The 72,089-nt window shown below is 44.3% G+C and overlaps 1 protein-coding gene and 1 pseudogene across 2 annotated transcripts; one reads left to right on the top strand and one right to left on the bottom strand.

Annotated features, from left to right (window-relative positions):
* Positions 1 to 32,301: 32,301 nt before the first annotated feature.
* On the bottom strand, positions 32,302 to 35,925 carry LOC125527584 (putative F-box/LRR-repeat protein At5g54820). 2 transcript variants are annotated; one of them, XM_087536335.1, is made up of 6 exons: positions 35,770 to 35,925; positions 35,545 to 35,652; positions 34,135 to 35,061; positions 33,873 to 34,034; positions 33,453 to 33,771; positions 32,302 to 32,667 (listed from the first exon to the last, which is right to left on the bottom strand). In XM_087536335.1, the coding sequence occupies exons 1-6, from the start codon at positions 35,827 to 35,829 to the stop codon at positions 32,612 to 32,614; spliced, it is 1,632 nt and encodes a 543-aa protein (XP_087392461.1). In that variant the 5' UTR covers positions 35,830 to 35,925; the 3' UTR covers positions 32,302 to 32,611. The 2 variants fall into 2 exon arrangements, with proteins under 2 accessions (XP_087392461.1, XP_087392462.1); XM_087536336.1 differs by having other exon boundaries at positions 32,304 to 32,667; positions 35,545 to 35,649.
* A 3,540-nt stretch (positions 35,926 to 39,465) lies between these two features.
* On the top strand, positions 39,466 to 40,426 carry LOC147962175 (pentatricopeptide repeat-containing protein At4g15720-like; annotated as a pseudogene).
* The last annotated feature ends 31,663 nt before the right edge of the window (positions 40,427 to 72,089 follow it).

A 72,089-nucleotide genomic window follows, 5' to 3' on the forward strand; every position in this document is an offset into this window, starting at 1 on the left:
AGCTTTGGGTTCAATCTTGCGGTGTCCTTTCCCAGTGATAGTAGGGGCGGCAAGGCACGTATTGTATTGTTGCCATTGAGGATAACAAGATGGGGTTTTCATCATATTGCATGAGTTTATCCCTCTACATCATGTCATCTTGCTTAAGGCGTTACTCTGTTTTCATTAACTTAATACTCTAGATGCATGCTGGATAGCGGTCGATGAGTGGAGTAATAGTAGTAGATGCAGGCAGGGGTCGGTCTACTTGTCTCGGACGTGATGCCTATATACATGATCATACCTAGATATTCTCATAACTATGCTCAATTCTGTCAATTGCTCAACAGTAATTTGTTCACCCACCGTAGAATACTTATGCTCTCGAGAGAAGCCACTAGTGAAACCTATGGCCCCCGGGTCTATCTTCCTCATATTAATTTTCCAATACTTAGTTATTTCCTTTGCTTTTTTACTTTGCTTTTATTTTACTTTGCATCTTTATCACAAAAATACAAAAAATCTTATCTTATCATATCTATCAGATCTCACTCTCGTAAGTGGCCGTGTAGGGATTGACAACCCCTTATCGCGTTGGTTGCGAGGATTTATTTGTTTTGTGCAGGTGCGAGGGACTCGTGCGTATCCTCCTACTGGATTGATACATTGGTTCTCAAAAACCAAGGGAAATACTTACGCTACTTTGTTGCATCATCCCTTCCTCTTCGAGGAAAACCAACGCAGTGCTCAAGAGGTAGCAAGAAGGATTTCTGGCGCCGTTGCCGGGGATTCTACGCAAAAGTCAACATACCAAGTACCCATCACAACCCTTATCTCCCGCATTACATTATTTGCCATTTGCCTCTCGTTTTCCTCTTCCCCACTTCACCCTTGTCGTTTTATTCGCCCTCTCTCTCTCGATCCTCCCTCTCTTTCTCTATTTGCCTCTTTTTGCCCGTTTCTTGTTTGCTCGTATGGTTGGAATAGTTGTTTATTTATTACTAAACAGAGAACCTAAGATCTATGGATCCTCATCCGCTTGCTAATCTTTTTAGATCCAACTATGATGAACCAATTGCTAGTGAGTTTTGTGCACTAGATTATCTTTATGAAGTTTTGCTTGAAATTCGTGAATCTGAAAATTGCGATGAAGTATTTTATGAAGTGATTCACGATAGATCTTTGACTAAAGAGCATGATTGCAATTATGCTATTATAAATTCTATTAATGTCAATTGTGCTAATAATATGCAAAACCCTAATCTTGGGGATGCTAGTTTTGCTATGTCCTCTACTTGTTGCAATGATCATGATTGGGGTGATTCTTCTTTTGATCTTGAAAATTTATTTAAACCCCATGATGAATATGAGATTGATTATAATGTTTGCAATAATATTGAAAGTGGGTTTGGAAGAATGTCAACTTTAGATCCCACATATTTGGGGAATGTTCAATCTCATGAAGTTTTTGATAAAAGTAGGTTTGGAGAGGTCATGACTTTAGTTAATGTTAATCCCACTATTTTGGAAGAGTGTCAACTTTGCATGCATGTGGATCATGTTAAAAATATTTTATGTGATAGCTATTTTGTTGAATTTGCTTATGATCCTACATGTAATTATTATGAGAGAGGAAAATATGGTGGTAGAAATTTTCATGTTACTAAATTATCTCTTGTTATGTTGAGATTGCTATTGTTTCTTTCCGCTTCCTTGCATATGCTAGTTTTTGCTTGCCTTGATAATTTGTTTGCCTATAAGATGCCTATGTATAGGAAGTATGTTAGACTTAGATTTGTTTGTCACATGTCTTATGATGCTCTCTTTGTGCTTCAATTCTTCTCTTTCATGTGAGCATCATTGAAATCTTATTGCCTAGCTATAAGGCTTTAAAGAAAAGCGCTTGTTAGGAGACAACCCAATATTTATCCTTGCTATTATTAAATAAATAATTTATCTAGCCTCTGTTTTGGTTGTGTTTTTTGTGTTTAATTAGTGTTTGTGCCAAGTAGAACCATTGGGAAGACTTGGGGAAAGTCTTGTTACACTTGCTGTAAAAAGCAGAAACTTTAGCGCTCACGAGAACTGCTGTCATTTTCAGTTGGAGAGTGCTATTTACTTAATTATTTTTGCAGATGATTACTAGATAAATTCCTCACGTCCATCAATTTATTTTAGAATTTTTGGGGTTCCAGATCTTGAGCTAGCTACAGATTACTACAGACTGTTCTGTTTTTGACAGATTCTGTTTTTCGTGTGTTGTTTGCTTATTTTGATGAATCTATGGCTAGTAAAATAGTTTATAAACCATTGAGAAGTTGGAATACAGTAGGTATAACACCAATATAAAGAAATAATGAGTTCATTACAGTACCTTGAAGTGGTCTTTTATTTTCTTTTGCTAACGGAGCTCACGAGATTTTCTACTTTAAGTTTTGTGTTGTGAAGTTTTCAAGTTTTGGGTAAAGATTTGATGGATTATGGAACAAGGAGTGGCAAGAGTCTAAGCTTGGGGATTCCCATGGCACCCCCAAGATAATATAAGGACACCTAAAAGCCAAAGCTTGGGGATGCTCCGGAAGGCATCCCCTCTTTCGTCTACTTCTATCGGTAATTTTACTTGGAGCTATATTTTTATTCACCACATGATATGTGTTTTGCTTGGAGCGTCTTGTATGATTTGAGTCTTTAATTTTTAGTTTACCACAATCATCCTTTCTGTACACACCTTTTGAGAGAGCCATACATGATTTGGAATTTGTTAGAATACTCTATGTGCTTCGCTTATATCTTTTGAGTTATATAGTTTTGCTCTAGTACTTCACTTATATCTTTTAGAGCACGGTGGTGGATTTGTTTTATAGAAACTATTGATCTCTCATGATTCACTTAGATTATTTTTAGAGTCTTAAAAGGCATAGTAATTTGCTTAAAGTCTTAATATGCTTGGTATACAAGATTAATAATAAAACTTTCTTATGAGTTGTTGAATACTATGAGAAGCTTGATGCTTGATAATTGTTTTGAGATATAAAGATGGTGATATTAAAGTTGTGCTAGTTGAGTAGTTGTGAATTTGAGAAATACTTGTGTTAAAGTTTGTGATTCCCGTAGCATGCACGTATGGTGAACCGTTATGTGATGAATTCGGAGCATGATTTATTTTTTGATTGTCTTCCTTATGAGTGGCGGTCGGGGACGAGCGATGGTCTTTTCCTACCAATCTATCCCCTAGGAGCATGCGCGTAATACTTTGCTTTGATAACTTGTAGATTTTTGCAATAAGTATATGAGTTCTTTATGACTAATGTTGAGTCCATGGATTATACGCACTCTCACCCTTCCACATTTGCTAGCCTCTCTAATACCGCGCACCTTTCGCCGGTATCATACACCCACCATATACCTTCCTCAAAACAGCCACCATACCTACCTATTATGGCATTTCCATAGTCATTCCGAGATATATTGCCATGCAACTTTCCACCATTCCGTTTATTATGACACACTCCATCATTGTCATATTGCTTAGCATGATCATGTAGTTGACATCGTATTTGTGGCAAAGCCACCATTCATAATTCTTTCATACATGTCACTCATGCATCATTGCATATCCCGGTACACCGCCGGAGGCATTCACATAGAGTCATATTTTGTTCTAAGTATCGAGTTGTAATTGTTGAGTTGTAAGAAAAATAAAAGTGTGAAGATCATCATTATTAGAGCATTGTCCCAGTGAGGAAAGGATGATGGAGATTATGATTCCCCCACAAGTCGGGATGAGACTCCGGACGAAAAAAAAGAAAAGAGGCCATAAAAAAAGAAAAGGCCCAAATAAAAAATGAGAGAAAAAGAGAGAAGGGACAATGTTACTATCCTTTTACCACACTTGTGCTTCAAAGTAGCACCATGATATTCATAGTAGAGAGTCTCTCATGTTATCACTTTCACATACTAGTGGGAATTTTTCATTATAGAACTTGGCTTGTATATTCCAATGATGGGATTCCTCAAAATGCCCTAGGTCTTCATGAGCAAGCAAGTTGGATGCACACCCACTTAGTTTCTTTTTGAGCTTTCATATACTTATAGCTTTAGTGCATCCGTTGCATGGCAATCCCTACTCACTCACATTGATATCTATTGATGGGCATCTTCATAGCCCGTTGATACGCCTAGTTGATGTGAGACTATCTTCTCCCTTTTTGTCCTCTCCACAACCACCATTCTATTCCACCTATAGTGCTATATCCATGGCTCACGCTCATGTATTGCGTGAAAATTATAAAAGTTTTGAGAATTTCAAAAGTATGAAACAATTTCTTGGCTTGTCATCGGGGTTGTGCATGATTTAAATATTTTGTGTGGTGAAGATGGAGCATAGCCAGACTATATGATTTTGTAGGGATAACTTTCTTTGGCCATGTTATTTTGAGAAGACATAATTGCTTTGCTAGTATGCTTGAAGTATTATTATTTTTATGTCAATATTAAACTTTTGTCTTGAATCTTTCGGATCTGAATATTCATACCACAATTAAGAAGAATTACATTAAAATTATGCCAAGTAGCACTCTGCATCAAAAATTCAGTTTTTATCATTTACCTACTCGAGGACGAGCAAGAATTAAGCTTGGGGATGCTTGATACATCTCCAACGTATCTATAATTTTTTATTGCTCCATGCTATATTATCTACTGTTTTGGACATTATTGGGCTTTATTATCCACTTTTGTATTATTTTGGGACTAACCTATTAACCAGAGGCCCAACCCAGAAATGTTGTTTTTTGCCTGTTTTAGGGTTTCGAAGAAAAGGAATATCAAACGGGTCCAAACGGAATGAAACCTTCGGGGACGTGATTTTCTCAACAAACAAGACCCGGGAGACTTGGACCCTACGTCAAGACACAAAAGAGGAGGCCACGAGGTAGGGTGGCGCGCCCACCCCTGATAACCCACAAGTATAGGGGATCGCAACAGTTTTCGAGGGTAGAGTATTCAACCCAAATTTATTGATTTGACACAAGGGGAGCCAAAGAATATTCTCAAGTATTAGCAGCTGAGTTGTCAATTCAACCACACCTAGAAACTTAATATCTGTAGCAAAGTGTTTAGTAGCAAAGTAATATGATAGTGGTGATAACGGTAGCAAAAGGTAACAGTAGTAAAAGTAATGTTTTTGGTATTTGTAGTGATGATAGCAATAGCAACGGGAAAGTAAATAAGCAAAGAACAATATATGGAAAGCTCGTAGGCAATGGATCGGTGATAGAGAATTATGCCAGATGCGGTTCATCATGTAACAGTCATAACCTAGGGTGACACAGAACTAGCTCCAGTTCATTGATATAATGTAGGCATGTATTCGAATATAGTCATACGCGCTTATGGAAAAGAACTTGCATGACATCTTTTGTCCTACCCTCCCGTTGCAGCGGGGTCCTTACGGAAACTAAGGGATATTAAGGCCTTCTTTTAATAGAGAACCGGAACAAAGCATTAACACATAGTGAATACATGAACTCCTCAAACTACGGTCATCACCGGTAAGTATCCCGATTATTGTCACTTCGGGGTTAACGGATCATAACACATAATAGGTGACTATAGACTTGCAAGATAGGATCAAGAACACTCATATATTGATGAAAACATAATAGGTTCAGATTTGAAATCATGGCACTCGGGCCCTAGTGACAAGCATTAATCATAGCAAAGTCATAGCAACATCAATCTCAGAACATAGTGGACACTAGGGATCAAACCCTAACAAAACTAACTCGATTACATGATAGATCCCATCCAACCCATCACCGTCCAGCAAGCCTACGATGGAATTACTCACGCACGGCAGTGAGCATCATGAAATTGGTGATGGAGGATGGTTGATGATGAGGATGGCGACGGAATCCCCTCTCTGGAGCCCCGAACGGACTCCAGATCAGCCCTCCCGAGAGGTTTTAGGGCTTGGCGGCGGCTCCGTATCGTAAAACGCGATGATTTCTTCTCTCTGATTTTTTTCTCCCCGAAACTCAATATATGGTGGTGGAGTTGGAGTCGGAGAGGCAACAGGGGGGCCACGAGGTAGGGGGGCGCGCCCCCCACCCTCGTGGCAAGGTGGTGGGCCCCCTGGCCTTCATCTTTTGCAGGTATTTTTCTTATTTTCTGAAAAGTGGCTCCATGAAGTTTTAGGTCATTCCGAGAACGTTTGCTCCTGCACATAAATAACACCATGGTAATTCTGTTGAAAACAGCGTCAGTCCGGGTTAGTTCCATTCAAATCATGCAAGTTAGAGTCCAAAACAAGGGCAAAAGTGTTTGGAAAAGTAGATACGTTGGAGACGTATCAACCCCCACCAGGCGTGCCCTCCACCCTCGTGGGCCCCCTGTTGCTCCATGCTACCTCTTGAGCACTGCGTTGGATTTCCCCGAAGAGGAAGGGATGATGCAGCAAAGTAGCGTAAGTATTTCCCTCAGTTTTTGAGAACCAAGGTATCAATCCAGTAGGAGGCTATGCTCGAGTCCCTTGTACCTACACAAAAGCAATAGCTCAACGCAACCAACACGCTTAGGGGTTGTCAATCCCTTCATGGTCACTTACGAAAGTGAGATCTGATAGAGATGATAAATAATATTTTTGGTATTTTTGGTATAGAGATGCAAAGTAAATAAAGTAAAAGCAAAGTAAAAGCAAAGTAATAATAAAGTAATGGAGATTGATATGATGAGAAAGAGACCCAGGGGCCATAGGCTTCACTAGTGGCTTCTCTCAAGAGCATAAGTATTCTACGATGGGTGAACAAATTACTATTGAGCAATTGACAGAATTGAGCATAGTTATGAGAATATCTAAGTATGATCATGTATATAGGCATCACGTCCGAGACAAGTAGACAGAAACGATTCTGCATCTACTACTATTACTCCCCTCATCGACCGCTATCCAGCATGCATCTAGAGTATTAAGTTAAAAACAGAGTAACGCCTTAAGCAAGATGACATGAAGTAGAGATATAGTTTCATGCAATATGATAAAAACCCCATCTTTCTATCCTCGATGGCAAGAATTGAAGGAAATATGCCCTAGAGGCAATAATAAAGTTATTGTTTATTTCCTTATATCATGATAAATGTTTATTATTCATGCTAGAATTGTATTAACCGGAAACATAATACATGTGTGAATACATAGACAAACCTAGTGTCACTAGTATGCCTCTACTTGACTAGCTCGTTAATCAAAGATGGTTACGTTTCCTAACCATGAACAAAGAGTTATTATTTGATTAACGGGATCACATCATTAGGTGAATGATCTGATTGACATGACCCATTCCATTAGCTTAGCACCCGATCGTTTAGTATGTTGCTATTGCTTTCTTCATGACTTATACATGTTCCTATGACTATGAGATTATGCAACTCCCGTTTGCCGGAGGAACACTTTGTGTGCTACCAAACGTCACAACGTAACTGGGTGATTATAAAGGAGCTCTACAGGTGTCTCCAAAGGTAGATGTTGGGTTGGCGTATTTCGAGAATAGGATTTGTCACTCCGATTGTCGGAGAGGTATCTCTGGGCCCTCTCGGTAATGCACATCACATAAGCCTTGCAAGCATTACAACTAATAAGTTAGTTGTGAGATGATGTATTACGGAACGAGTAAAGAGACTTGCCAGTAATGAGATTGAACTAGGTATTAGATACCGACGATCGAATCTCGGGCAAGTAACATACCGATGACAAAGGGAACAACGTATGTTGTTATGCGGTCTGACCGATAAAGATCTTCGTAGAATATGTAGGAGCCAATATGGGCATCCAGGTCCCGCTATTGGTTATTGACCGGAGATGTGTCTCAGTCATGTCTACATTGTTCTCGAACTGTAGGGTCCGCACGCTTAACGTTACGATGACAGTTATTATGAGTTTATGCATTTTGATGTACCGAAGTTAGTTCGGAGTCCCGGATGTGATCACGGACATGACGAGGAGTTTCTAAATGGTCGAGACATAAAGATTGATATATTGGATGACTATATTCGGACACCGGAAGCGTTCCGGATAAGTATCGGATAAAACCGGAGCACCGGGGGGTTACCGGAACCCCCCGGGGGGTTAATGGGCCTCATGGGCCTAATGTGGAGAAGAGGAAGGGGCTGCCAGGGCAGGCCGCGTGCCCCCTCTCCCCCTAGTCCGAATTGGACAAGGAGGGAGGGGCGGCGCCCCCCCTTTCCTATTCTCCCTCCACCTCTCCTAGTTGGACAAGGAAAAGGGGAGGGGAGTCCTACTCCCGGTAGGAGTAGGACTCCTCCTGCGTGCCTCCATAGGGCCAGCCGCACCCTATATACGGGGGCAGGGGGCACCCCTAGACACACAAGTTGATCCACGTGATCGTTCCTTAGCCGTGTGCGGTGCCCCCTGCCACCATATTCCACCTCGATCATATCGTTGTAGTGCTTAGGCGAAGCCCTGCGTCGGTAGAACATCATCATCGTCACCACGCCGTTGTGCTGACGGAACTCATCCCCGAAGCTTTGCTGGATCGGAGCCCGGGGAGCGTCATCGAGCTGTACGTGTGCTAAGAACTCGGAGGTGCCGGAGTAACGGTGCTTGGATCGATCGGATCGGGAAGACATACGACTACTTCCTCTACGTTGCGTCAACGCTTCCGTTGCGGTCTACGAGGGTACGTAGACAACACTCTCCCCTCTCGTTGCTATGCATCACCATGATCTTGCGTGTGCGTAGGAAATTTTTTGAAATTACTACGTTCCCCAACAGTGGCATCCGAGCCTGGTTTTCTGGTTTGATGTTATATGCACGAGTAGAACACAAGTGAGTTGTGGGCGATATAAGTCATACTGCCTACCAGCATGTCATACTTTGGTTCGGCGGTATTGTTGGATGAAGCGGCCCAGACCGACATTACGCGTACGCTTACGCGAGACCGGTTCTCCCGACGTGCTTTGCACATAGGTGGCTTGCGGGTGACTGTTTCTCCAACTTTAGTTGAACCAAGTGTGGCTACGCCCAGTCCTTGCGAAGGTTAAAACGGCATCAACTTGACAAACTATTGTTGTGGTTTTGATGCGTAGGTGAGATTGGTTCTTGCTTAAGCCCGTAGCAGCCACGTAAAACTTGCAACAACAAAGTAGAGGACGTCTAACTTGTTTTTGCAGGGCATGTTGTGATGTGATATGGTCAAGACATGATGCTAAATTTTATTGTATGAGATGATCGTGTTTTGTAACCGAGTTATCGGCAACTGGCAGGAGCCATATGGTTGTCGCTTTATTGTATGCAATGCAATCGCGATGTAATGCTTTACTTTATCACTAAGCGGTAGCGATAGTCGTGGAAGCATAAGATTGGCGAGACGACAACGATGCTACGATGGAGATCAAGGTGTCGCGCCGGTGACGGTAGTGATCATGACGGTGCTTCGGAGATGGAGATCACATGCACAAGATGATGATGGCCATATCATATCACTTATATTGATTGCATGTGATGTTTATCTTTTATGCATCTTATCTTGCTTTGATTGACGGTAGCATTACAAGATGATCTCTCACTAATTATCAAGAACTGTTCTCCCTGAGTATGCACCGTTGCGAAAGTTCTTCGTGCTGAGACACCACGTGATGATCGGGTGTGATAGGCTCTACGTTCGAATACAACGGGTGCAAAACAGTTGCACACGCGGAATACTCAGGTTATACTTGACGAGCCAAGCATATACAGATATGGCCTCAGAACACGGAGACCGAAAGGTCGAGCGTGAATCATATAGTAGATATGATCAACATAGTGATGTTCACCGATGAAACTACTCCATCTCACGTGACGATCGGACATGGTTTAGTTGATTTGGATCACGTGATCACTTAGAGGATTAGAGGGATGTCTATCTAAGTGGGAGTTCTTAAGTAATATGATTAATTGAACTTAAATTTATCATGAACTTAGTACCTGATAGTATCTTGCTTGTTTATGTTGATTGTAGATAGATGGCTCGTGCTGTTGTTCCGTTGAATGTTAATGCGTTCCTTGAGAAAGCAAAGTTGAAAGATGATGGTAGCAATTACACGGACTGGGTCCGTAACTTGAGGATTATCCTCATTGCTGCACAGAAGAATTACGTCCTGGAAGCACCGCTGGGTGCCAGGCCTGCTGCTGGAGCAACACCAGATGTTATGAACGTCTGGCAGAGCAAAGCTGATGACTACTCGATAGTTTAGTGTGCCATGCCTTACGGCTTAGTATCGGGACTTCAACGACGTTTTGAACGTCATGGAGCATATGAGATGTTCCAGGAGTTGAAGTTAATATTTCAAGCAAATGCCCGGATTGAGAGATATGAAGTCTCCAATAAGTTCTATAGCTGCAAGATGGAGGAGAACAGTTCTGTCAGTGAGCATATACTCAAAATGTCTGGGTATAATAATCACTTGATTCAATTGGGAGTTAATCTTCTGGATGATTGCGTCATTGACAGAATTCTCCAATCATTGCCACCAAGCTACAAGAGCTTCGTGATGAACTATAATATGCAAGGGATGAACAAGACTATTCCCGAGCTCTTCGCAATGTTGAAAGCTGCGGAGGTAGAAATCAAGAAGGAGCATCAAGTGTTGATGGTCAACAAGACCACTAGTTTCAAGAAAAAGGGCAAAGGGAAGAAGAAGGGGAATTTCAAGAAGAACGGCAAACAAGTTGCTGCTCAAGAGAAGAAACCCAAGTCTGGACCTAAGCCTGAAACTGAGTGCTTCTACTGCAAGCAGGCTGGTCACTGGAAGCGGAACTACCCCAAGTATTTGGCGGATAAGAAGGATGGCAAGGTGAACAAAGGTATATGTGATATACATGTTATTGATGTGTACCTTACTAATGCTCGCAGTAGCACCTGGGTATTTGATACTGGTTCTGTTGCTAATATTTGCAACTCGAAACAGGGGCTACGGATTAAGCGAAGATTGGCTAAGGACGAGGTGACGATGCGCGTGGGAAACGGTTCCAAAGTCGATGTGATCGCAGTCGGCACGCTACCTCTACATCTACCTTCGGGATTAATATTAGACCTAAATAATTTTTATTTGGTGCCAGCGTTAAGCATGAACATTATATCTGGATCTTGTTTGGTGCGAGACGGTTATTCATTTAAATCAGAGAATAATGGTTGTTCTATTTATATGAGTAATATCTTTTATGGTCATGCACCCTTGAAGAGTGGTCTATTCTTATTAAATATCGATAATAGTAACACACATATTCATAATGTTAAAACCAAAAGATGCAGAGTTGATAATGATAGTGCAACTTATTTGTGGCACTGCCGTTTAGGTCATATCGGTGTAAAGCGCATGAAGAAACTCCATACTGATGGACTTTTGGAACCACTTGATTATGAATCACTTGGTACTTGCGAACCGTGCCTCATGGGCAAGATGACTAAAACACCGTTCTCCGGTACTATGGAGAGAGCAACAGATTTGTTGGAAATCATACATACATATGTATGTGGTCCGATGAATATTGAGGCTCGTGGCGGATATCGTTATTTTCTCACCTTCACAGATGATTTAAGCAGATATGGTTATATCTACTTAATGAAACATAAGTCTGAAACATTTGAAAAATTCAAAGAATTTCAGAGTGAAGTGGAAAATCATCGTAACAAGAAAATAAAGTTTCTACGATCTGATCGTGGAGGATAATATTTGAGTTACGAGTTTGGTGTACATTTGAAAAATTGTGGAATAGTTTCGCAACTCACGCCACCCGGAACACCACAGCGTAATGGTGTGTCCGAACGTCGTAATCGTACTTTACTAGATATGGTGCGATCTATGATGTCTCTTACTGATTTACGGCTATCGTTTTGGGGATACGCACTAGAGACGGCCGCATTCACGTTAAATAGGGCACCATCAAAATCCATTGAGACGACGCCTTATGAACTGTGGTTTGGCAAGAAACCAAAGTTGTCGTTTCTGAAAGTTTGGGGCTGCGATGCTTATGTGAAAAAACTTCAACCTGATAAGCTCGAACCCAAATCGGAGAAATGTGTCTTCATAGGATATCCAAAGGAAACTATAGGATACACCTTCTATCACAGATCCGAAGGCAAGACTTTTGTTGCTAAGTTCGGAAACTTTCTGGAGAAGGAGTTTCTCTCGAAAGAAGTGAGTGGGAGGAAAGTAGAACTTGACGAGGTAACTGTACCTACTCCTTTATTGAAAAGTAGTTCATCACAGAAAACTGTTTCTACGACACCTACAACAATAAGTGAGGAAGCTAATGATGATGATCATGAAACTTTAGATCAAGATACTACTGAACCTCATAGATCAACCAGAGTGAGATCCACACCAGAGTGGTACGGTAATCCTGTTCTGGAGGTCATGCTACTAGATCATGATGAACCTACGAACTATGAAGAAGCGATGGTGAGCCCAGATTCCGCAAAATGGCTTGAAGCCATGAAATCTGAGATGGGATCCATGTATGAGAACAAAGTATGGGCTTTGGTTGACTTGCCCGATGATCGGCAAGCAATTGAGAATAAATGGATCTTCAAGAAGAAGACTGACGCTGATGGTAATATTACTGTCTACAAAGCTCGACTTGTTGCAAAAGGTTTTCGACAAGTTCAAGGGGTTGACTACGATGAGACCTTCTCACCCGTAGCGATGCTTAAGTCTGTCAGAATCATGTTAGCAATTGCCGCATTTTATGATTATGAAATTTGGCAGATGGATGTCAAAACTACATTCCTGAATGGATTTCTGGAAGAAGAGTTGTATATGATGCAACCAGAAGGTTTTGTTGATCCAAAGGGAGCTAACTTGAAGCCAAAAGATGCAGAGTTGATAATGATGGTGCAACTTATTTGTGGCACTGCCGTTTAGGTCATATCGGTGTAAAGCACATGAAGAAACTCCATACTGATGGACTTTTGGAACCACTTGATTATGAATCACTTGGTACTTGCGAACCGTGCCTCATGGGCAAGATGACTAAAACACCGTTCTCCGGTACTATGGAGAGAGCAACAGATTTATTGGAAATCATACATACAGATGTATGTGGTCCGATGAATGTTGAGGCTCGTGGCGGATATCGTTATTTTGTCACCTTCACAGATGACTTAAGCAGATATGGGTATATCTACTTAATGAAACATAAGTCTGAAACATTTGAAAAGTTCAAAGAATTTCAGAGTGAAGTTGAAAATCATCGTAACAAGAAAATAAAGTTTCTACGATCTGATCGTGGAGGAGAATATTTGAGTTACGAGTTTGGTGTACATTTGAAAAATTGTGGAATAGTTTCGCAACTCACGCCACCCGGAACACCACAGCGTAATGGTGTGTCCGAACGTCGTAATCGTACCTTACTAGATATGGTGCGATCTATGATGTCTCTTACTGATTTACCGCTATCGTTTTGGGGATACGCTCTAGAGACGGCCGCATTCACGTTAAATAGGGCACCATCAAAATCCATTGAGACGACGCCTTATGAACTGTGGTTTGGCAAGAAACCAAAGTTGTCGTTTTTGAAAGTTTGGGGCTGCGATGCTTATGTGAAAAAGCTTCAACCTGATAAGCTCGAACCCAAATCGGAGAAATGTGTCTTCATAGGATATCCAAAGGAAACTATTGTATACACCTTCTATCACAGATCCGAAGGCAAGACTTTTGTTGCTAAATTCGGAAACTTTCTGGAGAAGGAGTTTCTCTCGAAAGAAGTGAGTGGGAGGAAAGTAGAACTTGACGAGGTAACTGTACCTTCTCCCTTATTGGAAAGTAGTACATCACAGAAAACTGTTTCTGCGACACCTACACCAATAAGTGAGGAAGTTAATGATAATGATCATGAAACTTCAGGACAAGATACTACTGAACCTCGTAGATCAACCAGAGTAAGATCCGCGCCAGAGTGGTACGGTAATCCAGTTCTGGAAGTCATGCTACTAGATCATGATGAACCTACGAACTATGAAGAAGCGATGGTGAGCCCAGATTCCGCAAAATGGCTTGAAGCCATGAAATCTGAGATGGGATCCATGTATGAGAACAAAGTACGGACTTTGGTTGACTTGCCCGATGATCGGCAAGCAATTGAGAATAAATGGATCTTCAAGAAGAAGACTGACGCTGATGGTAATATTACTGTCTACAAAGCTCGACTTGTCGCAAAAGGTTTTCGACAAGTTCAAGGGGTTGACTACGATGAGACCTTCTCACCCGTAGCGATGCTTAAGTCTGTCCGAATCATGTTAGCAATTGCTGCATTTTATGATTATGAAATTTGGCAGATGGATGTCAAAACTGCATTCCTGGATGGATTTCTGGAAGAAGAGTTGTATATGATGCAACCGGAAGGTTTTGTCGATCCAAAGGGAGCTAACAAAGTGTGCAAGCTCCAGCAATCCATTTATGGACTGGTGCAAGCCTCTCAGAGTTGGAATAAACGTTTTGATAGTGTGATCAAAGCATTTGGTTTTATACAGACTTTCGGAGAAGCTTGTATTTACAAGAAAGTGAGTGGGAGCTCTGTAGCATTTCTGATATTATATGTGGATGACATATTACTGATTGGAAATGATATAGAATTTCTGGATAGCATAAAGGGATACTTGAATAAGACTTTTTCAATGAAAGACCTCGGTGAAGCTGCTTACATATTAGGCATAAAGATCTATAGAGATAGATCAAGACGCTTAATTGGACTTTCACAAAGCACATACCTTGACAAGATTTTGAAAAAGTTAAAAATGGATCAAGCAAAGAAAGGGTTCTTGCTTGTGTTACAAGGTGTGAAGTTGAGTCAGACTCAATGCCCGACCACTGCAGAAGATAGAGAGAAAATGAAAGATGTTCCCTATGCTTCAGCCATAGGCTCTATCATGTATGCAATGCTGTGTACCAGACCTGATGTGTGCCTTGCTATAAGCCTAGCAGGGAGGTACCAAAGTAATCCAGGAGTGGATCACTGGACAACGGTCAAGAACATCCTGAACTACCTGAAAAGGACTAAGGATATGTTTCTCGTATATGGAGGTGACAAAGAGCTCATCGTAAAAGGTTACGTTGATGCAAGCTTTGACACTGATCCGGACGATTCTAAATCGCAGACCAGATACGTGTTTACATTAAACGGTGGAGCTGTCAGTTGGTGCAGTTCTAAACAAAGCGTCGTAGCGGGATCTACATGTGAAGCAGAGTACATAGCTGCTTCGGAAGCAGCAAATGAAGGAGTCTGGATGAAGGAGTTCATATCCGATCTAGGTGTCATACCTAGTGCATCGGGTCCAATGAAAATCTTTTGTGACAATACTGGTGCAATTGCCTTGGCAAAGGAATCCAGATTTCACAAGAGAACCAAGCACATCAAGAGACGCTTCAATTCCATCTGGGATCTAGTCCAGGTGGGAGACATAGAGATTTGCAAGATACATACGGATCTGAATGTTGCTGACCCATTGACTAAGCCTCTTCCACGAGCAAAACATGATCAGCACCAAGACTCCATGGGTGTTAGAATCATTACTATGTAATCTAGATTATTGACTCTAGTGCAAGTGGGAGACTGAAGGAAATATGCCCTAGAGGCAATAATAAAGTTATTATTTATTTCCTTATATCATGATAAATGTTTATTATTCATGCTAGAATTGTATTAACCGGAAACATAATACATGTGTGAATACATAGACAAACCTAGTGTCACTAGTATGCCTCTACTTGACTAGCTCGTTAATCAAAGATGGTTACGTTTCCTAACCATGAACAAAGAGTTATTATTTGATTAACGGGATCACATCATTAGGTGAATGATCTGATTGACATGACCCATTACATTAGCTTAGCACCCGATCGTTTAGTATGTTGCTATTGCTTTCTTCATGACTTATACATGTTCCTATGACTATGAGATTATGCAATTCCCGTTTCCCGGAGGAACACTTTGTGTGCTACCAAATGTCACAACGTAATTGGGTGATTATAAAGGAGCTCTACAGGTGTCTCCAAAGGTAGATGTTGGGTTGGCGTATTTCGAGAATAGGATTTGTCACTCCGATTGTCGGAGAGGTATCTCTGGGCCCTCTCGGTAATGCACATCACATAAGCCTTGCAAGAATTACAACTAATAAGTTAGTTGTGAGATGATGTATTACGGAACGAGTAAAGAGACTTGCCAGTAACGAGATTGAACTAGGTATTAGATACCGACGATCGAATCTCGGGCAAGTAACATACCGATGACAAAGGGAACAACGTATGTTGTTATGCGGACTGACCGATAAAGATCTTCGTAGAATATGTAGGATCCAATATGGTCATCCAGGTCCCGCTATTGGTTATTGACCGGAGATGTGTCTCAGTCATCTCTACATTGTTCTCGAACCATAGGGTCCGCACGCTTAACGTTACGATGACAGTTATTATGAGTTTATGCATTTTGATGTACCGAAGTTAGTTCGGAGTCCCGGATGTGATCACGGACATGACGAGGAGTCTCGAAATGGTCGAGACATAAAGATTGATATATTGGATGACTATATTCGGACACCGGAAGCGTTCCGGATAAGTATCGGATAAAACCGGAGCACCGGGGGGTTACCGGAACCCCCCGGGGGTTAATGGGCCTCATGGGCCTAATGTGGAGAAGAGGAAGGGGCTGCCAGGGCAGGCCGCGCGCCCCCTCTCCCCCTAGTCCGAATTGGACAAGGAGGGAGGGGCGGCGCCCCCCCTTTCCTATTCTCCCTCCACCTCTCCTAGTTGGACAAGGAAAAGGGGAGGGGAGAAGTGCCTCCATAGGGCCGGCCGCACCCCCCCCCCTTTGGATCCTTTATATACGGGGGCAGGGGGCACCCCTAGACACACAAATTGATCCACGTGATCGTTCCTTAGCCGTGTGCGGTGCCCCCTGCCACCATATTCCACCTCGATCATATCGTTGTAGTGCTTAGGCGAAGCCCTGCGTCGGTAGAACATCATCATCGTCACCACGCCGTTGTGCTGACGGAACTCATCCCCGAAGCTTTGCTGGATCGGAGCCCGGGGAGCGTCATCGAGCTGTACGTGTGCTAAGAACTCGGAGGTGCCGGAGTAACGGTGCTTGGATCGGTCGGATCGGGAAGACGTACGACTACTTCCTCTACGTTGCGTCAATGCTTCCGTTGCGGTCTACGAGGGTACGTAGACAACACTCTCCCCTCTCGTTGCTATGCATCACCATGATCTTGCGTGTGCGTAGGAAATTTTTTGAAATTACTACGTTCCCCAACAAGAATACAATATGTGCCTTGCTGCCCCTTCTGTCACTCGGAAAGGACACCGCAAGATTGAACCCAAAGCTAAGCACTTCTCCCATGGCAAGAACAACCAATCTAGTAGGCCAAACCAAACTGATAATTCGAAGAGACTTGCAAAGATAACCAATCATACATAAAAGAATTCAGAGAAGATTCAAATATTATTCATAGATAGACTTGATCATAAACCCACAATTCATCGGTCTCAACAAACACACCGCAAAAAGAAGATTACATCGAATAGATCTCCACGAGAGAGGGGGAGAACATTGTATTGAGATCCAAAAAGAGAGAAGAAGCCATCTAGCAACTAGCTATGGACCCGTAGGTCTGAAGTAAACTACTCACACTTCATCGGAGGGGCTTGGATGATGATGTAGAAGCCCTCCGTGATCATTGCCCCCTCCGGCGGAGCTCCGAAACAGGCCCCAAGATGGGATCTCGTGGATACAGAAAGTTGCGGCGGTGGAATTAGGTTTTTGGCTCCGTCCCCGATCGTTTGGGGGTACGTGGATATATATAGGAGGAAGAAGTACGTCAGTGGAGCTTCGAGGGGCCCACGAGGCAGGGGGCGCCCTAGGGGGGTGCCCCTACCCTCGTGACCACCTCGTGGCTTTCTTGACGGAGGGTCCAAGTCTCCTGGATCTTATCTGATGAGTAAATCACATTTCCGAAGGTTTCATTCCGTTTGATATTCCTTTTCTTCGAAACCCTAAAACAGGCAAAAAAACAGCAATTCTGGGCTGGGCCTCCGGTTAATAGGTTAGTCCCAAAAATAATATAAAAGTGGAAAATAAAGCCCAATAATGTCTAAAACCGTAGATAATATAGCATGGAGCAATAAAAAATTATAGGTACGTTGGAGACGTATCACTCCACCGACGTACTCCTTCCTCCTATATATACCTACGTACCCCCAAACGATCAGAGACAGAGCCAAAAACCTAATTCCACCACCGCAACTTTCTGTATCCACGAGATCCCATCTTGGGGCCTGTTCCGGAGCTCCGCCGGAGGGGGCATAGATCACGGAGGGCTTCTACATCAACACCATAGCCTCTCCGATGAAGTGTGAGTAGTTTACCTCAGACCTACGGGTCCATAGTTAGTAGCTAGATGGCTTCTTCTCTCTTTTTGGATCTCAATACAATTTTATCCCCCTATCTTGTGGAGAACTATTCGATGTAATCTTCTTTTTGCAGTATGTTTTTTGAGACCGATGAATTGTGGGTTTATGGTCAAGTTTATCTATGAACAATATTTGAATCTCCTCTGAATTCTTTTATGTATGATTGGTTATCTTTGCAAGTCTCTTCGAATTATCAGTTTGGTTTGGCCTACTAGATTGATCTTTCTTGCAATGGGAGAAGTGCTTAGCTTTGGGTTCAATCTTGCGGTGTCCTTTCCCAGTGACAGTAGGGGCAGCAAGGCACGTATTGTATTGTTGCCATCAAGGATAACAAGATGGGGTTTTCATCATATTGCATGAGTTTATCCCTCTACATCATGTCATCTTGCTTAAGGCGTTACTCTGTTTTCATTAACTTAATACTCTAGATGCATGCTGGATAGCGGTCGATGAGTGGAGTAATAGTAGTAGATGCAGGCAGGAGTCAGTCTACTTGTCTCGGACGTGATGCCTATATACATGATCATACCTAGATATTCTCATAACTATGCTCAATTCTGTCAATTGCTCAACAGTAATTTGTTCACCCACCGTAGAATACTTATGCTCTCGAGAGAAGCCACTAGTGAAACCTATGGCCACCGGGTCTATCTTCCTCCTATTAATTTTCCAATACTTAGTTATTTCCTTTGCTTTTTTACTTTGCTTTTATTTTACTTTGCATCTTTATCACAAAAATACAAAAAATATTATCTTATCATATCTATCAGATCTCACTCTCGTAAGTGGCCGTGTAGGGATTGCCAACCCCTTATCGCGTTGGTTGCGAGGATTTATTTATTTTGTGCAGGTGCGAGGGACTCGCGCGTAGCCTCCTACTGGATTGACACCTTGGTTCTCAAAAACTGAGGGAAATACTTACGCTACTTTGCTGCACCATCCCTTCCCCTTCGGGGAAAACCAACGCAGTGCTCAAGAGGTAGCACGCCTCAACTTCCCTTGGGGGAAGGCACCCATCGAGCTCAAGCCGCCACCGCTAGGGGTGGTGAGTGCGGAGGCGGCCATGGAAAACCAAGAGGTGAGGGGAAGCATCGCGACGGAGGGCGCCGACGAGGAGTACATGGCAGACCTCCGCCGCTAGTACCCTGAGCTCATGGAGGTGGGATGAAAGATCTTCGCGGAGCATGCGGTCGAACGGGAGGTCATGATCCTCTCCGACGACGAGGCGCACGGCGGCGGCGGCGGCGGCGACGAGGAGGACTTCGACGTGGAAGAATGGCGGCGCATCTTCCTCTACTACGGCGACGACGACACAAGTCGGACCCCATGTCCGGTGAGATGCCGCAGGCGAATTGGCTCGCCCTCTACAAGGGTCATGATGAAGATTAGTTTAGTTTAATTTCATGTTTAGTTTTAAGTTTAAGTTTATGTTTAGGTTTAAAAACTCATGCCCGATGGAATGTCAAGACAGGCCGGATGATTATGTATCGAATTTCGGTTGTTTAAATCAAACGTAGGTTGAACTTATGCAAATTTGGTTTTTACTCTTTTAAATATAAGAGTTCGGCTTAGGTCTGACCGAAAGTTGGTGGAGTAAAAATTCTTCACCAAGCTTTGCTCGGCCGGATCCTTCTCTATTTTATAGAGGATCGGTTAGAGTTTGCCTAAGGGCATCTAAAATCGGGCTTTCTAAGAGCATCCAGAATCACACATAGCTGACTTGAGTTACCAAGACACGGCCGGATGTTTTCCGCAGACGATGACCGGTCATGCAGCTCCCACAACCATAGTAGTCATATCCAAGGTTTTGGATCCCAAGCGGTCCTTTTTTCTCGAGGAGCAGCGAAATTCACGGTTACCACGGTAACCACGAAATACCAAAAAAAATCGGACGAAATTTAAATCAAATTTTGAATTCAAATACTTTTAAGTTGATATAGATAAAGAGAGCATGCCTTTGCCACTACGCCATCAACACTTTAGTTGCTACATCAGAGATGCCGTATATTTAACTAGGTCAGCGTTTGAATTCAAAATTTTCAAAAAAACTTGATTTTTTTTTGCTCGGTATGAGTGTTTTTCGTGGGGTAGCGGGAAACGCGGTAACCGCTCGGGATCACGAAATTTCGAGCGGTATCCAAAACAATGGTCATATCACGATTTGCATTTACATACAGAAGTATGAAACGGCATGATTTACGTATGAGGTACTAAAAACTATACTACTTGAACTCCTTATTCGAGATGTTCATGAAGTTTCGTGAGTAACATAACCAAGCCTCTATATCTGAGAGGGTTTTCGCTCTATTATTGTTCCACTTGGATGAAAAAGACGTATGAGTAAATTTGAATGGGACACGTGCATTTTTTTGGTACAGGGCCGTGTACAAACGTGTTGTGGATTTGGTTTTTCGTTTCAAATTTTTTGAACTGCTATGACGGTTCGTTTGGTGGCTTTAGCATTTTTGATTGGACATGGGGTCGGCTGTCGTAGTTGTTCTTCTTGTGTGCTTTCTTTTCTTTTCTATTGGCCGAAGGATTTTGTTCGTATCTATGCCGGGTCAGTTCTGATGTCGCTGTTGTGTGGTGATTTTGCTGAGCCGCTGTTGATGGATGTGTCCTGTCGCTTTCTTCTGTCTCGCCGCTGTTGGTCGATTCGTGGTGTCGCTATCGCTGCTTTTGTTGGCCTTGTGGACGATTTCCGGATGGGTGTGCATGCATGCCGTTCTGTTTTGTTCTGCTGCGGCCACATCGTTGATTTTTGGCTTGCTGGATTTCTCAGGTTAGTCCGTTGCCGCTTATCGGGCAGCTTCTGGAGCGATAATAGGTTAAGCAGTTTCTGGACGATGATAGGTCGGCCGCCGCTTACGGATGTATAAATACTCATCAACTCAACACGCTCCCACCTCCTCTCCTACCTCTAGCTTTGCCGTTGCGTGCTCCTACATGGATTCCGTGCGGTTGGCCATAGCGCCGGCACTCTTTCTGGCGGTGCTCGTGGTGACGGCCGCCGACGACGCACACCTGCTAGACGACTTCAAGGCGGCGCTGCCCAACCAGGCGTCGCTCGACGGCTGGACCGCGCGCGACGGTGCCTGCAGGTTCCCCGACGCAGTGTGCAGGGGCGAGCGCCTCACATCGCTCTCGCTCTCCGCCGTCCTGCTCAATATCGACATCCACGCTGTCGCGGCCACCCTGCTGCAGCTCAGCGGCGTCGAGAGGCTCAGCCTCCGCGGGGCCAACGTCAGCGATGCGCTCGCGGCGGCGGCCGGCGGCAGGTGCGGCAGCAAGCTCGAGGTGCTCGACCTCTCCGGAAATCCCGTGCTGCGCGGTTCCGTCGCCGACGTGGCCGCACTCTCCTGCAGCAGCCTCAATTCGTTGAATCTGTTCAGTGATGCGGTTGGTGCAGCCAAGGACGCTGGCGGTGGCGGGCAGGGGTTTGCCGCCCTGGACGGCTGGATAGTGGGTGCCGACCTCGGGTCTGTCCGGTGGCTGGGCCTCGCCTGAAATAAGATCCTCCGCCGGCCGCTCGGACTTCACCAACTGCCCAGGGCGCTCTCCGGCTGCCGCAGTCTCAGAGCGCTCAACCTCTCGAGCAACCATCTCGCCGGCGCGTTCCTCCCGAACGTCGCTGGACGCTGGCGCTGTGTGTAGTCTTCGCCGCTTCCAATGGACAGGTTGCAAGGTTATGTCATGCTTGGTACATACATACGTGCATACGTGTGATTCTGACTACTTCTGGTTGTCCCGGGAATGAAATTGACTAGGATCTGTTTATCTAAATTTCAGACTTTAGTTCTTGGCTACTTGCTACAGTTTGAGCAATAAATTGTCGCATATGATGTTTGGTGTTTTTTCTTGTTGGGATTGTACAAATGGTATAGGAGTATAGGTGTAGTCTATAGTAGGGAAGCCAATTGTTGGGATAAGAATCAGGTGGAAACAGAAATATTGAACAAATGGTGGGAAATAGCTTTCTCTCCTGGGCGGGCAAAGCATATGGGTGGTCTGCCTGTAAATACAGGAATTGTGTCAACGTAATCATTTTTTATCAAATTTTTCCATGAGCCCATCCATTTGGTATTTCTATGTTTAAGTGTGTAACTGGAAGGAATGCGATGCCTACTGGAAGATAGACACAACGGCTAACGAAGAAGCCGTCGACCCGCAGACCTGCAAAATATTGTAGGTTTTCAGTTTCATGTTGGTTTGTTAGGCAGTTTTCTTCCACGCAAAGGGCGTACGGCGTGCAGTTATTGTTGACGATCTAATCGGAAAGAATTCCGTAGGTGGTTTCCGTAGGTGGTGTATCTGTCAGGAGAGTTTAGTGCAGTCTGAGGCAAACCAGAATTAGCTAGACTAGCAGTTACAAAGATGAATGAAACATTGGAGTTGCATATGAAAGCAATCCTAACCAGTTTACATCACAATTGCCGAGTAACCTGCTTGCTGCTGCACTGAACTGTTTGCTACCAGGCAATTTGCTTCTGAGCAAGGAAGGAAGCGGCCATGTTGCTGACATGAGTTGTAATGCAGGACATCCATTCTTAGATTTGACTATGTTGTGATGTAGTACATCATTGTGATGATGCGTACTCCCATTATGTAAGGTAAAGCATTCATATCCATCCAACTTCTTTTATTTGTTTTAATTAAAAAAGCATTCACCCTGCAGTGTACCTTGGCAAGTCCTCTTCACCACAAAGGATGATGTCTGGTGGCTTGCATATATCCAAATCGCTTGCTTTTGTCGCTTCTGTAAGTCTAATCTCACGCCTCGGTCTTTCTAATGGAGGAGTGTTGTGTCCCTTTTAATAAAAGCTCTGAAAACCATGATATTCTTCAGGTGGTTAATATTTGATGTTGTCATGGAGTACACATTTTCGATAAACATGGTGCTAATTTTCAGAGATATTGATTCAGTTCATGGCCATCAAATTTGATATCCAGTTATTTACTTCTCTTTCCAAATGATGTAAGCCTAAAATAAAACTAGAATGATGTAGACCATAAATAATTATATCGTGTTTAGTCTTATTAGAAAAGTGTGGATGGGTATTTTCTGTCATCTAAGATGCACCACACATGGTGACAACAAATGTGTCCTTTTCAGTTTGCTTCTATGCATTACTTCCCTTATATGTGAATACAACCTTATCCATATAGTTCTCTTGATTTAGTCGCGTACAAGTATGATGTTTTTACCCCTAAAAAAAGCAGTATGATGTTTTTTCTTCTTTTGTTTGTTCTACAACATGAATAGATAATACACATAAGCACCACGTCTTTAGCGGGGCCTCTCTCTCAGGCTTACATAGATTTTCACTTCTAGCTGCTCATTCAAATATACTTATGTTGTTCTATTGAGTTGGATTTGTGTTCTGCAGTGCGCAAGTACAAATATCTGGAGTTAGTATGCCATGATATTGCACTGACTTGTGTAATTTCACAAGTAGTTCCCCATTGATGATGATTAACTTCATAATTTTTGACTACGAACTCGATTTAGCTATAACACAAAGAGGAAATTTCTTGAGGAATAGACAATCTTCAACACATATGGTGTTTGTTAAAGAAATGGGTAGCACAGGTATTTTTCCCAAATCTGATCCCTAATTTGGTGTAAACATGATCTTTTTGACTAAGTATTAAATTATCATGAAATAAGATTGTATTACTTGGTTACAACCGATTATTCCATACCTTCGCATAGGCCATCAAAAAAGAGGAAGGTGGATGTGAGAAAAATCAATCCATCCATCGTCCGAGACGCAAGCAATCTTTGGGAAACACATATGCAAACCAATTTTCGAATGCAAACAAGACAACGGGTGAAGCACAGGACTACCGCATGCAAACAGAAATTCAAACAAAGGAGGCAAACCACCACATGCAGAGATAAGTCAGACAGAAGACTGCCAAGGAGAACGTAGTCAAATTAGACAGCAACCATGCAACCTGCAGAAGGCTACACCAGGATGATCTACTCTAGCAATACTTATCAATGTTCCTTTTTCATCTTATTACACTAGAGTCGTGCCACTTCGACAAGAATAGATGATCCCTATCAGAGATGTATGAACATGTGTTTTTCTCTTTAGCAACATCCAACATGCATTATGCCGATAAATTTGCTTTTTTCTTAATTTTGTTCTTACTTATTTTTCTACGTTCACAATTTTACATACAATGATCTGCTATCTTAAATTTAAATATTGATAATTTTAATTGTAAATAGTAAATACAATCCTTATGAACACACCGTATCGATGGGCGCGGCGTGACGCCGCGCGGGTTATGCTAGTACATTTTATCCCACTGCAAATAGTTTGTGCCCCAAAAAATCGCAATCTCCATCCGATAATTCCCCGGCTGCCCCAAATCAAGGATCACATGGGTTAACCAAGAAGACGCCGACTCTGGATGTTTTGATAGTCTCTGATCTGAAGGCATGGCCTCTGTAGCTCTTGACCACTTCAGACACATGCTTGGCACCCCGACTATACGCAATTCTATGATCAATCTAGATGTCTGGAGCTGCCAGTCGCGGACCTCAGCGAGCAGGAAGAATGAAGAGGACATATGGACTGCGATCAAATCGCTGTTCGCCGGATAAAGTGTTTTTTACTGAAGAGGACATATGGACTGCGATCAAATCGCTGTTCCCCGAATAAAGCGTTTTTTTAAGGAGGAAGACCCCTGGTCTCTGTATCTGGACGATGCATGCAGTCACTTTATTAATTATTTATAAAAACCTTACAAAATAGTACATCAGTAGGTTGAAGCCAACATCTTAGCAACATATGTCGCTACTTCTATCCATTTGATAAAAGAGTATCGATAGTCTAAGCCTAATACCAAATAGACCTCGCAGCAAAGCCTAACATCTAAAACCGAACGCCCCAGCCAAGCCACATACCTGGTCTGGGGCACACACCAGTCCGCCGCACTCTCAGAGGCCGCCGCCGCCGTCTTCCACCGATCCATCTTCAGAACAGGTACTGACGCCACGAGCTTGTCAGGTCTGCCATCGACGCCACCACAACGCCAGACAACGCCATCCTCCTGCACGAGTCCGTCTACACACATCGAACGTCGAGACTCCACCGCGCCATGCCGCCGATATCCACAGTCGTTGATGCGTAAGATGAAACACCGCTCCACCAAAGATGTTGTCCGCTGGTCCCTCGAGCTAGTGCACACCTCCAAGACTGACGCCACCAAGGGGGAAACTACGCAAGAGCGCCGCCGTCATCCGATCTATCGATTTAGGGTTTCCTCCGGAGGTAACAGATAGAGGTCTGGAACTTCTTCACGACGATGTCTTCAAGAAGAGAACAACACATAAGAGCACCGCCATCGCCGGCCTTGGCATCTAGCCGAGCGCAAGGTTTTCACCCAGATCTGTTCGAAAAACCTCCATCAAGTCTTGAGTACGGATCACCACCATCTCTACCTAGGACTGGAAGTAGGATCCAGGCAGCCACCGCTTGACCAGCCAGCGGCCACACCGCGCGAGCAGCAGGGCCGCCAGAGACAGGCCCCAGCCGCGGCACTGGAGAGCCCTACACCAGATCCCGCCGCCGGCCGAGGAGAGGACGACGCCACGTACGACCAGCAGCCACCACCGCCAGTCCGTGCCGTCGCGCCGCCACGCCCCATGCCCGCGCCGCCACTAGAAGAAAGCGTCTCGCGCCGCCATTCTCGAACAGGAGGAGAAGAAGCCCCCCCCCCCCCCCCCCCCCCGCCGCCAAGGCCGAGCGGGCTTTGCCCGGCCACCTGCCCCGGCAACGGCGAGGAGGGGCGGAGGAGGGAGGAAGGGCGAGGGCCTCGATGGGTTCACTACGCAGTTCTAGTAAACAGGGCTTTCATTACTCTCCACCCCGAGAGAGATGACGTTATGCAGATCACATACTTTCGGCCGATAAGTCTGATTCACAGTTTTGCCAAAATCTCGGCCAAAGCACTCGCAAGCAAGCAGGCACCCAGGCTCGAGGAGCTGATCTTGGGCAACCAAAGTGCCTTTATTTTTGGCTGAAGCATACAAGATAACTTCGGTCGTTCAACTTGCAATTAAACTTTCCACGTGAGTGCTTCGACAGGCTCGAGACCCCTCCAAAAATTTGAATATTTTTTACTGGTATTCAGCCCAGCCTCGTATCAAAATTTTAACCTTATTTGAACTAAAAAACTGAGAGCTAGTGTCTTTTTCTTCACACTGTTGACGTTAAGCCTCCCCGTCATTTTCTTCCAAGATTCGCCACTACATGGAAGGAACAAGCCAGCCCTTTTCTTAAGTTGGATGTGGCAAAGCCTTTGATTCCGTGGTGTGGCAAGTCCTTTCGGAAATCCTTCCGAGGAGGGGGTTCGGTTGAAGACAGAGGTACTGGATGACATCTTCCCTGTCCTCGTCCTGCAGGCAAGATTTACTCAATGGCTGCCCTGGCAACCCGATTTGGCATGCTCGTGGCCTCAGACAAGGCGATCCGATCCCCCCGTGCTATTCATCATTGTGATCGACGTGCTCAGTGCTCTTATTGCTGGACAGCTCGTCTGTTAGGATTGGGGTACTAGTCTATGGCATCAACTGAACGCTGAAACTTTGAGTTTGTTTTCTTTTAGTTTTATATCCAGGTAAAACGTGTTTGTAATCAAGTTGCACATGATATCAGCCTTGTGTGCGTCAGTAAGGCGCCGGAGCTGTTCCGTGTTCTCCTCTTTACTGAACAAGCTTTGTTGCATCAATAGAACGAGCTTTGTTGCATCAATAGAACGCTGTTGATTATATGAGCAAAACTCTGTTTAATTCAACCTCTTCAGAATTGGAGTTATCAAGATTCTGCCGATTCTACATCTGCTCTAATTCTTTGCTGAACCCCAGCACAGCACCGCGGAAATAAACAACAAATTCATCTCGATGACGAATCGTTTTTACTTCATCTTTCAAGAGCTGGCAAATGTATAGCAGCAGAGAGAATTTGAGCTTTCATCACACATGTTCTATCAGTACAGATGGTTTTTTCTTTTGCACAAAAGTGCTCCTGACTGTATGTCCCTATGGTATAGTGTTCTTTTATACATCTTACTGTATTTTAGAACATAGGTAGGATTACTTCTGTCGGCGTAACCGACCACGGATACCCCGAAAACGGCAAGACAATATTTCAAGACATCGAAGCTAGCAAAGCCCCTCAGTCCGATTGTCCGGCCGCTCCTACCGGCTCCCCGTCCGACTGCTCTGCCCGGCCGGCTGTCGACTACGCCAACCAGCCGGCTGCCGACTGCAGCCCGACCTGACATCGACAAGACACCGACGAAACGGATGTACCCGAGCACTATTCACGCGTCATCTCAGTCATTATGTATAGTGTCACTTGTTCCCTGGCACTATTTATGAAGCGACACAGGAGACAAGCATGACACCCCACCATACCTTGCCCATGCCACCACTTAGCTTACTCTCTAAGCTAGCCATGCCTATATATATGGGCATCCATCCCTCCATCCAGGATGGACACTCACGGGCACAAGGCCTCACATACACACAAGCTAGCTAGCAACCATCCATCCATTCATACACACATGGAGACACACACACTCACGGCCACAAGCCATGGCCATACATGGCCGGCCACTAGCATGCCTCATATAGGCATATACGAGGCCAGATGCCTATGGCACCGACCTCAGATACAGCTCTAGGAGCAGCTCTGTACCAGATATACCAGATACATTCAGACCTGCAGGAGTAGGGGTATTATCTTTTCGGAAAGCCCCGAACCTGGGTAAACTAGCGCGTGCTACTCGCATACCCGCTCCCGGGCCTATCAGCAACAGTCTTACCCACACACTAAACCCTTGTGGCATCTGTCGACTCGCAAGCCCCCCGTGAGAAATACCACGACAGTTGGCGCCCACCGTGGGGCGGTACTACTACTATGCTACCACGCTGCTGCTGGTTTCGCTGTCCGGGCAGGACCCTTTTTTCTTCATCGCCTCCGCCGCGGCGTCGTGCTGTCTCTCCGGTAGCGCTCGGGGGCTCGACATCGACCCGCCCCCGGAGCGGCCGCGAGGGGTGGCGCGTCCTCGCCGTCGGCTGTGTCTTTGTCATCACCACCGCAAGGTCGGCCGTCAGTCCACGCGCGCCGCGCGCGGGGCCTCGTTTCGGTCGGCCGTGGCCATCCACGCATTGTTCGCGTTTGCTTCCCTCCACGTTGCGGCTTGCTCCGGCCAAAACACACGCTCACTCCTTCATATATCATCTATGCTTGCTAGCTAGATACTAGTCAACAATGGTCAAACCATTAGCCATACACTACACATATACTACCCAGACCATTCTCATACACGAGACAGACAATAGTCAGATTACCTGTACACATCCCGTACGCTAGCTGGATACTAGCTATGCACGGCTCGCCTCTCGTGCGTCCACTGCGCCGGCTGCAGTTCTGCACCCGCCACAGCTCCGCTGCTCAGCAACTCCAGCACCTCCTGCTGAGGAGCTCCTGCTGCGCCGCCTCACGCCGCTCTGGCCGCGGGCAGCCGGCCACCACCCGGTCCGGCTGGACCACCTCCTGCTTGCTGGCTCTGGACGCCCCGCGCATGCGCCGCCGAGCCGCTTCCATCTGCCTCCTGTAGAACCGGGCAAGCGGCCTCCAACGCCACCGCCCCGACCGACGCTCCCTAGTGCTCGTCCTCGACCAGCACGTTGTGCTTCTCCCCATCGCGCTCTCCAAACCGCGAGCGCGCGGCACCGTCCGCGGCCTCCCCCGCCGTCGGCTTCGCTGCGACCCCCGGCCGTGTCTGCATCTCCTGCGCGCGTTGGCCGCTCTCCGCCGACTGCTACGCGCATCCCGGCCGGCTCCAGCGCGTCCGGCTCCCCAACATCGCTTCCGCTCGGCCGGCCTGGCCGATTGCTGGCCCCCCGCCCGTGGCTGCCTGCCCCTGCGCAGGCCGACTCCTCACCCGGCCGGCCTGGCCGGCTGCTGCCCCCCGCTTGCCCCGTGGCCGGCTTGCCGGGTCCGGCCACTCCCGCTGCGGCACGCGCCCACGCCCGGCCGGCTTCGGACCTCTCCGCCTGCCTTTCCCGTCAACCCGAACGGCCGGCTCCGCCGCCTGCCGGCTCCGCTGCTTCGCCAGCAACCCGGCGGCCGGCTCCCCCGCAACCCGGTCGCCGGCTTCTGCCATGACCCGGCCGCCGGTTTGCTCCGCGTCCGGCTCCCCGCCTGGGCCGGCTGCTGGCTCCGCCCAGTCGCCTGTCGCCCATGCCGGCTCCGGCTCCGACCCTCCGGCTCTCGTCCGCCAGTTCCAGGCCGCCTCCTACGCCTCGCCTGCTCCGCCCCCGCACGCCTTCTCCGCCGTGCACCCGCTGGCCCACCGCGCCGTCTCGATCCGGCTGGCTGCTCCGCTCCCGGCTCGCCGATGCAGTCGGCTACTGCCGCGTCTGCTCGCCGCCCTCACCTCGCGGGCTCCACGCCGATTCCAGCCCGCCCGCTGGGCGTGCCAGCCGGCCACCTCCGCGTTCCGCCTGCCTGCTGGGCGCGCCAGTCGGTCGCCTCCGCGTCCCACTCGTCGCTCCTGTCGGATCCGCAAGCGAGAGAAAGAAAGAAACAGAGTGGAAAGAAAAAAAGAAAAGTCAAGCCGGCTGAAAAAAAGAGTGTGTGTGCATCCGGCTGCCCAGAGCTGGGTAAAGAAAAGGCCGGGTGCCCACGGCCGGCTGACTAAAAAAAGAGAAAAAAGAAAAGGAGGATCCGACTTTGCAGACTGCAGTCCAGCCGACTGCTCCGGTCAACAGCCCGCGCTGCCGCTGGGTCGACTGTTTCGTCTGCCCGCTTTGCTGGCTTGCCGACAGACGAGTCGGTCCGTCTGAACACAACCGGTTGACAAGAAAAAGAAAAGAAGACAAAGTAGTCGCCGGGAGATCCGGCCCGACTGCTCAACAGTCGGCCTGAATCTCGGGGGCTACACCCAGCGGGTGCGCTGACGCGCCCCCGCGAGAGAGAGAAGACAAAGTAGTTGCTGGGAGATCCGGCCCGACTGCTCAGCAGTCGGCCCGAATCTCGGGGGCTACACCCAGCGGGTGCGCTGGCGCGCCCCCGCGAAGATTGCAGACAAGAGAAAAGTTTTGTCCGGTTGCCAGCAGCCGGCAGAAAAGAAAAAGAAGAAAAAGGACGTTGCAAGACGCCTCGCCGCCTGGCCGGTCGAGCCTGACCGGCCGGAACCCCCCTTCGAGCACCCGGGGGCTCGAAGGCTTCACCCAGCGAGTGCGCCGACGCGCTCCGCGAGCGCCGAGTCGCGCCGGCTGTCTTCAACGACCGCGACTACACGAAAATCAATGTGAGCTCCTCGTCCGCATATTTTTGCATCACGCAAGCACGGATAACCCCGAGCGATGCTCGGGTGCTATCTCCGCATTTTTTATGACAGTAGCATCACTGTTCGCCCCGGCGCCAGCCAGAGTTGGCCTGGGGGCTGGCCGCTTGGCCTGAGACGTTAGTTCCCGCAAACGACTTAGTACCGTGCGCGGTACCAAAGGCCCACTCTCAGTCACAGACCGCTGAGCGGCCGTCCGACTAGCAAGCGTGAACGCTGGAGGTCACCCACGCGAAAAAACGTCCGGGAAGAAAAACGGATCAGGCGATCTGACCGTTTCCTTTACAAGTATCTACTCGGTTGAATCTGCTCCTAGACTCTAAGTACTGTACACTCCACTTCGCGGCCCACTCTTAGCCACAGACCGCAGAGCGACTGTCCGGCAAGCAAGAGCACAAGCCAAAAAGCGGAGGGAACACGAAAAAGATTAAGGGGGCTCGGACGAAACCGAGTCGGCACCCTCCGCATAAAACTTGCAATGCTAAAAGCAAACATTCGATATATCTGCATGGACTAACTTTGTCTTTTTTCTTGACAATTTCCATGAACACTCGCCAAAAAACCTCCGCCCAACTTTGCCAAGTTGCCCGGAGGCTTGGGGGCTACTGTCGGGGTAACCGACCACGGGTACCCCGAGGACGGCAAGACGATATTTCAAGACATCGGGGCTAGCAAAGCCCCTCAGTCCGACTGTCCGGCCGCTCCTGCCGGCTGCCCGTCCGACTGCTCTGCCCGGCCGGCTGCCGACTACGCCAACCAGCCGGCTGCCAACTGCACCAGCCAGCCGGCTGCCGACTGCAGCCCGACCTGACACCGACAAGACACCGACGAGACGGATGTACCCGAGCACTATTCACGCGTCATCTCAGTCATCATGTATAGTGTCACTTGTCCCCTGGCACTATTTATGAAGTGACACAGGGGACAAGCATGACACCCCACCATACCTTGCCCATGCCACCACTTAGCTTACTCTCTAAGCTAGCCATGCCTATATATATGGGCATCCATCCCTCCATCCAGGATGGACACTCACGGGCACAAGGCCTCACATACACGCAAGCTAGCTAGCAACCATCCATCCATTCATACACACATGGAGACACACACACTCACGGCCACAAGCCATGGCCATACATGGCCGGCCACTAGCATGCCTCATATAGACATATACGAGGCCAGATGCCTATGGCACCGACCTCAGATACAGCTCTAGGAGCAGCTCTGTACCAGATATACCAGATACACTCAGACATGCCGGAGTAGGGGTATTATCTCTCCGGAGAGCCCCGAACCTGGGTAAACTAGCGCGTGCTACTCGCATACCCGCTCCCGGGCCTATCAGCAGCAGTCTTACCCACACACTAAGCCCTTGTGGCATCTGTCGACTCGCAAGCCCCCCGTGAGAAATACCACGACAACTTCGTTTGAAATGGACTTGTAGGCTGTTGCACCAGGGCCCATAACTTCTTTTGGGGAAATGACCTGACTTTATTAGTTAAATAAACAAATTACACTAGATTGAAGAAATTGAACCATACACGGACAAGAAAGGCCTCTGATACAACCTCAAATTTCTTCAAACATTGGTTGTCACGAACAAAACAAAAGGCCCAGGTTTACTGTTAATTTTAGATCGTCTGGTTTGGTTTTGGTGCCCTTCTGACACATACTAACTCACTCTAGGAGCAGGATACAGTGAGGTTAAACAGACACCAGAGGATTACAGATTCTGAGCAAGATAGCATCCCACTACGATCTGCTAATAATCTGCATGCAATGATGGCACTAGCTAATGATGGTGCTGAAGAGATCCTGCATCTTGCTGGGCCAAAGAAGCCTCCGTTGCTGCAAGAAAATCAATACATGAAACATAACGTCAGTCAATTGTATGTGCAAAGAGCCCACCAAACCACTGTAATCCCAAACCAAAGATAATTGATGCTCCCAGTCGGCTCAGATTTCAGCCTTGTAATCATGTCTTGGACTGATAGAAGGAGCAGACAAAGATAGCAATGGGACAGCAAAACAAAAGATGATCAGTTGTTTCGGTTTCCCCGCACAGGGGGTAATTGATATCTGTAGGTCAATGTCTATGAAGAATTTGTTGTCTTGTAAGGATTCTATTCTATCATGGACAACCTGCCATGTTAAAATCCAGATCTTTAGAGGAATTTTTAGCTTCCAGAGTTCGACCAAATATTGGGGTTTGGAGCCCCAGATGGGAAAGCCAACCATACAGATTTTGTGGTATAAGTTTTGTTACCAATGAGCTCCCATTACAGCTTCATTTCTTTCAAGTGTTGGCAAATGTACATATAGAGATGCAGTTTGTTTCAATTTTCACGACACGGGTTCTTTCATTAGCTCCAATAATAGCACACCAGGACAAATAATCCTCTTTCAGGTTGAAGCAAGACATGATTAAAAAGGAAGGAAAAGGAACGGATGCATTGGATACACATAGATTGATTGTTATTTTCTCTCTAATAAAGGTGTGAAGCCATGAATAGTAACCAAAACAGCCACTACAGAAGCATTATACATCAACGAATAAACTTCTCCCAGCTACACTGAACTACCGAAGATTATTCAATATCAGTACAACATGGGAAAAAGATTGGTTTACTCACTGTGAAGGGAGGCACCTAAGACGGTGACCACCTTACCAAAGCGCTCCGAGGTGACCTGTGCCCACTCACAGACCCCTGGTAAGATTTCGCCGAGGTCAGTATTCCAATGGGAACAATCACCCGTCCATACTTTGTCTGTGATCCTTGGTTCTATTATCAGCTGCTCAAGAACAGAAGCATTTCCCAAGATACAACATGCCAGCTCAATCTGAGTCTTGTAACAGCGAAACCCACTCATGAAGACCGTCTTGAGATGATCATGGCGGCGCATACCCGCCACCTCACTGCTGGAGAAACCACTGGATATCACATACAACATCTGCATTCGAAGCTTGCAACCATTGGTCAAACTAATAAAGATACAGTTTTTTTCTTGAAGGTCCATATATTAATCTTTTAAATAAATAAAATTGCACTCACATGCAAGTGCAACATCTCCAGTCCGAGTGCAACATCCAAACAATTGGCCAGTTGAAGAACTCCATTATCACCATTTGGGTCCTTAGAGTTGACAATTAATTGACAAGTCATATGCCTCAAATGCAAAAACATTCCCTGTTGTCTTGTTGGCAGCTTCTGCAACTGAAACATGACCCGAACAAACGAATAAGATGACGCTGACAGTAACACCAAGTTTGAAGAACTATGAGGTGAACAAAAAAAAAAGGAAAGACCAGCTAACCTGTGCATATTCTGATATGAAAGCTCGCACATTTAATGTCTTCACTGGCAAAATGCTTGGAACTGCAGTGAATGCATGTGCCAGTGCTTTAGTGGCATTAAAATCTATTGTTGCCTTCTCTAGTTTTGAGCAACCATGAAGAGCTATAGGGATCACTCGGCCTTTGTACTCAAAATGAGCAAGATCAGTAGCATGAAACTCAACCATCTGGACGTCCATTCTGGCAATCAGCAAATGTTGAAGTTTATCAAGTTTGTGTGGTACGATTAAATCATCCACACCATAGCAACTGATGATCTCTAAGTCCTCAAGTCCTGAACATTTTGCAAGCAAGCCTGGAAAATCTCCTAATATCTTAACAAATTCCAGAACAAGCCTTCTGAGTATTGTAAAGCCAGATATTCCTGAGTTTGGCTTTATAGAAACACCGGCGAGATATAAGGACTGCACAAATGAGATACCTTGACAATCTAAGGCCTCAAGAGGGAAGTGGTGAACTTCTTCTAATGGCCAATCAATTATTATCAGATCAAAACGTATTATCTTTGCCTTCGATGAAGTGGCAAATGAAATCCACCTGTCAAGATGATCAGAGTCTTCTTTGGGCAGGCAACACCTGATGCTAAACTTATTGACTCCTATCCCACTATGCTGTTGAATAACCAAATTTACAGTCTCAATGAACTTTGTTCGTTTCATTTCAGTACTATCCTGGCCAGCGAACTCATCATCAGTGTCAGAATCCGGATCACTTGGACCAGCGAACTCCTCATCGGTGTCAGAATCCAGATCATTGGGAGTGGGAATGGGATCATCAAAACATAGATCACAGTGGAATGTCCAGAGCATTCTCCAACTTGTTGAAACAATGCTTGTCCTCACGGCCACTTTCAGTGGCAGCAGTGACATTATAACAGGTTGAACCTCCTGTCACAAGAAAGGAGCTGAATTTTGGGCGGGTTGGTTGAATTATGACTAGAACTTACTGCTAGTTGTAGACACAATGAGCTGAAAGTGCATGTATTTTGAAAGAGAAATCTTATGCAAACTGCAATTTTTAGCTGTAGTTTCACTCAGTCCTTCATGATCTTTTTTCAGAAAGTTGTTCCTATTCATCCTGAAAACAAGTTAAGCAAGATGACCTAAAACATCCAGCCTCGCTTAAAAAAAAACATGAAGTGGGCAATATAGTTGAAGCTCCAAATAGAACACCAAATCTTTTTTTTTTGGCCCCGGAGGTTCAGATCCGTGAAGAACATCACAAGCATCACACCAAAGATCAGTTATTTCTTCCCCTCAAAAAAAAAGATGAGTTATTTCAGGAAACACTTTATTTCCCTTGCTGTAATGGAAGGGGGGAAACAGAGGAACTGAACTGAACTGACGGAATGGAAGTTACCAGCCACTTACCACGGGCAGGTCCTCCATCCGGAAGGACGGCGCGTCGGCGGCGCCGTGCTGGAGCTCAGACCTGCTCAGCTTTCCCACCGCCGCCGCCGCCTCTTCCATGGGCTGCTGCTGGGAGGGAGGATCCACTGGTTAATGGCGAAATAGGAACTCCGCATCCGCAATCGGTGGATCTGTCAGAAACACCTACGGGAAAAGGAGAGGGGAGAGGATGATAGCGCAGCTTACCTTCTGATCTAGCGGAGAAGGAGGAGGGGGAGCTGATTCGTCTTCCCCGGCTGCGGCCATCCTGCTGGCTGCTGCTCCACTCTACTCTCCGTTCTAGACGACGCTCTGCAACGCAATGCAAGTGGGGATGCCCAGCCCAGTGTTGTGTATTGTACCTTTTTCTTTTGCGGGTAAGCGTTGTGTAGTAGTAGTACTACTACTAGAACTGACCTAGAAAGCTGACGTGATTTGGAACACATTCTAATAGAAAATTGTTGATCTTTTCTCTTAAAAAAACAACCATCACAAGGTGGATATACATGCATATCACTGCATACATATTAATAATACTCTCTCCGTCCCATAACTTTGTACTAAATCGGCGACATTTATTTTGGAACGAAAAAAGTATGTCCGGTAGATAATGTAGCAACGGATGTGCAGACAAAAATGTAGCCTTCCACCAAAAGAATGATATAAATTAATAAAACACATATGATTTTAACTTTCAACACTGCCAATTTGAGTATATGTAATTTTTTTTAAGAAAAATAGGCGAGAACTTGAATTCCAACAATAAGTCACATATATATTTTAACCTAACAAAACATGAGACTTAATTTCTGACAATAAGTCACATATATCTTTACGTAACATCACATAAGACTCCAAAGGAGGGAAATGACAAAACCACTTTTACTTAGACCACCAAATAAAACCTAACGTTGGCATGATTTCTACAAAAAAAAATGCCTCTTATTTTGTTCCTCTAAATTGGCAGGAGCACGCGGAGGCAACTGAAGCAGAACCAAGCTGATATAACAGGGGTGTGGCGGATAAACAGATGGTAGAAATTGCAGAGCCCCAAAAAACTAAGTCATTTCCAAGGGAGCCACATGGAAGGCATAATCATGTTGCTGACCATGGAGCAAGAAATAATCAAGATTTGTCTCGTACACTATTTAGACAAGTCGTATGACTTTTTGTAGAGATAATCTATTCAGAAAATATTCAACAGGTCAATATTACAACTTACCAAAGTTTGTATTATAGACACTCGTGCATGTTAGACACTGCATACACGCTAGAATCATCTATTTAGTCGCATCTAAACTTATGGTCTTGACCTTAGCAGTATCAATCAAGTTACTTGATTGATACACTATAAAACACTCTACCCGATTCTCTTGATGTTTAGGAATACAATGGGAAAGGATACATACAAATACAATATAATCATTAAATGTGTAGTTTATTTGTTGAATATTGTGATAATATGAATTGCTCAAATTTATGATGAGATCCATTCTAGCAAAAAAAACCTTTCTTAAGCATCCTTTTTTTTTGTTGCAAAATGACGCATTTCACATATGACTAGAAATGAATTTCTAAAGATAAATACTAGAAATGTATGCATTTTGTTAATAATATATGAGTTTGTTTACATTCTCAATGTTGATAGTTTTACCAAAAGTAGTATTAATATAGTACATTAAAAGCAATATACATTTATTGAAAAGATAGGTGGAAATTAGAAAATTTTAGTGTAAATAAATGGTTATATATTACTAGACAAGTGAAAGTGTGAATTAGAACATGTAATGCAAGTCTATATCACATACTCGAATTCTGTCAATATCGTCTGGATTATGGTGCAGTCAGATACCGAGACGCCGCTTCACGAGGTCGAGGTGTGACGAAAACCCAACAAACTGGAGTGAGATACGTTGACTTTATCTTTAATTTAATGGGCTTAAGCCATGTGTGATGGACCAGTGAGTGCACAAATGTGTATGAATCATGACTTAATGCGCCCATCACGTGGTTGTGTTTAACTGCCGAGCTATATTGTCCGAAAGCTTCACACTTTTTATTTGAATTTTACATGTAGTTCATTTCATTTCTCATCTATTGTTATTTATGTATCCCAATACTGATCTTCGATCACCTCTCCTAGGCGACTTATCCCACTTACTTTCTAGAACCATCAAATCGCTCCACTCATACTAGATTCGTTACGGTTGAAGCTAAAAACTCCACTGTGAAATGTGCATGGGCACTCCTATGAACTAGCACAAAATCCTTAGGAGAGTTAGAGCATCTATAGAAGATCGCATAAAATCACATACTGCATAATCATTTTAGGGCATACTATAAAATGTTTTTACAGTATGACGTGTGTTCTGCCATAACAGATCCTACAAAAATTGTTTCGGGTCATATGTGGAGCCCACTTGTCAGCAGTTAAATTTACAACAGAGTCCCTGAAAATTTGCATAAGGCCTCCTAAAAGCAAAATGTAGAGGGCAATTGGATCCTGGCCACCTCCATGGCAATGGTGTCCAGTTGTTGTGTTCTTGAAAAACTGGCAGTTCTTGAGCGCTCGTGGCGGTGGTCGGTTTTGGGGTTGACGCGGTCATACGAGTCGATGACGCTCCTTCTCAGCCTCGCGACACTTCGTCTCAACCTCCTCGTCGCAGCGCTAGGGGAGCTGCAAGCACTGGTTGAAGCACCACTTGGGGGAGTGCGGGTGCTTGGGCGGTGTCTTGATGTCGATGAGGCTGAAGGATGAGTCCTCGGTGGCAACAGCGAGGGAGTTGTCGGCAAGAAGAGGTCGAAGACAAAGTCGTGGAGATTGCGGCGTGCCTGTGCGTGCCCGGGTTGCATGTTGACTCGGCGATGTGGCCTAGGTTGTCCGAGCGGGAGAATGGCGCAAAGGGGGTGGAGGTCATGGCTATAAGTTGTCGGTAAGGCTAGCGGCGGAAGAGGCCTAGGGGTGGGAGTGGTTTCTCCTGAAACAAACTTCCTAGGAACCGTTTATAGTACAATGGAGCTAAAAAAAGGCCTAAAAATCTGAAGATATGAGGTAGTTGGGCTCTCATATAGGGGGAGGGCTATATTTTTTTTACGATTTGGCCAAATATGCGGGATCTGTTCGGGTCAGTTTTCTAGACAAAACCAATAAACCGGGGATTATTATAAGGGTCGAGGCCTTATATAGGGTCTGCTAGAGATGCTTTTAGGCTCAGAGATGAGCAGCAACGGCATGAAAATTTAATTGTGTAACAATGGTTTAATTCCATGGTTCTAATGTGCAAATCTTTTCTGAAATTACACAAACATTAAAAAAATACACGAACACCTTTTAATCACATGAATATCTTTAAATGTGTTAATAGTTTTCTTAATTACATGAAACATTTCATAAAAAAGATTTTAAAAAATGCATGAACACCTTTTGTTAATTTCATGGATGTTTTTTAAGACGTGTAATTTGTCTTTTAATATGTGATCACTTTTTAAAAGCACATGAAATATTGTTTCAGAAGTACATGAGATATTTGGCACATGGCTATTTTTTTATAACACACGAAATTTTGTGCCTATGTTATTATTAAATAAACTACATATAAATGAGTGAGATAAATATATTTTGGAGTTTTTTTAGGAAATGGAGTTTTATTAAAAACAATAAAAATACTTGTTAATGGGTCACACCCAAAGACCGGCCCAACTTACTCCACTGGAGGCGGCGCGCGCAAAACGCTCGCTAAGAGCGCGGTATAGACGCGCACGGGAGCTAGCTCCTCCACTGCGACGAACCGCTCACCTACAACCGGTGCTCCAAAGTACTCCCAAAAGTATGACGAGTAATTTGGAACGGAGGGAGTAGCTGAATCGCCACCACTCCCGCGCCGCTCCTCCGTCCGGCGCTAAATGTCCCTGCATCGCCGCGCCTCTGCGGTGCCGCTCCGCCCTCCGCTGATCAAACTCGCTGTATCACCACGCTTCCCGCACCGTGTGATCAGCTCCTCGTCCGTCCGAAGCCGCACCCACTGGCTCTCGCAACTTGCCGGCGTTCCCCATCCCCAGCTCCAAGCACAGGCACACAACCTGTTTGATGGAATGCCCGACTGGGATGTTGTCTCCTGGACGACCCTCATGTCTGGATACTCAAGCGCCGGTCGATACTGCCTGGCTGTTCCCTTCTCTGTGACATGTCTTATAGCGGTGTGCCACTGAATGCCTTCACCTTGTTGAAAGCCGCCAGCACGTGCACACACCTTGCTGATGCCGGACTGGGGAGGAGAATGCATGCCCGTGCTGAGGTCGAGGGCCATGCGTCTGACGCCGTCGTTGCCAGCACGCTTTGTTCACATGTATGGCGAGGTTGGAAATGTGGCGGTTCCCCGCGTAGTGTTTGATGGTATGGCTGCTCCGGCGAGGAATGTGGCGACATGGGGCTCGATGCTGTCTGTATACGCACATAATGCGCTTGGGTGCTAGCCCATCCAACTTTTCGCCGAGTTCATAACCAAAAGCAATTTCATGGCACCGAACCACTTCATGCTGTCAAGCGATGTGCATGCGTGTGTAGGCGTTGGGAGGCCTGGAGTTGGCAAGTCTGTGCATGGGACAGTCCTTCGGTCTGGGCACGGGTGCAATGTCTTGATTGTTGTGGCTTTGGTTGACATGTACTCCGAGCGTGAATTCTGAGTACTGAAGAAAGTTGTTCGACACGATGGGCATCCATTGGTTTTCTGCAACGACGAAATACGGTCTTGGGAGGTGCTTACTCACTGTTTTCAGTGCGATAACCGATCGAGATGTGCAACCGAGCAGTGTTACACTGTTTGGCGTCATGCACATCTATTCATCTTCAATTATAGCAGTATAATGAACACCAGAAATAATAAACTTACATCCAGGTTCCTAGACCACCTAGCAACGACTACAAGCACTGAACCGAGACAAAGCTGCATCACCGTCATCGCCCCTCCCTTGCTGGAGCTTGACAAAACTTGTTGTAGTAGATAGTCGAAAATCGTTGTGCTAAGGCCTTGTAAGACAAGCGCACCAAAGACAACCACCAACTGAATGTGCGAGATCCGCCGGAGAAACACCTCCACACGCTGTCCGATGATGGCGCACCATCGGAAGAGGCTAGGCGGGGAGAACCTTATTCATCTTTAGGAAGCCGCCATCATCTCGCCTTCCTGAGCAGGACATAAACCCTAAAAATACTCAAAGAAATATATAAAAACGGAGTCCTCCCCGGCAAGGTCCGGGATCCACCATGCCCCATGAACATTGAGTTTGGATTTCTATTAGTTATGCCACATAACTTGACTTTTATATGCCTTGAAATTGAATAATTTTTTTTGAGAGGGGAGGGGGGGGGGGGGGGTTTATTTTTTGACCCTTAGTTTCTCGCCTAGGGCGTCAGCCAATCTTGGCATTTGAGCTTGCTGTCAGTTTACCAGACGCATTGGCGCTTAGATGTAGCCGCCAGGGCTGGCCACAGTGTGTCAGAGTTCAACCAAGATGCAGCAAGTGCACTGGTAGTGATGTCAAACACATACACTTGAGCCGGGCAGATTGACAATGCTGCTGCCGTGTAGTCTAACATGAGGCGGCAAGGCATACAGAAGGAAAACACCATATTTTCTGATGAGTGCACAAACTGGCGCCAAGTTATTAAGCAGCTACCCGGAGCAGCTGGTTGCGTTGATCCATCACCTTTCCCTGTATCCCTGTGCTGTGTGTACAAGTACAACAAACATATTCCTGTGCCCTCGTATGCCTGTGCTGTGTACAACAAACATATCTTGGACGATGATTCATCACATTTCCCCGTACGTGGTTTACACTCCACTAAAGAACACGCGCTACCCGTGGTAGCCACGCGCCCATCTAATCGATCTGATGATGATGAGTGGCAGCACCGCATAATTGACAGGGTCTTCCTCGGTTTAAGGTCTCCATCGAACAGCGGCCCGTCGGATCCCTCTCCCCGGCCGGCTGTTTGCCTTTAGTCGCGAATATTGTCTTTGTTTTTTGGTTAACAAGCTGAACTCATCATTGTGCAACTCCATGCCATCAAATTGAAGGCTCAAACTTTGAGTTCATTTTCTCTGATCCATCTAAACCTTGTTTGTAATCAAGTTGCAAATGGTATTACCTAGTCTGCATGCAATAGGCCTTTTGTGCATCATTAAGACGCCGGAGCTGTTCCGTGTCCTCTATACTGAGCAAGCCTTGTTGCATCAGTAGAACGCTGGTGATCAACCTCTTCAGAATTAGAGTTATCGAGATTCTTTCGATTCTAGCCTCTGCTCTAATTCTTTGTTTTTGAAAGAACCGGTGTACCACCAGCATTCATATATTGAGCAGGGAGAAGGCGGGAAATATGTTCATGATCAAGTGATCATGGTGGGCTACTGAGGCCAGGGGGCATTTGGCTACTGCGTCTACCCGATGGGTGATGGTAGCTCGGGGTATTTTCAACCGGTTTGGATGGCGGTCATGTAATAGGATAGGCATGTAGTGCTCCTATTTTATTTGCCAGCCGGTTGTGGCTTTCTTGATTAGGCTCGCTGGAGCAGCTTGTTTTATTTTCGTACCTTCAGATATTGTGACTACTTTTGTTTTTAATTATAGGCCGTATGCATCTTTCTGATGCAGAGGCCGGGGTAATACCCCTTTTCTAAAAAAAAAGTGATCATGGTGGGTTACAAGAGGTGGGTTTGAAAACCCTGAAAACAGGGCTAAAGACCGAAAATCTAGCCTGGATCTCCGAGTGGCGTCTCGAGGCACTTCGCCCCAGCTAGCTTCCAACCTTCTGCATCTCTTCTGATCGCGGCTATCACATTGCAAATCTAGTTTGATTCGTGTCTGAAAATTCAGTTGTTTCTCTCCCTCCAGATGTGCCATGTTACAAGGAGGTCTTGACTGTTGGATGAGGCAGCGCATTATGCAAATAGAGAAGGTGATGTGGTCCGAGGTCGAAGCGAGGCGCGCAAGCCTATCACAGCCATTCCAGGTTGAATCCGTCGCCAGATTTCTTTAGTGACCAAGCAGTCCCAGAAGAGATGAGCTGAGGTCTCCAGATTTCTTGTCCATAGAGTGCAGAAGTATCCATTTTCCCAGCCTCTGCGCTGAAGCCTGTCATTGCACCAGAGACAGTTTCGAAGCAGTAACCAGAAGAAGACTGATGTTTCCGGGTGCCCAAGTTTTCCAGATGAGCTGCTTGTCTTCAGTCTTCTAAAGATCACTGAATTGTGCTTTGTAAGCTGATTTTGCACTATATATGCCAGCGTTGTGAAGATGCCAGGAGATCTTGTCGACCACCTGGGGTTGCAGCAACACTGCTTCAGCCCGCAGAGCCCTCCAGAGGACGAGGAAGCTGTGGACTAAGTCTTCGTTTGGGCGCAGCCTGATGTGCTGAACCCATTTGTCATTTGCGAGCGCCTCGGCCACGCACCTGTTTTTTCCCCTTGATCGCTTGAACAGCTCCGGGAACAGAGTGGCAAGGTTTGGAGAGGTGATCCATGGGGATTGCCAGAAGGAAGTTATCTTGCCGTTTCCAACGGGCACAATGGTAGCATTGTCGAACAGGGCTCTGTCTTTCTTGTCACACGGTAATTCAGATCCCTTCCATGGCCTGTATTCATTTTGCCAAGCCAGCCACAACCATCGTAGCCGCAAGGCGCTTGAGAATTTCTGCAGGTCATGGATACCAAGGTGTCCATTCTCAGTCGGTGCACATATGCGTTTCCAGACGACCTTGCATTTGCCTCTCCTGAGCTCTTCCTCCTGTGCCCAAAGAAATTTCCGGCGAGCTTTGTCAATCTCTTTGAACAGAAGCTTGGGCGGCTGAAGAACAGAGAGTGCAAAAGTTGGGATTGCAGATAAGATGCTTCGAATAAGCACTCTTCTCCCCGCGATAGACATCAGCTTTCCTTTCCAGCCTGCCAGGCGAGCTCGGATACGACCCAGGATGAACTGAAAGTGAACAAGTCTTCCTCTTCCAAGACTTATTGGCAAGCCCAAGTATCTAATCGGGAAGGCAACTATCCGTCCACCAAAATTTTGCAGAACCTCCTGAAGGTTGATGTGATCACATCTTATGGGCGTGACAGTGCACATTTTTAAATGTTCAAAAAATTCTGAAAAAAATCCAGCAAATTGACACAAGACTAAAGTATGTTGACAAAAAAATATGAAATCAAAATTCGAAACATAGCTTGTGAAACATAAATGACAAATTCGACAGTAAATAGTACACAACATAAGTTGGGCTTTACATTAGACCCATTATCACATTAATGTCCATTTTGTCATTTTCGTATCTTGAGCTATGTTCTGAATTTTGATTTGAATTTTTTTAACAACATACACTGATGTTGTATCAATGTGCTGGATTTTTTTCAGAATTTTTTAAACATTTCAAAATGTGCTACCAAGTTTGAAGCACCGGGAGCACCCTAGGGGTGGGAGAACCAGATATTTCCCCAGCCGTCGAGCTTTAATGACTGAAGTCTTTGTATTTTTTGTTTCAGTTTTATATACAGTTCGTCTCATTTCTCATCTATTGTGGTCAGTTTATCCCTAGTATTGATCTCTGGCTGCCTTTTCTAGGCAAGTTATCCAATTACTTTCTAGACCATCTGATCAAGAGATCCATCGCAGGTTGAACCTATAAAATCCCTCTGTGAAACGTACTTGATCACTTCGATGAACTAGCGGATAGTTCTTAAGAGGATTAGGATTGGCTCAGAGATGAGCAGGAACGTCATGAAAATTTGATTGTGTATTTTTTAATTTCATGATTTTGAATGCGTAAACTCTTTTTAAAATTACACGAACATTAGAATAAAACATGCACACTTTTTAATCGGGTAAACATTTCTAAACACGTTAATATTTTCTTATTTACATGGAACACTTTATAAAATCATAATAAAAAATATTCAAAAACACATGAACACCTTTTGTTAATTTCATGAATGTTTGTTGAGATGTGTAATTAGTTTTTTAATACGTGAACACTTTTTAAAAGTACATGAAACATTTTTTTAGAAGTAGGAGTACATGAGATATTTGATCAATGCCTATTTTTTATTTATAACACACGAAAATTTTGTACTTATGTTATTATTAACTAAGTTATATCGATAAATATATATTTTGGAGTTTTTCTTAAAAAATACAGAGTACTTTTTTATGGGTCGCACCCAACGTCCGGCCCAGCTGACCCGCTAAACGCTCGCTAAGAGCGCACGCGCATGCCTCTGCCAGAGGCGCACGCGGGCGAGCTGCTCCACGGCGGCGGCGCGCTCACCTCCGGTGCTCAAAGTAGCTGCATAGCCTCTCTAAGGCGCTGCTCGTCCGTCCGGCTCTCAACGTCCCTGCATCGCCACGCCTCTGCGGTGCCGCTCCGCCCTCCGGCGATCAACCTCGCTGCGTCACCACGCCTCCGACGCCGCTCCATCGTCCGGCGGGCGGTGTGCTCAGCTCCTCGTTCGTCCGAAGCTGCACCCACTAGCCCTCGCAGCTTCCCGGTGTTCTCCGTCCCAGCTCCTCCAAGCACATGCGCACGAACAAAAATACTACATATTGATGTTGGCTATTTCACTTGGCCTCTTCAGATTTAGAGGAACTTGCAAATACACTTCAATTTGTATTGACTATTCAATAGTCCTTCTGAATTATTTTCTTGTGTGGGATTGCACGCTGAAGTTCTAGCTGTGCCAACTTCTGCATTCTTATATGGCACTGTTAAAAGGTATTAGTGGTGGGCATGCTCCAAGCTCTGGCATACAATACCCCATCCATACGTCTAGAAACTATTCATCAACATTAATTGAGAATAGTGATACATGGACCCACTAATGCAAATGTCATCCCTGTGCGGAACTGGTCTATCTATACAAAGGCTAGCATTTTATTCTCTTGTGACATATTAATTCGTCTATATCTTTTGAATATTAATTCCATTTTTAAATATTTGAATTCCTAACGACATGATCTTTAAAACAAGGTTAATATTGAATATATTCTAAATGATTTTAAATGTCATCAACATATTTCACTCATTTTTAAAAACTGACTTGACTCATTAAAAAAATATTTCACTCATTTAAAATAACCGCTTATTAAAAAATGTTGATTTTACTCATTCTAAACACTGCTTTAACTCATTTAGAAAAAAATATTTTTTCTTAATTCAGAAAAACAATTTCGCTAATTTGAACAAAATAATTTCATTCATTTTTTATTTGTATTTCACTCATTAAAAATCATTTCAAAAACTGACTTAATCATTAAAAAAATCTAATTAGTGAAATAGATTTACTGAAAAGTGTGTCAAAACATTGAAATTTTAACGTGTTTAGAATCTATCGAAGATTGATCTTTTTTGAAGGTCTTGATGCGATGATTTCAAATATATAAAATTTCCAAAAAAGGACTTTTGTTTTAAAGATATGAGCAATTTAAATTTTGTAAAGGAAACTAAAATTGATGGATTTCGAGAGGAAGAGAGAGGCACTAGTGCAGAACCGGGCAATAGCACCGGTTCGTAAGGCCCTTTAGTGCCGATTCGGTAACCCGCACTAAAGTGAGGGCACTAAAGCCCCCCCCCCCTTAGTACCGGTTCAGCACAAACCGGTGCTAAAGGGCAACCACGTGGCACGAGCCAGGCCACGGGTGCGGTAGATCATTAATACCGGTTGGTAACACCAACCGGTACTAAATGTTTGTGGGTTTTGGTTTTATTTTTTATTTTTTCTTTAAATTTGTGTTATCAATTTAATTTAGGATTGTTTTACATTATAATGAGTTGTTATACTTGATATGGATATGGATATGGCATATATATATATATATATATACTTGATCACTTAGTTAGGATCCATCCAGTTCAAACTAATTTGCGGTTTCTTTCACAAATGATATATATAATAACTCATCATCATCATCATCATCATCACATATTAATATATAAATAAACTCTTGCATCATATCATCACCAACAACAGTATATATATATATATATATATATATATATATATATATAGCTAGCTAAAAATCATCGTAGTCGTCATTACCACTATTTAATCATCATAGTCATTACCGCTATCTAGTCACCACCGACACTAGCTTAAAGAAGAAACATTCACTTGTAACAGAAGCAAAGATATCATCGAGTTCAACATGGTCATGATATTATAAGCGTTCACAAGCAAATCACTATTTGAGATTAATTAAGTTCAGGACGAGAATACGGACATGAGAGGACAACTACTAAGAGCATGAACTAGTAGCTAAATCACTCCTGCTGCTCCCTCTCGGGTAAAATAGCATAGAACATGTATAGCTCTCTTGATTCATCATACTGGAGCATGCAGATGAATCTGTCTCCTAATCGTGGGTTGCGCTTCTCCTTGCTGCCCCCTAGTATTTCTCTGCGACCGTTAACAATTTTGCTCCGATCTTTCACTATTAAGCATTCATCGCTTTCAGAAATCCTGAATGCACTCATGTGCAATGTAGGATATCTTGGTCGTAAGCCAACAATTGACATGCGACCTTTTGTCTCGATCCACTGAGGCATAACTGTTATCGGGAGTCCCTGTTGAAGAACATCGTATAATAATTAATATACTTAGCAATGAAAGTTTAGCTTCAAAAATAATGTATGCAAAAGATGCACTAAGGACAAATAGTAAAAATCTTAACATCTTTCCATTATAGATGTGACCGTAGTTCAATATGATCACTATTGGTCGCACATTTTGAGTACTAACAATTCTAAGTGCATGAGGAAAATTTGTCTTGACAGTATGAAGATCCTCAAGCCATGAAACATAATGAGTTATCTCCTCGCAGTTTAGTTCAGCCCCGGGACAGTAGTAGGTCCTGTCTACCAAGCACCGGACATGTTTGCTTGAACCGAAATAAGCTGACAATAGAAATTAGTTGTCAACTATTTTTGAATAAACAATATCAAAGACATAAACATGGTTGAGAAAAACTCACATAATGGTAGAACTGGAGGCGTCTGCACATCGACCCAGATGTCTCGATTACCTTCAATATCATCTTCCGGACGAATATCAAAGGTGATAACCATATCAGGCTCAAATGCATAAGCCTTGCATAGTGCTTGCCAAGTTTTGCATTCAAAATGGGTGTATGTGTCTGCATTGTATAATTTGACGTTGAAAGTATACCCATGCTCGGTCTTCAAGTAAACTCTCTTTACCTCCATATCATTCATCGCACTGAAACCTATCTTATCCAAGACAAAAATTCGAGCATGGCAGGGGATGTGCTAGTAGAATAGTGAAAATTTAAAATTATAAGTTCAAGCAAATGAAGCATAAGTCATGCTTTATTACGAAAAAATACTTGCCGCTGTGACTTACTGTATCCACTTCGAATGTCTCATCCAGCTTGATGCTGAAGCGCCTATTATCAACAAGGAAATTTCTGTCGCACAGGCCGCGTTGGTCTTCACAGTGTTCGCACATAATGAAATCTTTTTCATCGTCAGACGACATTTTCTATGTTCATATAGGTGAAACATTAAACACTTACTATCTAACATTAATTAATATCTAACTAATTCTAATATTCATCTAACATTTGGCATTAATATCTAACATATATTTCTATCTAATTCATCTAACATTGGACATTAATCTAACATTTATATAAACTAAAAATATATATAAAAAATTAAAAATACAGAAAAAATAAACTAGTTAAGTTCTATATATAGATGAAACATTACTAGTTCTATTATTTCAACTAATTCAACAAGTTCTATTAATTCAACAAGTTCTATTAATTAATTCAACTAAGCATTTACTAAAAATAAACTAGTTATATTAATTCAAATAGTTCAAATCTCATATACCTAATTAATATTTAACTTTCCTATCTAATTTATATCTAACATTTGACATTCATCTAATTAACAATTTGACATGCATTAATCTAAAAAACAGAAAACAGAAAATAAGTAAAAAAATTGTGTGTGTGTGTGTGTATGTGTGTGTGTGTGTACGTACGAGCGGGGGCGGCAGCGTACGGGCGGCCGGCGTACGGGCGGCGGCGCGACGGGGGCGACGACGGGGACGGCGGCGTACGGGCGGCGGCGCGACGGGGACGACGACGGGGACGGCGCAACGGGGGCGGGGACGACCGGGGCGCCGCGCGTGACGACGGGGACGGGAACGGACGGGTGCGCGCGACGACGGGGGCGGGGATGGCAGGGGCGCGACGACGGCGACGGGGACGGGGCGAGCGGCGATGGCGACGGGGACGGGGCGCGCGGCGACAGGAACTAACTGAAATTTTTCATAAGTGTTGTATATATAGGAGAGGCATTTAGTACCGGTTGGCATTGTTAAGGAAATCGTTAACTCGTAGCTGCTCGGTTGGCTGGCGAGTAGGGGATTAATAGGCTAATCGGCAAGTTAATCGGCCATTTAATCAATTAATCGGATGATTTTATCGGTTTGCCGGCTACTCGGTGACCCTACGAGTAGCGATTAATCGGCAAGTTAACTGGTTAATTGAACAAATTCTTGAACAGGGCCGGTTGGAGTCACCAACCGGTACTAAAGGCCAACTTTGGCCAGGCCAAGAGGCGGGAAGAGCATGCCTTTAGTACCGGTTGGTGGCTCCAACCGGTACTACCCTTTAGTACCGGTTGGAGCCACCAACCGGTACTAAAGGTGGTGCGCTGCCTGCACAAAGTTTAGTCCCACCTCGCCGGGCGAAGGGCAGCCGCACTGGTTTATAAACCCAGCCGCGGCTGCCCTTTCGAACTCCTCTATAAGCAGGCTTCTGGGCCTAACTACGGCGCGCTGCCCTGTGAGTCTCCTGGGCCTTGTGGGCCTGAAATTGCACGCCCGTGGTCTAGCAGGCCCACAGGGCAGGGCCCTAAACTTTTTAATATAGTTTCTTTTTTTCTGCTTTATTTTTTCTTCTATTTATTTGTGAGTAGTTTTTTTCTTTTCTGCTATATTTATTTTCTTCTATTTATTTTTGAGTAGTTTTTTTATATAGTTTTTTTCTTTTCTACTATAGTTTTTTTCTTTTCTGCTTTATTTATTTTCTTCTATTCATTTATTTTTATATACCATGCCTTTCGGTGTAACAGATGAGTTTTCGTCTGAAACCGGCCCTGATACTTTGAAAGAGATTGTCCAGTTTGTAAACAAGTGCATCTAGTTTTTTCCATAACAGAAGAAGTCCGGAGTTGTAATAAGTTACTAAAAATAAAAAAGAGGTGCAATGCTCGTTAATTCGCTTCAAGCCTTTCGGAATAGTGTAAAGTGCACTGTACATAGCTCCGTGCAGTCTACCATATTCCTCAAGGCTTGAAGCTAAGCAACGTGAGCATGGAGCCTCTTCTTCATCGTCTCTGCACTCAGGGCTTATAAACCGCTCCTAGTCCCTCTCTCTTGGCGAGGTGGGACTAAAAAAAGCTTACTAAGAAACTGTAGTACGATCACCCTTTAGTACCGGTTGGAGCCACCAACCGGTACTAAAGGTGGTGCGCTGCCTGCACAAAATTTAGTGTCATTTAGCTCAAAAAAATCATTAAATGCATGAAAAATATCAAATGAAGGCAGAAATGGTTGAAAGTTGATGGTGTCGCTTTGAATGGTGCATACTGAATGCACAAAAAGTCTGGAGTTGTAATAAGTTTAAAAAAATGAAATGCCTTTGTAACAGATGAGTTTAATTTCGTCAGAAACCCGAATACTTCGAAAGAGATTGTCCGGTTTGTAAACAAAGTGCATCCAGTTTTTGCCGTAACCCTCTCAACTTTTTTGAACAATCTATGTGGGTGAAATTATGATACCATGCCAAGTTTCAACCTTTTCAGAGTTCATTTGTAGTGCTTTTCAATTTCCAAGTCATTTAGTTCTAAAAAATCATTAAATGCATGAAAAATAGCAAATGAAGGCAGAAATAGTTGAAAGTTGATGGCGTTGCTTTGAATGATGCACACTGAACACAAAAAATATAAGAGCATTTAGATCATGATCTTATATTTCTTTACAGTCTGAATTGTCAATATGATCTTATACATCAAAAATACTTTGATCATCAATGATCTTTTGTGTACAATGATACAATACTATATTAATGTGAATGGATGTGTCATAGTCTGTTGTGAGCAACAAAGAGAGAGAGAAACGCATGCATGACATTAAATGGACTGACATGATACGATACTATATTAATGTGAATGGTATGACGAAGCATAGTTTGCATGCACTCGAATCTCCAGCATAACCAACGATGGATGCATGCACCGGAGCTCCCCGTGCATGGGAGAAATACTTTTCTCCTTCAACCACTCTCAGTTTCCATTCACGATGCCTATGAACCAGGTTATAGATTGTGATTACTTGAAAAAATCAATTCCATTTGTCAAGTATACTCTGGGTTTTAGTCACGCCGCTGTAAATCCACCTACTGTGCGGCGCCACCGACCACGTGTCCATAGCCGCCACCCACGTGAAGCGCCTCAAGATCGGCACGGGCCCCGCTGTCTCTTCTTGCAACCACATCATAGTTGCTTACTGTGGGTGTGGTGCCACCGCCCACGCCCACGAAGTGTCTGACGGAATGCCGGAGCGGGACGTGGTCTCCTGGATGGCCCACATGTCCGGGTACTCTAGTGCCGGCCGACCCTGCCTGGCTGTTTCCCTCCTTGTGTCATGTCTTATAGTGGCGTGCCACTGAATGCCTTCACCTTGTTGACAGCCGCCAGCGCATGCACACACCTTGCTAATGCCGGACTGGCGCGGAGAGTGCATGCCCATGTTGAGGTCGAGGGCTATGCGTCAGACGCCGTCGTTGCAACCCCGCTTGTTGACATGTATGGCGAGGCCGAAAATGTGGCGGGTCCCCGCGTAGTGTTTGATGGTATGGCTGCTGTTAGAGTTGTGTCGAATATTGTGTACAAGTTAGGTTACAGTTGGACTCTGAGTTGTATTGTGTTTAGATAGGATATGGAGTCGTGTCCTAGTAGGACACTTCTATCCTAGGCCTCTCATATATAGCGGGGCTAGACACACGATGTAACCTATGCCAACATAATAGCACCGGAACGCAGGGTAAGCCGGCGGCATGTGCCGGTGTCCAGGGCGACCGGGTGCGGTATTGTAGCGGTGTCACGGGGAGGAGCGTCCATAGCAGGCCCCGGGGATGTAGCCATATCGATGAATCTCGGTGTCGTGCTCGTGTGATTGCTTGATCCTCGAATGATCGACGGTATGCCTCGGATTTATTCTAACAAGTGGTATCATGAGCTAGGCGTGAGGCAGGTTGATCTAAAAGATGAAGAAGCAGTTGCGTGGTGGATGCGTCGGCATCGACGAGTTGCAAAGGGCGCGGGATATGCGGCGATGGATTGGGTGGATCGATCGGGCGAGCATCAGGCGGCGCGTGTACCTGCTGGTGGGATCGCTGGCATCTGGCGGCTGGTGCGTTCAGCAGTGAAAGCCTAGGCGAGACCCATGGCGGCGCGGCCCGTGTGGCTACAACAGGGGGCAAGGCCGAAGCTGGCCAGAAGCGCGTCTCGCGAAGGTGCTGCTCAAGAGCAGGCTGAAGCATGCGTGGATGACTCATCGTGTATGCGTACAGATGCAACACTGTGGATTTTGTTTTGAAAAAAAAGGATTGGGACCGAGTCCCTGGAGGCAGCGGCCTCTCGTGTACGATGCGGACGGAGGCACATCACATCTAGCGAGAGAAGATCCATCAACGATAAGATCCATTGGAAAGCAGAAGGTCATGGCAAAGCAAAGCTAGCATTGGAGTTTTGTGCCTGGAGCAGTTACACGTGAAGACCAAGATTGGTTGGATTTTGCTATTAGTGCACGAGGGTGTACCACGTAAGGTTTTGCTTGTGTATTTGGGCATCACGTGAGGAAAGCTCGGATAATTTTTCGCAGGGTCAGCCGTACAAAGAACCATGGCGCCAATGAATGCCAGATTTGAGGTGGAGAAGTTCGACGGAACTGAAAGCTTTGGGTTATGGTAGACAAGGGTGAATGATTTGTTTGGCACAACGGGTATGCTTGAAGGCGTTGCAGGAAGTCATGTCAGCTGTGATGGAATTATCATGTAATGGATGGAAATTCGCGGAAGACGATTTGGGAGCCTCGAGCGTGTCATGTAGCCGGACATGTTTGGCTGGGTCGGACTGGACAGTCTGACGGATCGACGTGAGTCGGTTGGTACAGAAGACGGTGGTGGGATCGGCGATGATGACATAGGAGCGTGATGCTGATGGTGACCGACTTCTGGGCGTGGAAACACGTGGCACATGCCCGAGGGCTTGTGTGGCTTCGACAAGACTATGGCGCGGGGTTGTTTCAAGACGGTGCACACGGAGCTTGGAATCGACGGGGCGCGGGGTAGACTGATCATCTACCATGGAGTCATGTTGAAGGTGGAGCTAGAGTTTGGAAGACTTCACTCGGTGCTGATTGAGGGGTTACGACATAAGGATCCAGGGAATCGAAGCCTATTCAGCAAGGGGAAAAAAGCGAGTGACACGTAGTTTGGACTGGAGCCCAGTGGTCTGATGGAAGCCTGAAATTCGTCATCAGTCGGCGATGATCGGTGGTACTCTGCAATGGGGGTTGAGTGATGTGGTTTTACGACCCTTGAGACTCGACCGGGACAGCGGAGGCGGCGAGGCGTGTGGTATGCACGGGACATGGAGACAGGCCAAATCTCTGGTGGTCATACATGTGGTGAGACAACTGCGAATTTGACTCGGGATGACTACAAGCAACGGTGAAATTCCTTCAAGTTTCAGACAGGCGGTCAAGAAAGGAGCGGTGATGTTGAGTTCAGGTAACTCTTATGTGTGACACCCAATATGTGAGTTGTTCACTTTCACGTAGGTCAATGATCAGTGTGTGATGGCGTTGGACTGATGTTCTAGAAGTTGGGAGCACAAACTAGAGTAATAAGGAACTTAATTTCGTTCGAGTGTTGACTCTGGTCAAGAAAAGAAGGGACTACAAGTTACAGGTGGAGTCATATGGAGTCATATGGAGTCTTTGGAGTAGCAGCGATACTCATGGGATAAGCTCAAGTCTAGTGTACATGGAAGTTTGACGCATTGACAAATTTAGGATGGTGGAGAATATTCGCCAAGGTGGAGTTTGTTAGAGTTGTGTCGAATATTGTGTACAAGTTAGGTTACAGTTGGACTCTGAGTTGTATTGTGTTTAGATAGGATATGGAGTCGTGTCCTAGTAGGACACTTCTATCCTAGGCCTCTCATATATAGCGGGGCTAGACACACGATGTAACCTATGCCAACATAATAGCACCGGAACGCAGGGGAAGCCGGCGGCATGTGCCGGTGTCCAGGGCGACCGGGTGCGGTATTATAGCGGTGTCACGGGAAGGAGCGTCCATAGTCAGGCCCCGGGAATGTAGCCATATCGATGAATCTCGGTATCGTGCTCGTGTGATTGCTTGATCCTCAGATGATCGACGGTATGCCTCGGATTTATTCTAACAGCTGCTCCGGCGAGGAATGCGGTGACATGGGGCTCGATGCTGTCTGTAACTCTGTATATGCACATAATGCGCTTGGGTGCGAGGCCATCCAACTTTTCGCCTAGTTCAGAACCAAAAGCAACTCCATAGCGCCCAACCACTTGATGCTGTCAAGCGTTTGTGAATGCGTGTGCAGGCATTGGGCAGCTGGGAGTTGGCAAGTCTGTGCATGGGATAGTCCTTCGGTTTGGGCACGGTCGCACGGATGCAATGGCATGATTGTTGTGGCTTTGGTTGACATATGTACTCCACGTGTGGCAACAGTGAAGTGGCAAATGATCAGGATTGAGCAAATGAGCAGCCCTCGATCATCTGCTAAACCTCCATCACTGTGGCAACAGTGAAGTACTCCTTCCGTCCGGATTTATTAGGCCCATCAGCAAATAAGCCCTGTCCGCTTTTATTAGGCCCCATTGGCGACCGTGTAAACTTCCTCCCTCGATTTAATTGATGAGCTGTAATATTGCTATGCCTGCACGCGCGGGAGCATGCATGCATGCGCACCATTGGTGGAGGGCTGGTGGGTTCCGTGTTGCATGCATAGTCAGCAGTAATTTACATGCCAAACGAGGCGTTAACTAGCAGCATGAGGAATTAATGCCTTGAAAAACGTAGACAATTACTAGCTGCCTTGGTCCTGCTGATTTGGTCTTTGGGCCTAATAAACCCAGACGGATGTAGTACTGTCTTGGGAGGTGTGCACTCTTTTTTTCAGTGAAATCATTGATCGAGATGTGCAGCCAAACAATGTTCCTAAATACTTCACAGTGCAGCTGCGCTGGATGGACGCGGCGAGCGCACGCGCTAGACGATAAAACTAGTTTGCTGTCTGTAACAAATGCGTCAACTGGGTAGTGTAAAGCGCATGCATGTGCCAACGTCATCTATTTATTCTGCTTCAACTTTTCAAAAAGTTACAACTTTTGAACCGAGTGTCAGAACGCATAACCGTTTTCACTGCAGGGTTCCTCGCGACGAGCTCCTCAAAACTAGATCCCATATGAATATGTTTTGATAATTTTTTTTCAAAAGCAACTTTGATACTAGATGAAGCAACTTTAGTGTTAAACATGAGCAACTCTGATGCTAGATGAATTGCGCCGTGTGTATGACTAACTTCGCCTAGTAGCCACCTAGTTAGTTGTGTGCAACAGTGTAATAGGGGGGTCACCATGATTTCTAAGTTGCATACATTGGAAAAAAAGTTGTGGATTGTTTAGTTGCCTATCATACTATGAAAATTTCTTACCGTAGAGTGGAAACTTGTCTAACATGGCTTATAAGTTGTCTACCGCAGAAACCACGTTGCCCTTTCACTACAAAGTTGCCTACTGGTGATCCTCAATTTCTTACAATACTATGAAAGTTGTCCATCAAGGGACCTAAGTTGCCTACAATATCGAAAAGTTTTTGTGGGATCTAAGTCATCTATCATGATTTCAAATTTTGAACTATGTGGGGATGGGTGGTATGGGATCTGTGTGTTTTCCTTTTCTAGGGGAGTCTGCCCGCCAACGCTATTAAGCACACGGATGTTGGCTAGCCAGGTCCTGACGAGTTCTTCAAAACTAAATCCACACGAATACGTTTTGATGATTTTTCTTTCTTTCAGAAAGCAACTTAGACGCTAGATGAGACAACTTTAGTGCTAAACAGAAGCAACTCACACCAATTTAAAGTAACTAATTACCAACAATGAGCAACTAACTAGTAATAGAGAATAACCTTGAACAGAGGTAGACAACATCATGTCACCTTTATAAGCAACTTTCTTTCTACGAGACACAACTTTAGTGCAAAAAATAGGCAACTTCACTACACTTTCTCCTAATTCATTTTCTCTTACATTCTCCTAACTGAAGGAAATATGCCCTAGAGGCAATAATAAAGTTATTATTTTTTTCCTTATAATCATGATAAATGTTTATTATTCATGCTAGAATTGTATTAACCGGAAACATAATACATGTGTGAATACATAGACAAACAAAGTGTCACTAGTATGCCTCTACTTGACTAGCTCGTTAATCAAAGATGGTTATGTTTCCTAACCATGAACAATGAGTTGTTATTTGATTAACGAGGTCATATCATTAGTTGAATGATCTGATTGACATGACCCATTCCATTAGCTTAGCACCCGATCGTTTAGTATGTTGCTATTGCTTTCTTCATGACTTATACATGTTCCTATGACTATGAGATTATGCAACTCCCGTTTACCGGAGGAACACTTTCGGTGCTACCAAACGTCACAACGTAACTGGGTGATTATAAAGGAGCATTACAGGTGTCTCCAAAGGTAGATGTTGGGTTGGCGTATTTCGAGATTAGGATTTGTCACTCCGATTGTCGGAGAGGTATCTCTGGGCCCTCTTGGTAATACACATCACATAAGCCTTGCAAGCATTACAACTAATATGTTAGTTGTGAGATGATGTATTACGGAACGAGTAAAGAGACTTGCCGGTAACGAGATTGAACTAGGTATTGGATACCGACGATCGAATCTCGGGCAAGTAACATACCGATGACAAAGGGAACAACGTATGTTGTTATGCGGTCTGACCGATAAAGATCTTCGTAGAATATGTAGGAGCCAATATGGGCATCCAGGTCCCGCTATTGGTTATTGACCGGAGACGTGTCTCGGTCATGTCTACATTGTTCTCGAACCCGTAGGGTCCGCACGCTTAAGGTTACGATGACAGTTTCATTATGAGTTTATGCATTTTGATGTACCGAAGGTTGTTCGGAGTCCCGGATGTGATCACGGACATGACGAGGAGTCTCGAAATGGTCGAGACGTAAAGATTGATATATTGGAAGCCTATGTTTGGACATCGGAAGTGTTCCGGGTGAAATCGGGATTTTACCGGGTTACCGGGAGGTTACCGGAACCCCCCGGGAGCCATATGGGCCTTCATGGGCCTTAGTGGAAAGGAGAAAGGGGCAGACCAAGGTGGCTGCGCCACTTCCCCCTCCCCTAGTCCTATTAGGACTAGGAGAAGGTGGCCGGCCCCCCTCTCTCTCTTTCCCCCCTTGGGAATCCTAGTTGGAATAGGATTGGGGGGGGGAGTCCTACTCCCGGAAGGAGTAGGACTCCTCCTGCGCCTCTCTCCCTGGCCGGCGCCCCCCTCCCCCCTTGGCTCCTTTATATACTGAGGTAGAGGCACCCTAGAACACACAAGTTGATCCACGTGATCTATTCCTTAGCCGTGTGCGGTGCCCCCTGCCACCATATACCTCGATAATACTGTAGCGGAGTTTAGGCGAAGCCCTGCTGCTGTAGTTCATCAAGATCGTCACTACGCCGTCGTGCTGACGGAACTCTTCCCCGACACTTTGCTGTATCGGAGTCCGGGGATCGTCATCGAGCTGAACGTGTGCTCGAACTCGGAGGTGCCGTGGTTTCGGTGCTTGATCGGTTGGATCGTGAAGACGTACGACTACTTCCTCTACGTCGTGTCATCGCTTACGTAGTCGGTCTGCGTTGGGTACGTAGACAACACTCTCCCCCTCGTTGCTATGCATCACATGATCTTGCGTGTGCGTAGGAAATTTTTTGAAATTACTACGAAACCCAACAGTGGCATCCGAGCCTAGGTTATTTATGTTGATGTTATATGCACGAGTAGAACACAAGTGAGTTGTGGACGATACAAGTCATACTGCCTACGAGCATGTCATACTTTGGTTCGGCGGTATTGTTGGACGAGATGACCCGGACCAACCTTACGCGTACGCTTACGCGAGACCGGTTCCCTCGACGTGCTTTGCACATAGATGGCCTGCGGGCGACTGTCTCTCCAACTTTAGTTGAACCAAGTATGGCTACGCCCGGTCCTTGCGAAGGTTAAAACGGAGTCTATTTGACAAACTATCGTTGTGGTTTTGATGCGTAGGTGAGATTGGTTCTTACTTAAGCCCGTAGCAGCCACGTAAAACATGCAACAACAAAGTAGAGGACGTCTAACTTGTTTTTGCAGGGCATGTTGTGATGGGATATGGTCAAGGCATGATGCTGAATTTTATTGTATGAGATGATCATGTTTTGTAACCGAGTTATTGGCAACTGGCAGGAGCCATATGGTTGTCGCTTTATTGTATGCAATGCAATCGCGATGTAATGCTTTACTTTATTACTAAACGGTAGTGATAGTCGTGGAAGCATAAGATTAGCGAGACGACAACGATGCTACGATGGAGATCAAGGTGTCGCGCCGGTGACGATGGTGATCATGACGGTGCTTCGGAGATGGAGATCACAAGCACAAGATGATGATGGCCATATCATATCACTTATATTGATTGCATGTGATGTTTATCTTTTTATGCATCTTATCTTGCTTTGATTGACGATAGCATTATAAGATGATCTCTCACTAAATTATCAAGAAGTGTTCTCCCTGAGTATGCACCATTGCCAAAGTTCGTCGTGCCCAGACACCACGTGATGATCGGGTGTGATAAGCTCTACGTCCATCTACAACGGGTGCAAACCAGTTTTGCATACGCAGAATACTCAGGTTAAACTTGACGAGCCTAGCATATGCAGATATGGCCTCAGAACACGGAGACCGAAAGGTCGAGCGTGAATCATATAGTAGATATGATCAACATAAACGATGTTCACCATTGAAAACTACTCCATCTCACGTGATGATCGGTTATGGTTTAGTTGATTTGGATCACGTAATCACTTAGAAGATTAGAGGGATGTCTATCTAAGTGGGAGTTCTTAAGTAATATGATTAATTGAACTTAAATTTATCATGAACTTAGTACCTGATAGTATCTTGCTTGTTTATGTTGATTGTAGATAGATGGCTCGTGCTGTTGTTCCGTTGAATTTTAATGCGTTCCTTGAGAAAGCAAAGTTGAAAGATGATGGTAGCAATTACACGGACTGGGTCCGTAACTTGAGGATTATCCTCATTGCTGCACAGAAGAATTACGTCCTGGAAGCACCGCTGGGTGCCAGGCCTGCTGCTGGAGCAACACCAGACGTTGTGAACGTCTGGCAGAGCAAAGCTGATGACTACTCGATAGTTCAGTGTGCCATGCTTTACGGCTTAGAATCGGGACTTCAACGACGTTTTGAACGTCATGGAGCATATGACATGTTCCAGGAGTTGAAGTTAATATTTCAAGCAAATGCCCGAATTGAGAGATATGAAGTCTCCAATAAGTTCTATAGCTGCAAGATGGAGGAGAACAGTTCTGTCAGTGAGCATATACTCAAAATGTCTGGGTATAATAATCACTTGATTCAATTGGGAGTTAATCTTCCGGATGATTGCGTCATTGACAGAATTCTCCAATCACTGCCACCAAGCTACAAGAGCTTAGTGATGAACTATAATATGCAAGGGATGAACAAGACTATTCCCGAGCTCTTCGCAATGCTGAAAGCTGCGGAGGTAGAAATCAAAAAGGAGCATCAAGTGTTGATGGTTAACAAAACCACTAGTTTCAAGAAAAAGGGCAAAGGGAAGAAGAAGGGGAACTTCAAGAAGAACGGCAAGCAAGTTGCTGCTCAGGAGAAGAAACCCAAGTCTGGACCTAAGCCTGAAACTGAGTGCTTCTACTACAAGCAGACTGGTCACTAGAAGCGGAACTGCCCCAAGTATTTGGCGGATAAGAAGGATGGCAAGGTGAACAAAGGTATATGTGATATACATGTTATTGATGTGTACCTTACTAGAGCTCGCAGTAGCACCTGGATATTTGATACTGGTTCTGTTGCTAATATTTGCAACTCGAAACAGGGACTACGGAATAAGCGAGCACTGGCAAAGGACGAGGTGACGATGCGCGTGGGAAACGGTTCCAAAGTCGATGTGATCGCGGTTGGCACGCTACCTCTACATCTACCTTCGGGATTAATATTAGACCTAAATAATTGTTATTTGGTGCCAGCGATGAGCATGAACATTATATCTGGATCTTGTTTAATGCGAGACGGTTATTCATTTAAATCAGAGAATAATGGTTGTTCTATTTATATGAGTAATATCTTTTATGGTCATGCACCCTTGAAGAGTGGTCTATTCTTATTGAATCTCGATAGTAGTAATACGCATATTCATAATGTTGAAGCCAAAAGATGCAGAGTTGATAATGAAAGTGCAACTTATTTGTGACACTGTCGTTTAGGTCATATCGGTATAAAGCGCATGAAGAAACTCCATACTGATGGACTTTTGGAACCACTTGATTATGAATCACTTGGTACTTGCGAACCGTGCCTCATGGGCAAGATGACTAAAACACCGTTCTCCGGTACTATGGAGAGAGCAACAGATTTGTTGGAAATCATACATACCGATGTATGTGGTCCGATGAATATTGAGGCTCGTGGCGGATATCGTTATTTTCTCACCTTCACAGATGATTTAAGAAGATATGGGTATATATACTTAATGAAACATAAATCTGAAACATTTGAAAAGTTCAAAGAATTTCAGAGTGAAGTTGAAAATCATCATAACAAGAAAATAAAGTTTCTACGATCTGATCGTGGAGGAGAATATTTGAGTTACGAGTTTGGTGTACATTTGAAAAACTGTGGAATAGTTTCGCAACTCACGCCACCCGGAACCCCACAGCGTAATGGTGTGTCCGAACGTCGTAATCGTACTTTACTGGATATGGTGCGATCTATGATGTCTCTTACTGATTTACCGCTATCGTTTTGGGGTTATGCTCTAGAGACGGCCGCATTCACGTTAAATAGGGCACCATCAATATCCGTTGAGACGACGCCTTATGAACTGTGGTTTGGCAAGAAACCAATGTTGTCGTTTCTTAAAGTTTGGGGCTGCGATGCTTATGTGAAAAAGTTTCAACCTGATAAGCTCGAACCCAAATCGGAGAAATGTGTATTCATAGGATACCCAAAGGAGACTGTTGGGTACACCTTCTATCACAAATCCGAAGGCAAAACATTCGTTGCCAAGAATGGATCCTTTCTAGAGAAGGAGTTTCTCTCGAAAGAAGTGAGTGGGAGGAAAGTAGAACTTGACGAGGTAACTGTACCTGCTCCCTTACTGGAAAGTAGTTCATCACAGAAAACTGTTTCAGTGACACCTACACCAGTTAGTGAGGAAGCCAATGATAATGATCATGAAACTTCAGATCAAGATACTACTGAACCTCGTAGATCAACCAGAGTAAGATCCGCACCAGAGTGGTACGATAATCCTGTTCTGGAAGTCATGATACTAGATCATGATGAACCTACGAACTATGAAGAAGCGATGGTGAGCCCAGATTCCGCAAAGTGGTTTGAAGCCATGAAATCTGAGATGGGATCCATGTATGAGAACAAAGTATGGGCTTTGGTTGACTTGCCCGATGATCGGCAAGCAATTGAAAATAAATGGATCTTTAAGAAGAAGACTGACGCTGATGGTAATGTTACTGTCTACAAAGCTCGACTTGTCGCAAAAGGTTTTCGGCAAGTTCAAGGGATTGACTACGATGAGACTTTCTCACCCGTAGCGATGCTTAAGTCCGTCCGAATCATGTTAGCGATTGCCGCATTTTATGATTATGAAATTTGGCAGATGGATGTCAAAACTGCATTCCTGAATGGATTTCTGGAAGAAGAGTTGTATATGATGCAACCGGAAGGTTTTGTCGATCCAAAGGGAGCTAACAAAGTGTGCAAGCTCCAGCGATCCATTTATGGACTGGTGCAAGCCTCTCGGAGTTGGAATAAAATTTTTGATAGTGTGATCAAAGCATTTGGTTTTATACAGACTTTCGGAGAAGCCTGTATTTACAAGAAAATGAGTGGGAGCTCTGTAGCATTTCTGATATTATATGTGGATGACATATTGCTGATCAGAAATGATATAGAATTTCTGGATAGCATAAAGGGATACTTGAATAAAAGTTTTTCAATGAAAGACCTCGGTGAAGCTGCTTACATATTAGGCATTAAGATCTATAGAGATAGATCAAGACGCTTAATTGGACTTTCACAAAGCACATACCTTGACAAAATTTTGAAGAAGTTCAAAATGGATCAAGCAAAGAAAGGGTTTTTGCCTGTGTTACAAGGTGTGAAGTTGAGTAAGACTCAATGCCCGACCACTGCAGAAGATAGAGAGAATATGAAAGATGTTCCCTATGCATCAGCCATAGGATCTATCATGTATGCAATGATGTGTACCAGACCTGATGTGTCCCTTGCTATAAGTTTAGCAGGGAGGTACCAAAGTAATCCAGGAGTGGATCACTGGACAGCGGTCAAGAACATCCTAAAATACCTGAAAAGGACTAAGGATATGTTTCTCGTATATGGAGGTGACAAAGAGCTCACCGTAAAAGGTTACGTTGATGCAAGCTTTGACACTGATCCGGACGATTCTAAATCGCAAACCGGATACGTGTTTACATTAAACGGTGGAGCTGTCAGTTGGTGCAGTTCTAAACAAAGCGTCGTAGCGGGATCTACATGTGAAGCGGAGTACATAGCTGCTTCGGAAGCAGCAAACGAAGGAGTCTGGATGAAGGAGTTCATATCCGATCTAGGTGTCATACCTAATGCATCGGGTCCAATGAAAATCTTTTGAGACAATACTGGTGCAATTGCCTTGGCAAAGGAATCCAGATTTCACAAAAGGACCAAACACATCAAGAGACGCTTCAACTCCATCCGGGATCTAGTCCAGGTGGGAGACATAGAGATTTGCAAGATACATACGGATCTGAATGTTGCAGACCCGTTGACTAAGCCTCTTCCACGAGCAAAACATGATCAGCACCAAAGCTCCATGGGTGTTAGAATCATTACAGTGTAATCTAGATTATTGACTCTAGTGCAAGTGGGAGACTGAAGGAAATATGCCCTAGAGGCAATAATAAAGTTATTATTTTTTTCCTTATAATCATGATAAATGTTTATTATTCATGCTAGAATTGTATTAACCGGAAACATAATACATGTGTGAATACATAGACAAACAAAGTGTCACTAGTATGCCTCTACTTGACTAGCTCGTTAATCAAAGATGGTTATGTTTCCTAACCATGAACAATGAGTTGTTATTTGATTAACGAGGTCATATCATTAGTTGAATGATCTGATTGACATGACCCATTCCATTAGCTTAGCACCCGATCGTTTAGTATGTTGCTATTGCTTTCTTCATGACTTATACATGTTCCTATGACTATGAGATTATGCAACTCCCGTTTACCGGAGGAACACTTTCGGTGCTACCAAACGTCACAACGTAACTGGGTGATTATAAAGGAGCATTACAGGTGTCTCCAAAGGTAGATGTTGGGTTGGCGTATTTCGAGATTAGGATTTGTCACTCCGATTGTCGGAGAGGTATCTCTGGGCCCTCTTGGTAATACACATCACATAAGCCTTGCAAGCATTACAACTAATATGTTAGTTGTGAGATGATGTATTACGGAACGAGTAAAGAGACTTGCCGGTAACGAGATTGAACTAGGTATTGGATACCGACGATCGAATCTCGGGCAAGTAACATACCGATGACAAAGGGAACAACGTATGTTGTTATGCGGTCTGACCGATAAAGATCTTCGTAGAATATGTAGGAGCCAATATGGGCATCCAGGTCCCGCTATTGGTTATTGACCGGAGACGTGTCTCGGTCATGTCTACATTGTTCTCGAACCCGTAGGGTCCGCACGCTTAAGGTTACGATGACAGTTTCATTATGAGTTTATGCATTTTGATGTACCGAAGGTTGTTCGGAGTCCCGGATGTGATCACGGACATGACGAGGAGTCTCGAAATGTTCGAGACGTAAAGATTGATATATTGGAAGCCTATGTTTGGACATCGGAAGTGTTCCGGGTGAAATCGGGATTTTACCGGGTTACCGGGAGGTTACCGGAACCCCCCGGGAGCCATATGGGCCTTCATGGGCCTTAGTGGAAAGGAGAAAGGGGCAGCCCAAGGTGTCTGCGCCACTTCCCCCTCCCCTAGTCCTATTAGGACTAGGAGAAGGTGGCCGGCCCCCCTCTCTCTCTTTCCCCCCTTGGGAATCCTAGTTGGAATAGGATTGGGGGGGGGGGAGTCCTACTCCCGGAAGGAGTAGGACTCCTCCTGCGCCTCTCTCCCTGGCCGGCGCCCCCCTCCCCCCTTGGCTCCTTTATATACTGAGGTAGAGGCACCCTAGAACACACAAGTTGATCCACATGATCTATTCCTTAGCCGTGTGCGGTGCCCCCTGCCACCATATACCTCGATAATACTGTAGCGGAGTTTAGGCGAAGCCCTGCTGCTGTAGTTCATCAAGATCGTCACTACGCCGTCGTGCTGACGGAACTCTTCCCCGACACTTTGCTGGATCGGAGTCCGGGGATCGTCATCGAGCTGAACGTGTGCTCGAACTCGGAGGTGCCGTGGTTTCGGTGCTTGATCGGTTGGATCGTGAAGACGTACGACTACTTCCTCTACGTCGTGTCATCGCTTCCGCAGTCGGTCTGCGTTGGGTACGTAGACAACACTCTCCCCCTCGTTGCTATGCATCACATGATCTTGCGTGTGCGTAGGAAATTTTTTGAAATTATTACGAAACCCAACACTAACTTCCTCACAGGTACCTCTAAGTTGCATATTCTCCTAGCTTCCTCAATGGTACTTCTAAGTTGAATATTGTTGATTCTAAACTGCCTATAATACTATGAAGTCATCTACCATTGATACTCTTGTATCTGCTATTGCTAACTACGATAGGCAACTTGGTTCTCAATTTTGGCAACTTTAGAGTGTTTGCAGGCAACTTAGAAAAACAATGATAAACAACTTCACAATATTGTAGGCAACTATTTTTGCAAAGTTAGGCAACCGAGCAACAATGATAGACAACTAATTACCAATAGTAGGCAACTAGGCATCAATTGGTAGGCAATTTACAATATTTATAGGCAACTGCACATCAATTGTAGGCAACTGACTATCAAACAATAGGCAAATGAGCAACCATGATAGGCAAGTTGGGATAATGTTAGTAAAATTCACAGGTACACATAGTGTAGTGAAGTTGTTTTGTATGTAGCACTAAAGGGGCGTTATGTTTTGTCTGTTTTTCTTGTTTTTACGCCAACAAACCTAATAGGAAGTCCTAGTAGGCCAAAGAGAAGAAGTTGCTTCTCTATAGCATGATAGTTGCCTCCTTCACACCCAAAGTTGCCCTAAAAAAGTATCCAGTTGCCCACAGTCAACCATACAATTGCCTAAAACAAAGTATCCAGTTGCCCACAATCAACAAATAGTTTGCCTAAAACCATGTATCCAGTTGCCCAATCCTCACGAACAGAAATATTTTATCAAGACCATTTTTTGGTAAATATCTAAATGTTTTAGATACCTGTAATTAAGTTTGGGTCATAGAGGGGGAGTCAAGATTTTCCACTCCTCGGGTGGGATCCCTTGGTGCGACCGTAGAGGGGAGCGGTGGAACATACCTATATATGTTGTCTCTACTTGTTATTTTTGTGATTCTTTTTTTTTGCACAAGGGCTGCATGATGTTACTGCAAGGAGCTTATGGGGCAGCAACCCCTCTTTTAATGCATGACACTAGTTGCTTCAAATTTTGCAAGAGTTGTCTGAAATCGTAGCAAAGTTGTTGCATGTTTTTTTTTACTTTTTCATAGGGGATGCATGCTACTTTTACTGCAAGGAACTCATATGGGGCAGTAGTCCCTTTTTTAATGCATGCCTGATAGTAGTTGGACTCAATGGATGGTTAAAAGTGTCTAAAGAGGCCGATTTCGATATTTGGGGCGTTTTTGGTGATCCACGTTGGAGTTGTCCTTATGGTAGGCGTTTTAGAGGTGAAGCTAGTCAATTGGTAGTCATGATAACCAACTTATAAGGATCCCCCATTGATAGGTAGTCATATTAGGGGGGGGGGGGAAATGAGTTGCTTTTCTATAGCACTAAAGTTGCCTCTGTAGTACACAAAGTTGTTCGAAAAAAAAAAGTTCATCAAAACCTACTTATATGGGATCTAGTTATGAAGAACTCGTCGCGATAAACCCAACGATGAAAACGGATTTGAATTTTGTCATTCTAATCAAAAGTTACAAGTTTTTAAAGTTTTTGATCCCATAATAAATGCAGGTGGGATAGTTATGTGCGCGCATTCGGTTTCCTTTTTTGGTTGTCCTCACTGGCGCACGGAGAGGTACTTCCTTATATGGGAGAGCGCTCACTCCCAGGTATGAGCGCACGGGCACCATTGAGTCACGTCCAACAATGTTACACTGCTTGGCGTCATGCACGCTTGCAGCCATTCTGATCTTGTTGACACCGGCCTCCATCTCCCATGTTCCATGCAGAGCAAGATGTAGCAGGTGCACTTCAGCCGGTCAGACTGGCAATGCCGTTGATATGTGGTCGAACATGAGGCGACGAGGCATACAGAAAGATGTTGGGTGCAGCTGGATTGAGATAAATGACATACCCTACATGTTCTACGCTGGATTGGTATCACCTGCCGGTGCAAGGGCAGGTGAAGTGATGAAGTTGCTTGATGAGTTAGAGGTTAAGATGTGGGGGAAGGGTTACAAGGCTGGACTAGGTAGTAATAGTCTTCGATGCTCACGAAGAGGATGGAGAGGACGGGAAGGTGAGATGGTTGGAGTGCACATTGAGTTGTTGGAATTGGGGTTTGGTTTGCTAGTTATCCCCAAGGTAATGACCATCAGGGTGATGAAGAACCTGAGGCTGTGCTGCGACTGTCGTGATGCGTTCAAGCTCATAAGTGGCATTATGTAGCGTGAGTTTGTCATGAGGGTTCTGAATAGATTCCATCACTTCAAGATGGGGTCATGTTCTTGCAATGAATACTGGTGATCCAAGGCTGAAATCAAAGTGATTGTCAACTTTGTGATAAAGAAGGGAAACAACATTGGCAATTTCTCTTCATAAAGATACAGAGGTGGCCATGTATCACTTATGAACTGTACTGTGTTTCTAATTGTTTGGTTGTCTTGCACAAGTTTCCTCGGAGAAATGCTGGAATCCGATCAGCTAGAAACATTTTCCTGATGAGAAATAACATTTTTCCAATCAGCTGGAAATTTCAATTTAAGTAAATTTACGATACATCAAGAAATTTACTATAGATGTGATTCCTCATGCTGTAAAGTGCTAGAAGATACATTAGCTAGTAAATTTATAATACATCAAGAAATTTATAGTACTTCTGTAAAGTCGTCTCTGTGTTGATCTTTCTTATGAATTTCCTGAGTAACAGATGAATCCTTTCTTGCTTTTACACAAGGAGAGCTATCCTTATGAATTTGCTGAATGTGTCTGACTGTTGCCCTTGATAACTTACAGTTGCAGCCTTCCATTAGGTCAAATAAATGGCTCCTAGATGGCTGTTCCAATAGTCCTTCCAGCTTTTTTCAGCTGAAGGGCAACCATCTGAGAGGCGGCCAAAGGGCATCTGCAACATTTCTTGAAGTACATACATTAGATTAGTCTTGAACAATCTAAATGCAGGGAAATAGCTACAAATGAATTAATACAGGGTTGCAGGTTAGCCAAACCATGATAACGTATTTTTATATTTTGAAAAGGGACAAAAGATAAACTAGCTCTGTTTTTCTTTTCAATCTGAACAATTTTTTGACAAATCAGTCATGATTTTATTGCCTTTTTGGAAATAGTCAAGATTTGTAGTTACACTAACTTGTTGGCTGCTTTAGTTTAGATATCTCAAAATCAAGAAGTGGACTGCAATGCCGTAAGAAAATCTCTGAAAGCTTCTAAAACTTAACCAAAATGTATAAAAAATGGAGTAATGAAAACCTGGATAAGGTGATGCAGGCAAGGTTTTGGATCCCGGATGGAACATTTTTGAAGGTCTCATCGTCAAAACTTAACTAAAAAAGTCGTCAGAACATATCAACATGGGATCTAATTTTGAAGGTCTCGTCGAGACGAATTTTTTATGTGCTAACGGATCTTGAATCGGTGCAACGGTTTAAGGTACAAAACATTTTGAATTTTTCATTTCAATAAAATCTTTGCTGACATCAGCATTTTTGTGCTATATGCATGGATATAGCAATTAAGGGAAAAGTTGTGTTTGGTTATGTATAAAAAGGAGAAACAAAAAGAACCACAACCCTGGACTACACTGGATACACTCAATGGGAGCTCGCTTCTACAGAATTAGATCGTTCGGAAATGATGGTTAAATACGTAACATTCGGCAGTTATCAAATCCCTTTCTTAAAATAGAGATGGCATGTAATTATGACAATAAGTCACATATATCTTTACCTAACATCAAACGAGAGTTCAAAGGAAGTAAATGACAAAGCTACTTTTACTTTGATCACCAGTCAAGAGGCCTCGGCCATGTATTTAAAGCGAAACAACTAGTTTTCATCCACTAGTTAAGAGGCAGGGCAATAATACTCCTAGAATGTCATCATTGTACATTTATAAATATGGTCTGCATATTAGTTCCCAATCCAATATTAACCAAGAGTGCTAGCAGGGCCAAAAAAACGCCGGCATGATTTCTTCTAAATGATAGAAGAACATGGAAGCAACTGAAGAACAACCAAGCCCAGATAATAGGGTTGATGCGGATAACAGAGGGCGGCAGTTGCAGAGCCCCAAAAGCAAAGTCATTTCCCAAGGGAGCCCCAAGAAAGACATAACCATGTTGCTAACACAATGGACAAGAAATAATCAAGATATGTCTTGTACACTATTTAGATAAGTCGTGCTACTTTTTGTATAGATAATCTACCTAAACAAAATTTCAAATGGTCAACATTGTATTAATAGATAGTTGTGCGTCTTGTACATTGCATACACTCTAGAATCATCTATTTAGTCACATCTAAACTAATAAATCTTGACCTTAGCAATTTCTACCAAGTTACTTGATTGATACACTATAAAACACTACCAGATTCTCTTGATATTTAGGAATACAATGAGAAAGGACACAGACAAATACAATATAATTATTAAATGTGTGGTTTATTTGTAGAATATTTTGATAATATTGAACTGCTCAAATCTATGATGAAAGCCATTCTAACAAAAAAACTTGCTTAAGCATCCACTTTTTTGTTGCAAAATGATGCATTTCACATAGCACTAGAAACGTATTTCTAATGATAAATAGTAGAAATATATGCATTTTATAGTAAAATATGAGTTGTTTTACATTATTAATAGTTGTACCTAAATGTACTATTGATATAGAATGTGAAAAGCAATATACATTTGATGACAAGATAATTAGGAAGTAGAAAAATTCAGTATAAACAGATGATTAGATATCACTAGACTTGTAAAAGTGTGAATGACACCATTCACGACAAGTCTGTGTCACAACCTCTAATTCTGTAGTCTGGATCCTCTTTCAGGAGGTCGACTTTTGGCAATGACTTAAAAAACAACAACGAAATGTATTGCATTAATTTTTAATTTAATGGGCTATGTAAACCATGTGTAATGTAATTGACTTAAAAGTGCGTAAATTATGAGTTAACGTGCACAACACATGGTTGTGGCTAACAGTCGAGCTGTAATGACTGAAGGCTTCACACTTTTTGTTTAAATTTTACATACAACTCGTCTCATTCCTCATCTATTGCTATCAATTTATCCTTAGTACCAATCTGTGGTTGCCTTTCCTAGGCCAATTTTCCCACTTACTTTCTAGACCATCTCATCGCTTCGTTCACGAGAGATTCATCGCAGGTTGAACCTATAAACTTACACTATGAAACGTACTTGATCACTCCGATTAACTAACTTAAAAATTTAATCGTGCAACAACATCATGAAAATTTAGTCGTGTAATTTTTTCAATTTCATGATTTTGAATGTGTAAAATATTTTTTTAATTACATGAACATTAAAAAACATGCGCATTTCTAAACGCATTAATAGTTTTCTTAATTACATGAAGTACTTTATAAAATCAGATTAAAAAAATTAAAAAAACTCATGAACAACTTTTGTTGTTTTTTGAGATGTGTAATTAGTTTTTTTAAATATGTGAGCACTTTTTAAAAGTACATGAAACATTTTTTTAGAAGTACATCAGATATTTGAGACATGCCTGTTTTTGTTATAACACACGAAAATTTTGTACTTATGTTATTATTAACTAAATTATATAGGTTATCATATATTTTGGAGTTTTCTTAAAAATACGGTGTATTTTTTATAGGCCGCACCCAACGTCCGACCCAACTGTTCTCGCGACGCGCGTTGAACAGTCGCTAAGAGCGCGGTATAGACGTGCACGCCTCTGCCAGCGGCGCACACGGGCGAGCTGCTCCACGGTGGCGGCGTGCTCACCTCCAGTGCCGCTGCTCCATCCGGTGCTCAAAGTAGCTGCATAGCCTCTCTAAGGCGCTGCTCGTCCGTCCGGCTCTCAACGTCCCTGCATCGCCACGCCTCTGCGGTGCCGCTCCGCCCTTCGGCGATCAACCTCGCTACGTCACGTGCAGGTACCATTTGGAAAATAAACAAAGAAATAAATATATGCGAAAGATAGAGGTGGTAGGGTGGGTGGGTGACGTGGCAAGGTGAATAGGATGCTGACTAGGCAATCAATGGTCAAAACCAGTCAAAACTGAGATGAAACCGGTTTAGGGTTGGTATTTGCCCCGTTTGCGAGTTAGAGGTTATAAAATGGACGGCTTTGAAGTTTGGGCTTATTTCTTAGACTTCTGGTGACAATTCAGGGTTGTAATATGGACTTCTCTCAATGGATAAATATTCCATGTGGTCTTCTTGCTAGGTTCTGCAACTGAGAGGGCAGACAAGTCAACATTAGAAACCGTCTCGAAGAACCAAGAGGTAAGTAAAAATAGTAAATAAATAAACACCATGCAACCTGATCATATCTAAATATATCAACTTGCACATTCAGTATGCTCATCGCCAAAATGCTTGGAATTACAGTGAATACAAAACCAAGTCCTTTATTGCCTTTAAACATTATTGTTCCCTTCTCTAGTTTTGAGCGACCATGTGGAAGCTTAAAATCCTTCTAAGAGTGAAGATATTCCTCTAGTTCCTAAATAGAGGGGTCATCTTAACTAGAGATAATCTAGCACGACGCAACTGGCAAGGCACCAAGGCGTGCGTCTTTTGCCAACATGACGAGTCTATTAAGCACTTATTTTTTGAGTGTAAGTTCGTTCGGGCGGTTTGGGCCATAGTTCAAGTAGCTTCAAATTTATACCCACCACGTAGTGCTCGTAACATGTTCGGCAATTGGTTGAGGGGTATTGATAAATAATTTTCTGCACATATTCTTGTGGGGGCGGCTGCCTTATGCTGGGCATTGTGGCTTACCAGGAGTTATGTGTTTTTTAATAAAAAATGTGTTTCATCTCCTATGCAGGTTATTCATGTATGTACGCGATGGCTCCCTACTTGTTCTATCCTGCAGAGGCCGGAGGATAGGGACCTTTTTATGATGGCGCCTACGCGGCTGGAGTGTTCGCCCAGGGAGGTTTTCTCCCCCATGCATGGCGGTGTGATCTCCGGATAGGATCTGCCACATCATAGGCTTGGACTAATTTATCTTTTTTAAGTTGTAAAACAATTTTATTTTTTGGGTCGGTTGGACTTTTTGGCTGTGTTCATCGAGTTATGTAGAGGTCGAGCATCTTTTAGATGCGATTGTATCACCTCGATATATCAATTCAATGAAATGTCCTTTATAAAAATATGAAATTCAACCGTCTTGACATCCATTATGTCAATTAGAAAATGTTGAAGTTTATCAAGTTTGCGTGGTACGAAGATTTGCCAAACCAGAGCACTTGGTGATCTTTCTAAGTCCTCAAGTGCTAAAGAATTTACTAGTAGATCTCGAAAGTCTACAAATATCTGAGCATATTCCTAAACTAGCCTTCTGAATATTATAAAGCCATATATACCTG

Source organism: Triticum urartu, chromosome 7A (assembly GCF_056163025.1).
Source record: "Triticum urartu cultivar PI428250 chromosome 7A, HENAU_Tu73, whole genome shotgun sequence".
Classification (NCBI taxonomy): Eukaryota; Viridiplantae; Streptophyta; class Magnoliopsida; order Poales; family Poaceae; genus Triticum; species Triticum urartu.

Excerpts from the sequence above, each read along its gene's own strand:
- LOC125527584 (XM_087536335.1), bottom strand. The coding sequence starts at position 35,829 with ATGGCCGCAGCCGGGGAAGACGAATCAGCTCCCCCTCCTCCTTCTCCG. Across the intron at positions 35,062-35,544 it reads GGATGGAGGACCTGCCCGTG|GAGGTTCAACCTGTTATAAT; the intron begins GTAAGTGGCTGG and ends TTCTTGTGACAG. Across the intron at positions 33,772-33,872 it reads TGGAGATGTTGCACTTGCAT|ATGTTGTATGTGATATCCAG; the intron begins GTGAGTGCAATT and ends CTTCGAATGCAG.